At 39.2% G+C, this 72,089-nt stretch overlaps 1 protein-coding gene, 2 non-coding genes and 1 pseudogene across 3 annotated transcripts; 1 reads left to right on the top strand and 3 right to left on the bottom strand.

Annotated features, from left to right (window-relative positions):
• Nucleotides 1–14,599: 14,599 nt before the first annotated feature.
• On the bottom strand, nucleotides 14,600–14,706 carry LOC120267971. The gene has a single exon (XR_005538646.1). It is a non-coding gene; the product is annotated as a small nucleolar RNA R71 (small nucleolar RNA).
• A 4,847-nt stretch (nucleotides 14,707–19,553) lies between these two features.
• On the top strand, nucleotides 19,554–20,225 carry LOC120253904. The gene has a single exon (XM_039262127.1). The coding sequence runs from the start codon at nucleotides 19,554–19,556 to the stop codon at nucleotides 20,223–20,225; it is 672 nt and encodes a 223-aa protein (XP_039118061.1).
• A 7,291-nt stretch (nucleotides 20,226–27,516) lies between these two features.
• On the bottom strand, nucleotides 27,517–54,233 carry LOC120254016 (annotated as a pseudogene).
• Nucleotides 51,212–51,318, bottom strand: LOC120268483. The gene has a single exon (XR_005538952.1). It is a non-coding gene; the product is annotated as a small nucleolar RNA R71 (small nucleolar RNA).
• Nucleotides 54,234–72,089: the final 17,856 nt, after the last annotated feature.

Genomic DNA, 72,089 nt, shown 5'->3' on the forward strand with positions numbered 1-72,089 from the left:
GAAAGCCATTCACATATAAGTATATAACTGATTGAGATCTGTAAGTGCACACGTCGTCAAGTAATACTTCTCACGTAAGTACGAGAGGGTTGTATTCCCTGGGGTCCCGAGAGCTGTAATTACTTCCCCTTAAACGGTGATGTCTAGTCTACCAAATATGAGTTTTAAAAGAAACTAAGACAACTAACAAAAGGCAAAACTATAAACAATTGGACTAAGGCATATCACATAAACACATTAAGGACGCAATTAACAATGAAAGAGTGAGGTCCCCGGGCGAGAATCCCCTCGGGACTACTAAAGCTAGAAGGATGCTAGAATTACACAAGCAATGGTGGTTTTGGGCCAAAAGACATCCTAAAGTAGGTTACCCCGATGGTCACGGCGATAACCCCTAATCACATACAAGTATTTGGCCGGAATCGCTTCTGCCCAAATCCTCCTATGATTACATTACACTTAGGGAAATCTCTAATTAGGGCCGATACTCAATACCTACGTTCAGCCCTAATGGTTGGAGGGGTATGAAATGCCCGATGGTTACGGTGTATTCATACATGAATCCCTTCCCAGCTCAGGCGAGTCTAGCACAAGGGCGATGACCATGAACCAAGTACAACCTAGAAGTTGAATCGCAGAATTCTCATGCAAAACAACACATCAAAGAACACCAAGCTTGAACCACAAACTAAATCAAATGCACTCGAGGTAAATCACAACATCCATACAAGCAAGTTCATCCCAAGGTTCACCGGATGCCCGGTGACCTTGGGAGTCTTAGTTCAACATGAAATAAAAGAGAGATCTCAAGATACAAAGCAAGTATGAGCAAAATCATAAACAAACTCCCTTAGATTCGTCGACTAGAAGGTGGTGATGAGAACTTGTCGAACCACGCTGGTAAGCTCCTTGATGATCTCCTTGATAGCAACCTTTTTGCCCTTTGATCTTGTTCCTTAGATCTGCCTTCTCCAACCCCTTGAAGCTCTAGAAGATAATGGTGGAGAAAGGATGGCCAAAGACCCTTTCAATGAAGCCCTAACCCCTCTTTTAAAGTGTTCTTGGATTGGCTTCACGGCCTTCTCCATAGGCGTGAAGAAGGTCGTCAGAGTCTCGAGAATACGTCCGAAAATTTGTGAAGTGCTAGAGTAAGTTACTACAGTAACTGAGCATTACTCATCCAGTTCATAGGCATCTTCACGGCCGTCAGCAAACCCATCAACGAAACCCAAGACTTTGTCGTTTCTCAAGTTCTTCATGCTACAATAATTGCTACAATGATGTTACAGTGCCCGTGGCTCTAAAACGCCATTTTCGGTGTCATTTTCCTTCTCTTTTTTGTTGTTGAGTTCACTTTGGCATTCTCAAGACATGTAACACAGAATAAGACCAATTAAACCACACAAACGACAACAAATCATTGATTTATACATAAATATTACAACACAAATACGTATAGAATATGCACATTTAGGTGTTTATTAATAATCATTTTTGTATAAGTACTCCATACATATATCTAGAGGAAAATCATAAAATCCATTCACATATAAGTATATAACCATCTATATATAAAAATAATCCACACATATATCTAGAGGAAATCATACAAGTATATAACCATCTATATATAAGTACTCCATACATGCATGTAGAGTAAATCATATAAGTATATAACCATGCATGTATAAATAATCAATACATGTTTATCTATGTATAAGTAATCAATAATAAGAGAGAGGTGCATGAGCATCATGGCTCTGCCTGCGTCTGAACCTGCAACTCAACCTCCTGTAGGGCAGGCACCCTTGTTCATCGGAAGGACGGGAGCTAGCTGTGGCAGCAAAAGGCTATCATTACCCTACCCACGAATCTGATAACCCCTATAGCTATAACCACATCAATCCAACCTCCCTTATGAAGATGAGAAAGGAGGTTGTGATTGTATGGTTGAGGATGGAGGAGGAGCTGGGGTTGTTATGGTTTACGGAGGTGTGGTATGGGACGGAGGAGAAATTGACTGAGGAGAAGCCGAGGTTGTTGGGGCCTATGGCCGGGGACGAAGGAGAACCTAACGGAGGTGTGGTCAGGGATGGAGGAGAAGCCTGGGATGTTGGGGCTGTAGTCGAGGATGAAGGAGAAGCCGGGGCTGCTGGGGCTATAGTCAGGGACTGAGGAGAAGCCGGGGTTGTTCAGCCTGTGGTCGGGGACGAAGGAGAAGTCGAGGCTGTTGGGGCTATGGTTAGGGACTGAGGAGAAGCCGGGGCTATTGGGACTGTGGTCGGGGACGGAGGAGAAGTTGGGGTTGTGATGATCGATGTGGTCGGGGACGACCATGGTGGGGACTGTTGAGAATCGGATTCCTACCGATGATCGAGAGAGGAAACAAAGTAGAAAATAATAACAAACAAGACAAGACAAGTTTATGTGGTTCGACAAGATTGCTTACGTCCACAGCCGCACTAGGGTTTTATTTCAACATCAAAAGTATAATTACATCTTACATGGAAACTACCTATATATACAAGAAATCTGACGTATATTTGGATTCGTACTTAAAGTCATATCTAGATTAGAAGTCTTAGGCATATCTGTAAGAGGGTAAATCATATTTGGATCCTAAACTTATCCAGGTCCTAAACCTATCGGGATATAAATCCTATCCAGATACAATTTAGATCATCAAACTATAATCTTAACCAAATTCAAATTACTCTTGTATCCTACCACAAAGACATTATCTCCGCACCACCAACCTAAAACCGATGCTCCCACACATCCACCACCAACTCAGCGTTGAGTTGAATCCGAGCCTTAAAGGTGCCACACAATAAGGGCTCCATATACTCAACAATCTCTCACTTGGAGACTGATCTTCTAATATAAGCAGCTCTCTCATAACTCTTATCTCTATAACTTAGATGATGCTCCAGTGTAGCGCCTCATCTTCATCAAGTAACTTCGAAGCCAACTGAGGCTATGCATAGCCTCAGTTTCTGGATGGTTACACTCTTTGTCAACATGTTTATTAGATTCTTTACTCTAAGTATTTTCTTCAATGCTAGTGTCTCATCCTCAATCAACCATTAAAAGCCCTTCACTACTAGTCTAGCCTTGTACCTTTTCTTGTCATCATGCTCTTCCTTGACATGGTACACCCATTTGTTCTGTGGGGCTTTCTTTCCTTCAGGTAGCTTAGTTAACACCCAAGTCTGATTCTTCTCTAGGAAGTTCATCTCCTCTTTTGTGGCTAACTCCCACTTAACAGAATCTTCCATTTGCATAGATCTGTATAGTACTTTGGTTCACCACCATTGTCTGTTCTCAAATTTTTTCTAGTGGAATCATCAATAAAGATAATATAGTATAGTGAGCCTCCAAGAGATCTTACTGGAGTTGGCCCCTACTGTGCACTAACTGTAGCTTTTCTACCTTTGATACTCTTGCATACTTTGATAAACTGACTTTTTTATGCTTCCCATAAATACAGTCTTCACAAAGACCTACATCAACCAATTTCAAATCTGGTAGTTTTCCTTTTCATGCTAACAACTTCCCTTTCTCACTTATGTGCCCAAGTCCTTTATGCCATAACTTTGAATCAACTGAAGAATCTGCAACTGATATTGTATCTATGCTTTCTAAAGTCATGTATAATGTTTCCACCTTCCTGCCTCGCGCCACGGTTATTTCACCCTTGGTTACTTTTCATGATCCTCTTCCAAACACAATAGTGTATTTAGCATTGTCAATCTGACTTATGAAAATTAAGTTCCTTTTTAGACCTGGGACATGCCCGACTTCTTGCAGCTTCCACTGTGTTCCATTGGCAGTCTTTATGTGAACTTCACCCTTTTCCTACAATTCCTAAAGGTTCATTATCAGGAAGATAAACCTTTCTATATTTTCCTGTAACATAATTATGTAATAATTCTCTACAAGGTGTTAAGCGAAACACCACACTTGAGTCTAGCATCGACGACTTAATAGGGCTGTCAACATAACAAGCAAGGGCATCATCAACATCTTTGTTGACTAAATTTGTAGAATCGTCATCTTTTGATTGATTCTTCTTATTATTCTTTGGTGCCTTTGGTGCCTTACACTGACTACTGAAGTGACCTTTCTTATCACAATTTCAGTAGATAATATCTTTGCTATCCATTTTTCTGACCCTTCTGTTGACTTTTTCCTCTCCTTTGTATGCTCAAAACTAATCCCGACGATTCCCCTAATTCTTTTCTCCAAATATCCTCACTTAGAATCAAATCTCGGATGTCATCCATCTTCAATTTCACACTTTCTGACAAACTCCTCACCGCAGTTACTATCGTAAACCAACTCTACAACAGAGATGATAGCAAAATCAGCGCCTTTACCTCATCCTCAAATGTGAGCTCCACAAAACTCAATTAAGCCGTAATCACATTGAATTCATTGATGTGATCTGTAACAAACACACCTTCTACCATCTGCAAGTTAAATAGATGATGCATCAAATACACCTTGTTCGAGGTAGATGGTTTCTTGTACATATGTGATGGTACCTTCATCGGGTCCACGATGGTCTTCTTTTTGATGATGTTGAAAGCCACGTTCCTCGCCAAATATCAGATGAACCACTCCAAGTGCCTGAAAATCAAGCAAATCCCAGATCTCCTACTCCATCTTCTCTGGATCCTTCCATGATAGCAGTTCATACATCTTCTTCTAGTAAAGATAGTCCCCTATCTGCATCTTCCACCATTGCTCCCACTCTTTTTCTCAAACCTGGCTTTGATACCAGTTGTTGGTAATCGGATTGCCACCGATGATTTAGAGAAAATAAATTAGAAAACAATCACAAGAAAGACATGATAAGATTTACATGGTTCAACAAGATTACCTACGTCCACGGCCTCACTAAGGTTTTATTTCAATATCAAAAACACAATTACATCTTACACAGCACTGCCTATATATAGAACAAATCTGAGTTATATCTAGATTAGTACTCTGAGACATATTTGGATTAGAACTCTGAGGTATATTTGGAAGAGGACAAATCATATCTAGATCTCTGTAGTGATAGTGGCGAGGGAGAGGACAAAGATCATGATGCCTTGGTGGCCATCATGTTGATTGGAGAGAGAGAGAGAGAGATAGAGAGAGAGATGGTTAGTAGAGCAGGAGGGAGTGTGATAGGAACATAAAGTATCAATCTATATGAGTTTGCCGATGGCACTACTTCATTGAACTTTTTCTTGGCAAATTTTTTTTTGTGCTCACATGATAAGTGTTAGCACTTGAATCATGGCATGCCATATGAAAACTTTCTTCCCTAAAGTACTATTCATCATATTGGTACTATTTGTTATAAATTATGATAGTTTGAGCGAAAAACTTTGGTTGCTACTGATCTTAGCCAAGTTGGATTATATTTTCCATCTTTTGAATTAAATTAGATGTGTATAAATTTTGTGTAGAGTATTAATTTAGACATAGACTTTATGCTTAGAAAATGGAAGTTTTAAAAGCGAATCTTATCGCAATGTTCGAAGTCATCAGCTACTAACCATTTGAACAGTATTTTTAACATCTAGTAAAGATAGTACTCTATCTGCATCTTCCACAATCTGAAGTCCTTCCCATCGAATATCTCAATTCGAATCTTGCCTTCTTCTGCCATTACTCCCACTTTTCTTCTATAACCTGGCTCTAATACCAATTGTTAGTAATCGGATTCCAATCGATGATCGAGAGAAAACAAAGTAGAAAACAATCATAAAAAACATGACAAGATTTACGTGGTTCGGCAAAATTACCTACGTCTACGCCCGCACTAGCATTTTATTTCAATCCAAGATATACGGTATCATTACCCTACCCATGAATCTGATAACCCCTATAGATATAACCACATCAATCCAATCTCCATTATAAAGATAAGATAGTAGCCTGTGATTGGTATGGTTGGGGATGGAGGAGGAGCTGGGGTTGTTGGGGTTTACGGAGGTGTGGTATGTGACGGAGGAAAAGTCAGGGTTGTTGGAGCTGTGGTCGGGGACGGAGAAGGACTTGACGGAGGTGTGGTCTGGGATGGAGGAGAAGCCGAGGTTGTTGGGGTTGTAGTTGAGGACGGAGGAGAAGCCTCGGCTGTTGGGGCTATGGTCGGGGACTGTGGAGAAGCCGGGGCTGTTGGGCCTGTGGTCGGGGATGGAGGAGAAGCTGGGGCTGTTGGGGCTATTTGTTGAAATGGCACTATTTGTTGTAAATTATGATAGTTTGAGCCCAAAACCTTTACTGGCGCTGATCCTGGCCAGGTTGGATTATATTTTCCATGTTCTTAATTAAATTAGATGCATATAAATTTATGTGTAAAGTAATAATTGAGACATACACTTTATGCTTAGAAATCGGAAGTTTGGAAAGCAAATCTTATCACAATGTTCGAGGTCATCAGCTACTAACAATTTGAACAATATTTTTAACATCTCGTAAAGATAGTACTCTATCTGCATCTTCCATAATCTGAAGTCCTTCCCATCAAATTCCTCAGTTCGTATCTTCTCTTCTTCCGTCATTACTCCCATTTTTCTTTTCAAACCTGGCTCTGATACCAGTTGTTGGTAATCAGATTTCCACCGGATATTGAGCGAAAACAAAGTAGAAAATGATCATAAAAAAGACATGAAAAGATTTACATGGTTCGACAAGATTACCTACGTCCATGGCCACACTAGAGTTTTATTTTAATATCAGAAGCACAATTACATCTTTACAGGGACTGCCTATATTTATATCAAATTTGAGTTATATCTAGATTAGTGTTCTAAGGCAAATCTGGATTATAACTTTGAGGTATATTTGGAAGAGTATAAATCATATCTAGATCTTTGTAGTGATAGATGCAGGAGAGGACGAAGAACAAGATGACTTGGTTGCCTATTGTCTTGATTAGAGAGAGAGAGAGAGAGAGAGAGAGAAAGAGAGAGAGCGAGAGGGAGATATATATATGCTTAGGGGAGCAGGAGGGAGTGTGATAGTAACATAAAGTACCAATCTATCTGAGTTCACCGATGACACTGCTTTACTGAGCCTTTTCTTAGCAAATTTATTTATTTTTTGCTCGCATGATAAGTGTGAGCACTTGAATCATGGCATGCCATATGAAAATTATCTTCCCCAAAGTACTATTCATCATAATGTCACTATTTGTTTTAAATTATGATAGTTTGAGCCCAAAACCTTTACTGTTGCTGATCCTGGCTAGGTTGGATTATATTTTCCATCTTCTTAATTAAATTAGATGTCTATAAATTTTTGTGTAGAATAATAATTGAGACATAGACTTTATGCTTTGAAAATTGATGTTTGGAAAGCGAATCTTATTACAATGTTCAAAGTCATCAGCTACTAACCATTTAAACAGTATTTTTAACATGTAGTAAAGATAGTACTCTATCTGCATCTTCCACAATCTGAAGTCCTTCCCATCGAAATTCTCAATTTGAATCTTGTCTTCTTCCGCCATTGCTCTCATTTTTTTCTCAAAAGTGACTCTGATACCAATTGTTCGTAATCGGATTCTCATCGATGATTTAGAGAAACTAAAGTATAAAATAATCACAAGAAAAACATGACAAAATTTACATGGTTCGGCAAGATTACATACGTCCACAACCGTACTAAAGTTTTATTTCAATATCAGAAGCACAATGATATCTTACAAGGGACTGCTAATGTACAGAACAAATCTCAGTTACATCTTGATTAGTACTCTAGGGCATATCTGAATTATAACTTTGAGGTATATTTTGAAGAGGATAAATCATATATAGATCTCTGTAGTGATAGTGGCGAGGGAGAGGACGAAGATCATAATAGCTTGGCGGCCCATCGTGTTGATTGGAGAGAGAGAGAGAGAGAGAGAGAGAGAGAGAGAGAGAGATGCTTAGTAGAGTAGGAGAAAGTGTGATAGGAACATAAAGAACCAATCTATCTGAGTTCGCGGATGACACTGCTTCAATGAGCTCTTTCTTGGCAAATTTATTTTTTTTGCACACATGATAAGTGTGAGCACTTGAGTCATGGCATGCCATATGAAAATTTTCTTCCCCAAAGTATTGTTCATCATAATGGAACTATTTATTGTAAATTATGATAGTTTGAGCTGAAAAACATTTATTGCTGCTGATCCTTGCAGGTTGGATTATATTTTCCATCTTCTTAATTAAATTAGATGTGTATAAATTTTGTGTACAATAATAACTGAGACATAGACTTTATGCTTATAAAATGGAAGTTTGGAAAGCGAATCTTATCACAATGTTCGAAGTCATTAGCTACTAACCGTTTGAACAGTATATTTAACATAAAGTAAAGATAGTACTCTATTTGCATTTTCCATAATCTGAAGTCTTTCCCATCGAATTTCTCAATTTGAATCTTGCCTTCTTCCGCCATTACTCCCATTTTTCTTCTCAAACCTGGCTCTGATACCAATTGTTAGTAATCGGATTCCCACCAATGATTGAGAGAAAACAAAGTAGAAAATAATCACAAGAAAGATATGACAAGATTTACGTGGGTCAGCAAAATTACCAACGTCCACGGCCGCACTAGGATTTTATTTCAATATCAGAAACACAACTACATCTTACAAGGGACTGCCTATATATAGAACAAATCTAAGTTATATCTAAATTAGTTCTCTAAGATATATTTGGAAGAGTGTAAATCATATCTAGATCTCTTTAGTGATAGTGGCAGGGAAAGGACGATGATCATGATGACTTGGCTGCCCATTGTGTTAACTAGAGAGAGAGAGAGAGAAACTTAGTACAGCACGAGGGAGTGCGATAGGAACATAAAGTACCAATCTATCTTAGTTTGCCGATATCACTGCTTCATTAAGCCTTTTCCTGGCAAATTTATTTTTTCTACACATATGATAAGTGTGAGCACTTGAATTATTGCATGCCATATGAAAACTTTTTCCCAAAAGTACTATTCATCATACTGGCACTATTTGTTGTAAATTATGATAGTTTGAGACCAAAATCTTTACAGCTGCTTATCCTGTCCATATTGGATTATATTTTTCATCTTCATAATTAAATTAGATGTGTGTAAATTTTTATGTACAGTAATAATTGAGACATAGACTTTATGCTTAGAAAATAGATGTTTGGAAAGTGAATCTTCACACAATGTTCGAAGTCATTAGCTACTAACCATTTGAACAGTATTTTTAACGTCTAGTAAAGATAGTACTCTATCTGCATCTTCCACAATCTGAAGTTCTTCCTATCGAATTTTTCAATTAGAATCTTGACTTATTCCGCCATTGCTCCTACTCTTCTTCTCAAACCCGGCTCTAATACCAATTATTAGTAATCGGATTGCCATCGATGATTGAGGGAAAACAAAGTAGAAAATAATCACAAGAGAGACATGGCAAGATTTACTTGGTTCGGCAAGATTATCTACGTTCACGATCGCACTAGGGTTTTATTTCAATATCAGAAGCACAATTACATCTTACAAGGGATTGCCGATATATAGAACAAATCTGAGTTATATCTTACAGTGGCGAGGGAGACGATGAAGATCACGATAACTTGGCGGTCCATCGTGTTGATTGGATATATATATATATATATATATATATGCTTAATGGAGCAAGAGGTAGTGTGATTTGACCATAAAGTACCAATCTATCTGAGTTTGCCGATGACACTACTTCATGAACATTTTCTTGGCAAATTTATTTTTTGTGCTCACATGATAAGTGTTTGCACTTGAATCATGGCATGCCATATGAAAAGTTTCTTCCAAAAAGTATTGTTCATCATATAGGCACTATTTGTTGTAAATTATGATAGTTTGAGCCCAAAACCTTTACTATTGCTGATCCTAGCCAGGTTGGATTATATTTTCCATCTTCTTAATTAAATTAGATGTGTATAAATTTTTTGTGTACGGTAATAATTGGGACATAGACTTTATGCTTATAAAATGGAAGTTTGGAAAGCGAATCTTATCATAATATTCGAAGTCATCAGCTACTAACCATTTGAGCAGTATTTTTAACATTTAATATAATCTTTGCACCTGATTATTGCATCTTTTTCAGGTTTGTGGCTGTTGTATATAATAGCAGCTGCAAATAATTAGTTCTAGCCATCTGTGAAATATTATCTTCGATGTCTATGAAACTTAGAAGCCATACATTTATACTGCATTATATGTGTAATGTTGTATTGATGAAATTATCTGGACGAGAGAAGATTAATTTGCATGGTGATATATGATTTTTTATTAAAATAGAAAGTGCATATAAACTAATATATAGGTAATGCATTATTATTACAAATTAATATTATTCAACAAGATTTTAGATCTTAACTAAGTGTGATTTGATTGTAGGTAATGCATTAATACATCAAATCAAAGAGTGATTCCTGTAACTTAAAGTGGGCTTAAAAAGAACAATGTCTAGCTAACTATTTTTTTATATATTTATATTATAAAAAGTAATATTTAAACTAGTTTGTTATGAATGATGTTCATAGCTAACAAAATGATTTATAGCTCCTCCCAGTAGCCCAATGCCAATTGTGTATAATTAATATTAGAAGAATCAGAATTACTTAAAACTTTTTATTCTTAAAATTTGATAAAAATCTAAATGTACTTATTTTTATATGTATGTGTAAGCATGATAACTATATTTTATTGATGAGACTATGCCCTTTTTATGGTTTAATTGGTTAATTTCATGTTTCAGGCATAAAGAAAGCCTAGGTGAGCTCAACAATGCGATTTGAGAAGAAATCGATACCAAAAATGTCGTTTTAGGGTCCCGGGGCAATGTAGCAGCACTATAGTAGCCTAAACCACGAAGATTTTGGAGAAATTCTAAATCTGGAAATTCTTACGGGCAACCTCACACCTGTGAAGTCCACTGCAAGCAATTCAGAGAGCAATTTTACTTTAGCAGTACACCTGTAAGGCCGTGAAATTTTTAGCCCATTTTCTAAGCATCCTCATGGCCAGTATATTGACCGTGAGGCCACCCGTAAGCCATCACGAAGCCACTCTTTATAAGCATCATTAGGGCATTTCTTTGAGGGGGAGAGGCACCCATTCTTGGAGCTCATCATCTCCAATGTTGATCTGAGGCTGAAGAAGGGTTTTGAGGGCATTTCTATGGCGGATTTGGTGAGGAGAGCTTGATTTGGAGCAAGATCTACTCCTAGTGCTTGATTTGAGGAGGTTGAAGTCGACAGAAAGCCACCCCTTGAGTGGCATCTTTGGTAGCTTCTCCAGCCTGCATCCTTTGAGGAAGTGTTTCTTATGTTTTGTTTCGTTGTTTGCATGACTCTTTTGATGTACCTTTTGACCATGAGCAACTAAATACCCAAGGTCACCGGATGTAGGTGAACCTTGGGGGTGAACTTTTGTTGTTTGGATGACTTGTTCTTTATATTGCATTTTGGCTTGTTTGTGATTCATTTTTGGTGTATATGAATGCCTTGGTGTGCATGAGAACTATGTGTATCAATTCTTAGGTAATGCTAAGTTGCATGAGCATTGCCCTAGTGTTAGACTCACCAAGCTTGGAAGGGATAGACGTATAAATACACCATGACCATCAGGTATTTCTACACCTCCGTTTCTAAGGTTGAGTACTGATAAGTGCTTGTGTGTTAAGAATATGAAGTGTTCTTTCCTTACAATGAGCATTACTTTTATCAGGTTTTAGCGCTAATACATGTGTATTTGTGTTCTTTTGCGCATGTAAGGTTGTGAAGCTATGTTTTGAGAAAAGAAGCCAAAAGTAGATCGTGAATGCACTATTTGGTGAAATCATGGAAGGAACAAACGATGAGTTGGAGCGGCACGAAGGCAGTCACATTTGCGTATCCCAACTTGAGCAATGATAGCAAGATCTTCACCAATGAACCCGTTTATTGAAGAAGCGACGCGATCTATGGCATAAACGTGTGCCCATTTATGTTGCCTCGATGAAAAGTGGATTTGGGAGTGTTTTTGGTGTTGGTATTGTAGTAGGTACTGTAGCAAAACACTATAAATTAACTGTAGCAGTTACTGTTCACAACAGGCCAAAAATCAGAATTCCAGAAAATCCACACAGGCGTGTGGAACATCCACAGGCCTGTGTGGATGCCCGATTCCAGCCTATTTAAAGCCGTTTTTCAGCCCAATTTCAGTATTCTTTTTCCCATCTCTTCTCCATCTTTTGAGAGGCTAGCAGCTAGGGTTTAGAAAGGTTTTGGCAAGGCTTTTGGAGTGGTTCTCCGGCTTCGACACCGCGATTCTCTTGGAAGATAGTTATTGGGGGAGTTTTTATCGGCACCGATTCGACGAGGTATGCCCTAGGCTTGACAAGTTAACCTTTAGAGAGGACGAGGCCACTCCACAAGACCATTGAAGCAAATACCGAGGGGGTTTTCCTATGGATTACATGATTTTACTTTTGATTTCATTATTGATTGTATCTTGCTCCATGGAGAGCTAAACCCCCTAGTGGGTACTTGGATTTTGTAAACCCTAGGATGTTATTGTTTATTTGACCTTTTATTATGCTTTCCTTAATTGATGTCTTTAATTGAGTTCAAATCTTGAATGCTTGTTAAATGATTTCTCGCTAAGAGTGACACTAAGGTTGAGAGTCTACATTGGTAGTTTTTGTGCGTGAGTGACACACCATGTGGGTTAGACATTACAAGATTGGAGAGGATTGAGAAGGTGAGCCAAGAGGTAGCCGAGCGTCCCCTCTCCCGTCCGGCGTGATTTATCCTATCTCTATTTTCTCGAGTTCTTTGCTGTCATAGTAGAGTGAATGGGCTAAATAATGACCTTTCGCTAGGGCTTAGTTGCAGAGCCAACGGAGTGAAGCGTTGAAGTGATTTTAGCACCTAGGGCTTAATTGTGACTAGGGACTTTCCACCTAGACCAAAGGGTTAGGTCTATTTCTAGGAAGAGAGTTTATCACTTGGAATTCCTAGAACTCCATGCAATTCTATACAAGTGCGAGGTGTTGAGATTGTTCGATTTCTTCACCAGGACATCGTATAGAGTTAGTCATGGTTGACCTTAGATTTGGGACCGTGTATTGAAGGATTTCCACAACTAATTAACGCATTAATTAGAAAGCATAATAGTTGGTTCTGGACTTGAAATGATTGTCCTAAGTGGAACAATATTGATTGCCTTTCCTCTAAATTTTATTGTGCCTCTCGTTCATATTCCTTTTATCTCTTTTTATATCAATCTCATTCATCATGCTATTGATTTATTCTCATCATAGTTAGATAGCAATAGTTGTGTTTCTATTCACTATTCCCTGTGGATACAATACCCACTCACCTGGGATTTATTACTTCGACACCCGTGCACTTGCAGTTTACATGCATATTTGGTCGTGTCAAGTACTAGCTCGTGTTGCAACTCTAGCTTGAGAAAGCCACCATTTCCATTGAAATTATAGGAGGATTTGGGCGGAAGAGATTCCGTATCCAATACTCATACCGGATTAGGGGTTAATTGCCGTGACCATCGGGTTGGCCTAAACTAGGGTTTTTCAGTCCAATTAGCCACTTGTATATTAGTCCTAGCGTCCTACACACTTTAGTAGCCTCTGAGGGGATCCTCATTTGTGACCACTTCTTTGCCCTGATTATTCCCCGTATTTTGCCTTCATTATTCGTATTCTATTTACATTTACTTTGTTTCTTTGTATTCTCTCTATCACATTCGGATTTGTAGGTTAAACAACATTGCAAAGAGAAAGTAAGAGTAGATTCTCGGCCCTTAGGAATATGACCCTCTTGTACTCGCACGAGAGGTATTACTGGACCACCCGTGTGCTTGAGGATCACGTATCAAGGTTTTGGTTCCGTTGCCGGGGACCCATGAGGAATACTCGGAAAACTTAGAGAGTGTTGATTTAACCATCATTTTGTTATGTTTTCCATTCTTGTTTATATTTCATCATTTCTTCATTCGCACTTTCTTTTCTTGTTTTCTTCAATATCTAAGACTTAACTCTAATTATCTTGCGAGGTACCCATCTTATAACATGAGTGAGTTAAGTGAATTTAGTTAATCTCGACGATGAGATTGAATGAACTTTGCACCAACAGTTAAGAGAAGTGGCTGAAAGTTCAAGACAACAAGAGATTCGGGTTGAATCTAGTGAATCCTCAATCATGGCCGAGTCTTGGATGACTCTATCAGATTATGAGAGCCCACAGTTCACTGGGGAGGAATTCAGTGTGCAAGCTCCTACTGTGCCAACAAACAGTTTTGAAATCAAGGTAAGCATGATAGGAATGGTCCAGAATTCAGTTCAATTTGATCGGTTAGCCGATGAAGACCCACATGCTCACCTATCTCGCTTCCTCCAAATCTGTTCCACTTTCAAGATTAACTCAATATTTGATGATGCTATAAGATTGAGATTATTTCCATTCAGTTTGAGAGGAGTAGCATACAGATGGCTCACTTCTTGGCTCCTGGGTCCATCACCACGTGGAAAGAGATGGTGGAGAAATTTCTTGCTAGATATTTTCCGCCAAGCAAGGCAGCGAGACTGAGACAAGAGATTTTATTCTTCAAGCGAGGGGACTCTGAAACACTTTTTGAGGCACATGAACGGTTTAAGGATCTTCTATGCAAGTGTCCTCATCATGGGTTCCCTGGATGGATGAGAGTACAAATGTCATGCAATGGGCTGAATTATGCTACAAGGCAGCTCATCGACGTAGCAGCAGGTGATTCTTTGAATAACAAACTCTTTGAAGAGGCTAAAACATTCATTGAGAACATGGCAAGTAATGAGTGTCATTAGAGCACTAAACAAAAGCCGCCAAGAGTAGCAGGGCTTTATGAGGTGAATGACACACCCCTTACGAGTGTGTACCGCAAGTGCACGGGTTGTCGAAGTAATAAAGTACCCTAGTGAGTGGGTAGTCATATCCACAGGGATTAGTGCTTAGAAACACAAGAACTGCTATTTAACTATAGTGAAGGTGATTCAAGAGTGGTGTGAATAGTATCAGTGCAAATAAGAATAAAGAAAATAAGGAAGAGACTTAATAGAAATAAGGAGAGGCAATCAATAGAAAATGGGGCACCCAAACATTGCTTACCCTAGGACTATTGTTTCAAGTGCAAGACTCCTCATTATGCCTCCTAAGTGATGTTCAATGAGTAGTGGAAATCATAAGACACACGATCCAAAACCTAAGGTCAACCGTGACTAACCCTCACACTATGCCCCGGTGGAAATGGATACTCTCCAAGCCTCTCACTGTGTGGGGTTGCATGAAGATCTGGGCACTCCAAGAGATAAACCTTATTCCCTAATATAGATCTAACCCTTCGGTCCAGGCGAAAGACCCCTAGTCACAATTAAGCCCCAGCACTAAGGATTACTTCAACCCTTCACTCTGTCGATTGTGCAACTAAGCCTAGTGGAGTTTATCTCTAAGCACTTCACTCTATCATGACCGCAAAGAACTCTTGGAATGTGAAGGAAGGATAAAGCACATCGGAAGGGAAAGGGGACGTTCTGCTACCTATCGACTCACCCTCTCGACAGTCTCCAACCTTGCTTTGTCTAACCCTCATGGTGTGTCACTCATCCACAAAGATTACCAAGATAGATTCTCAAACCTAGTGTCACTCTAAGGGAAAATCAATGCAATAAACATTCAAGATAGGAACTCAATTAAAACATCAATTAAGGAAACATAATAAAAGGTCAATGAAACAAAATCATCATAGGGTTTACAAGTCTAAGCAACCACTAGGGGTTTAGCTCTCCACGGAGCAAGATACAATCAACAATGAAATAAAAATTAAAAGCATGCTATCCATAGATAAAACTCCCTTGTAGTCAGTATCGATGGTCTTGTGGAGTTCCTTCGTCATCTACAAGAGTTCCCTTGACAAGGTCTCCTTGCGTATATCCCGCAAGTGCACCGGTTTGTCAAAGTAATAATCCCGGATGAGCGGGTATCGAATCCACAGGGAGTAGGGAATAAAAACACTTAATCCGCTTCTTAGCTATGTGAAAGATCAATAGTGATAAGTGTGACAATGATTCAATTCTCAAAAGTAAAAACAACGAGTAAGAAAGCACGAGTAAAGGAGGAGGTAACGCAATCGATAAAGATGGGGTACTTGGATAATGCTCAGCCTAGGACAATCGTTTCAAGTGCAAGAACCCTCTATTATGCTTCCTAATTGATGCAATGGTGAGTCGTGGAAATCCTTCATTACATAGTCCCAAATCTAAGGTCAACCATGCCTAACTCTATACATGTCCCAGAGGAGAGATTAGATAATCTCTCAACCTCGCACTCGCATAGATTTGTAATGAGCTCTAGAGATACCAAGTGATAAATCTCTTCCTAATTATAGACCCAACCCTTTGGTCCAGGTGTAAGGTCCCTAATCACGATTAAGCCCTAGATAATAAGATCACCTCAACGCTTCACTCCGCTACACGCGCAACTAAGCCCCAGCGGAAGGTCATCCCTTAGACCATTTACTCTATTATGGCCGCAAAGAACTCGAGGAACGGAGGTAGAATCTATCACGTCGGAGGAGAAAGGGGACGCTTCTGTACCTCTCGACTCACCCTCTCAACCCTCTCCAACCTCGCTTTGTCTAACGCTCGTGGTATGTCACTCACTCACAAGGTTACCAACAAGAACTATCAACCCTAGTGTCACTTTAGGGGAAATGTTCATACAATCAAGAACTCAAGGTTGGAACTTACAACAAACATCAATTAATTAAAAGCATAATAAAGAGCTTCAATGAAACAAATACATCCTAGGGTTCACAAATACCCAAGTACCCAATAGGGGTTTAGCTTTCCATGGAGCTTAGTACAATCAAAGAAATAGAATGTAAAAGTAATGAATCCATAGAGAAACTCCCTCGATAGTCGTGTCAATGGTCTTGTGGAAAGTCCTCTACTCGTCGTCCAAGGATTCCCTCGTCCGGGTATAGGGATACGCCTCAGCGAAGCTCACCTACCAACCTTCTTCCTAAGGGAATGACGATGTCGGAGCCATAGAACCTCTCCAAAAACCTTAGCCAATACCCTCAAAACCCTAGGCGAAGCCCTCTCTCAAGTTGGGGAAAAAGATGGAGAAAAGAATCTGAAATCGGGGCTGAATCGGCTTTAAATAGGGTGGAATCGGGCGACCACACGGGCACCGTGGATCTTTCACACGCCCATGTGGAATTTCCACAGGCGTGGATAATTTCCACACGCCTCGTGTGGGTTCTCTAATTCTCGCTTTTTCTCGGCCGGTAAATGCATGGTCTTTCATGATTGCTCGCTATAGTATCGGGTCTGAATAGCTTCCCGAATCCATGCTTTCATCGGGGAGTAGCATAAGCAGGGCACACGTTCACGTCGTGGATCACTTGCTTCTTCAATGATAGACAAGTTGGTGGAGCTCTTGTTCTATGTGCATAAGTCAGAATGCTCGAGTGTGACTGCCCTTGTGCCCCTCCAAATGGATGTGCCAATTCGAATACGAGGAGGTTGGCACACACTCTAGCATCTCACACTCGACCTATGTCTTCACGTTTGAACTTTAGCAAGATTTCCTCCAAAATCGGTGCATTATGATCCACATTGGCTTCTTTCCTTCATAATCGGCCTCACAACCCTACCTGCACGAAAGTAACATAAAAACACACATATTAGTGTAAAAATCCGAGAAGAGTAATGCTCAACATAAGGAAAGAATGCTTCGCATTAATATCACACAAGCACTTATCATCCCTCGTCAAGCCTAAGGCACATCTCTGCGAATCGATGCTGATGAAATCTCCCCCAATAACTATCTTTCGAAGGAACGCGATGACGGAGGCCGTATAACCACTCCAAAGATCTATCCAAAAGCCTCTCCAAACCCTAGCCGCAAGCGCCTCCAAAGATGGGAAAAAGATAGGAAGAGAATAGGAAAAGAATCCCATAAAATGTCTAAAATTGCGGCTTTTATTGGTGGTGGAATTGGGCATCCACACGGGCGTGTGTAATTCCCACACACTCGTGTGAATTTCCAGAAGTTGAATTCATGCGATCTGTGAACAGTAATTGCTACCGTGATTTGTTATAGTAGACTGCTACGGTACTTTGCCAAAATACTGCTGAATCCACACTTTTCATCGAGAACACATGAATGGGCACACATCCATGTGGTAGATTGCGTCGCGTTTTCAATGAAATCACATTGACGAAGATCTTCCTAGTATTAGACAAGTCAGAACACATGTGTGTGACTACCTTTGTGCCCTTCCAATTTGTGTATTCTCTTGAGTACAATAGAGGTTGGCACACACCCAAATGTCTTTGAGCACAACTTGTGTCTTCACGTTTGTTTACTCCAAGATTACATCAAAAAATTGCATCCACGATCTTCTTTTGGTTCCTTTCTTCCACACTTGTCTCCACAACCCTAAATGCACAAAAAAACATGTATACACATAAATAAGCAGTAAAATCTAAGAAAAGTAATGCTCGATATAAGAAAAGAATACTTTAAATTACTTATACACAAGCACTTATCAGTAAATGACACTACTGCTTTGGCCGCGAAAGTGGATGCTTTGACAAAGAGTGTCATGGACAATAGTGCATTGGCTACCAAGGTTAAGCATTAACACAGAGATTCAACCAGTTTATATTGGGATCCAGTTCAAATCCTAAGGTAGTGATGTCTTGTGAAACTTGTGGTGCCAGGCATGCAACATCGCAGTGGCCCATATTTAATACTCCCTCAATACCAGTGGAGATTGTAGACTATATTGGTGGAGGACCAAGAGGACCGGGGAATCAGTATGTCAATACCTATAATCCAGGGTGGATGAGCCATCCAAACCTCTCTTAAAACCAAGGTCAGTCACAATAAAGGCCTTTGCCACCATAGGGAAGTCAGCATCAAGCTCCTCCACAACAAGAGAGGAAGTATACCACTCAGGATGTCTTAGCTAAATTCATGATTAACACAGAGGCAAGGTTTGTGAATATAGACAAAAGGCTTGATGAATTTGCCATAGTAGTGAGAAATGTCCAAGCTTCTATTCAGCCTCTCAAGAATCAGGTTGGACAGATTGCTAGGGTACAATCTGAATGTCCCTCGGGTAGTTTACCAAGTAACACCGAAAGCAACCCAAGGGAGCACTTGAAGACTGTTACACTAAGAAGTGGGAAACAGTCAAAGGCAAGGGCCAAGGAGAGCCCAATTGCCTCCAATGAAGGGGTAGTCGTTCGGGAAGACCCTAACTCAAGCGAAGATGCAAGTAAAAAGAATAAGAAGAAACCTGATGAAGATGTTCCTAAATCTCCAATTTCAAAGGGGCCTAAGTATAAACCTGTAGTGCCATATCCCTCCAGGCTCAAGCAAGACAAGGAAGATGCTCAATTCAAAAAGTTCCTCAACATCTTCAAGCAACTTCACATTAATATCCCCCTGGTTGAAGCTCTCTCATAGATGCCCAAGTATGTTTAATTCATGAAGGATCTCCTCACCAACAAGAGGAATCTAGAAGACTTAGAGACTGTAACTCTATCAGGGAATTGTTCTACTATAATTCAAAAAAAACTGCCCAAGAAACTCACTGATCCTAGCAGCTTCATCATTCCCTGTGTGATCGGGGAGGGAATGCAAGAAAATGCTCTAGCTGATTCTGTGGCTAGCATAAATGTGATGCTATATAACTTGTTCTTAAAGCTAGGGTTAAAAGATCTGAGGCCCACACGAATGACCCTACAACTTGTAGATCAGTTAGTGCGAAGACCTAGAAGAGTGGTTGAGGATGTTCTTATTAGAGTTGACAAACTTATTATTCCAGTGGACTTTGTGATCCTAGATGTGGACGATGATGTTAAAGTCCTTTTGATTCTCGAACGTCCATTCCTTAACACCTTAGGAGCCTTAATTGATATCAAGGGAGGCAAGATGACATTGAGAGTTGGAGATGAACAAGTGGTCTTCACCCTCCCCGAAGCAATGAAACACACACTTGATCATGATGATACTTTATATTTCACAAATACAACTGACTTGATCATTTCCGATTGTGTGCAGGAAGTCCTCGCTATGAATCCCTTAGATGAATACTTGGAAGAGTTTAGGGACAAACAAATTGAAGAAGAGACCCCCCTCCACCAATACAAAAAGTAGCCCAAGTAGAGGGCAACTCACCACCCCATTGCAAGAAAAATAAAGCTTTGACGAGAATGTGGAGAAAAGTGAATGAAAGATTAAAAAGAAGTATGAATGTCTCCACAATGCCACCCAAGGAGGTAGACAGTTTATTCTTTGAGAGCCGAGGTAAATTTCAAATTTTTTCATGTCTCTCAATGAATCTTATGGGTAACAACACTTTACCGAAGAGTGGAGTTAACTCGCCCCTGTTTGTCCCACCATGATCATGAGATAAAACACGTCAAGCTAACGATGTTAAACAAGCACTTCTTGGGAGGCAACCCAAGCTTTTAAATTCAATGCATTTCCATTTTCATATTCTTTGAGTCCTTAGTGTTCTCATTTTCGTATTCTTTGAGTGTTTAGGGTTTTTGTTATTTAGTTTATGTTCATGTTTAGTCATTTTTTTCATCATTTTTACTCAACTTTTCATGCATGTTGTTATGATGCCTTGGGTTGTTTGATGTTTAGATGCCATGAGAATTAATTCTTTAGTGTTTATGTGCTTAATTCAGCTTTGTTTTCATTGTTTTTAGGGTTTTGAGGAGGTTATATTGTTGCAAAACTGAAAATAATCTGCTTTTGGACCGTGAGAGTGCCTTTAAGTGATCCAGAGAGCTCTTGCAAGTGCCCTTGCGCCCACAAGGGCACCACCCGTAAGCAAAACAGAGGAACTTCACAGATGCCCTTGCGCCCTCAAGGGCACTCGTGTGCCAAACCGATAGCACTCACGGGTGCCCTTGCTACCGCAAGGGCACCTGAGTGAGGGCCTTAAAGTGGCCCTCACTCATCTCCTTCCCCTCACTTTCACTCTATCTTCTTTCTCTCATTTCTCCTACAATTCTCTACCAAATCCCTCCATTCTTCTTGCTTTAGATCACTCTCCTCCTACTCATCTAAACTTGTTTTGTAATGAAATTTTGAAGATTAAACACTCTTTTGGCCTGTTTAAGCTCTTAAATCACTCCACATACTCTAGGGCAAAGGTAAGCTTCTTCACCACTCTATCCTTTGTTTCTAATGCCTTTATAGGGTTTTTTCTTTGGAATTTTGGGTCTCTTTGGATGTTAGATCATTGTGAGAATGAATCTAAGTGGTTGTAAATTTTGTTGGCTACATTTACAACCAAAACTCTTGCAAAATTTTTCGGGTTTACTGCAGCACTGGGCATTTTTCACTAGTTTTCACTCCATTGAGCTCTATTTTGCTTGTAACTTGGTTAATTGGTGTTTTCTTGGTCTTGTAGGCATGAGGGTCAATAAAGTGGCTTACAAAAGGACATGGAGGTATTATTCTCCCCCTCCCATTGAGCCAAGGTTTTCAAAAGAAGATCATAAGACACGGTTTGCACTCTTGTCACGAAAGGGATTCGGTACCGTCCGGAGAATAGATTGGGACGTATTGAAGACTTTGGATTTGGATGGTATTATCTTGGAGCTGATTTTGCATGATGGGTGGGATTGGTTGTTCTCCATCAAAGAGCCCACCTACAAAGAACTAACCTTGGAGGTGTTGAGCATCGTTGTGTTGCAAAGCATTGTCTGTTCACTCACCAATCAAGTTCGATCTCTTTACTTGCATTTGGGAAGAAGCACTGGGTTACTCAAGATCATTTGGGTGTGCTTTTGGAACTCTACACGGAAGCATACACATGCACACCCGATTTTAAAGACCTACCACAAGACTTCCTGTACCTGGTGACAAGTGAGAAGTATTGGGCCTCCATTGCAACTAGCTAGTGGATAAGAAAAGCATCGCAGTTGTTGAACCCCTCACATCACTATATCATGCACGGTTGACTAGAGGTATCGGGGGTCGACTGGACTCGATAGGGGTGGTGTCACGCACAGACTTATTGATGCTCTATAGTATTATTGAGCGTTACCCCCTCCACATGGAACATCTTGTTGCGGAGGTGCTATCACATTAGGGGCAGTTTGTTCACCTTGGAGCTATCTTCGCCGAACCATATATCACACAGATGATGAAAGGCATGGGTCTTATTGAGCGTACCCAAGGCATGACAGTCATTGGTTCCATTGCCCCACTTGGGATACAAACTCTTGTGTGTATTGGTATATTCGAGCGACGGGGTGGTACTTACAGACTTGCCCAGCGTCAAGGAACAAATGTGTAAGACCCCGGTCTTTCACATGAGGCAGAGTCAGCTTCTGAGTCTGAGTCCGAGTCTGAGCCTGAGCAAGAGTCCAGGGAACGTAGATCTTCACTTGAAGCAAGATTCGAAGAATTCCGTATTGAGGCCTATTAACAGTTATAAGTGCTTGAGAAGGGACATAGAGACCTAGCTACATCACTGCACCACATTGAGAGCAACACCACTGAGATCCTAGCATTCGTGCACAGCTCATCATCATCAGTCGGCGCAACATCTGCAACTGCTACTTGCAAAGCATTATCACTTCCACCTAATCCTTAGGTTCACAGCATATGAACATTAATCTGTTTTTGTTATTTATTTTTGTGTACTTTGATCGCACTTTGTGTTGTTTGTTGTAATGTGTACTTTTGAGTTAGTTAGGGTTCCGACCCTGCTAAACTTTATTTGTTTGTTGTGGATCCTTGCTTATTTGCTCATCTCTATTATTTTTTCTTATGGAGTTGTGATCAGTTCTTTTTCTTGCTTTCAGGGATGTATTAAGGTTACTTCACACTCCAGGCCCTCATCACACTGTTTTCCCTAAGTCCAGTTCTAACTGTCATATTTTTCATCAACTAACTGGGGGAGTTTCTTAACTCCATCTCTGAGTATTTATCGCATATTTTTCCCACCCTGTTCCACTATATATGTACATTGGGGATAATGTACAGCTTTATGTGTGGGGATGGAGTATTTTACTTTGTTGCATGCTTGAACTACCTATAATAACTATGATTTCATTGTTAAGGACTTCCTAGCTTGGGGGAATGATAGTTGTGAGTTATATATTACATGTGCTTGAATGTAGTTCTATTTCATCTTTAGTGCACCACTAACACACCCCTTGCGTGTGACCCGCAAGTGCATGGGTTTTCTGAACTAATAAATCCCAGGTGAGTGGATATAGTATCCACAAGGAATAAGGAATAGAAACACCAAGATTGCTACTTAACTAAGTGGAGATGAAACAATGATGGTGTGGATAAAGATCGATGCACACAAACTAAAGAAAAAGAGAAAGAGAGGCACAATAAAATGAGAGGAAATGCAATCGATAAAAGTGGGGTACTCGGATATTGTTCCTCCTAAGATTATTGCTTCAAGTGCAAAACCAACTATTATGCTTCCTAAATAATGCTTAACGAGTCATTGACATCCTTAAATACACAGTACCAAACCTAAGGTCAACCGTGTCTAACTCTACATTATGCCCCGGCGGAGAAATCAACTAGTCTCAACACCTCACACTATGTAAAGTTGCAAGAAGCTCTGGGGATTCTATGTGATAAACCCTATTCCTATATGTAGATCTAACCCTTTGGTCCGGGTGAAAGACCCCTAGTTATAATTAAACCCTAGGTGTTAAAGTCACTTCAATGCTTCACTCTGTTGCTCGCGCAACTAAGCTCCAGCGGAGTTCATCCCTTACCTTAACCCTTCACTCTATTGTGACCGCAAAGAACTCTTGGAATGTGGAGGTAGGATAAATCACATCTGAGGGGAAAGGGGATGCTCCGCTACCTCTCGATTCACCCTCTTGACCCTCTCCAATCTTGCTTTGTATAACCCTCATGGTGTGTCACTCATTCACAAGGATTACCAATGTAGACTCTCAACCCTAGTGTCACTCTAAGGGAGAAATCATTCAACAAGCATTCAAGATTGGAACTCAATTAAAGACATTAATTAAGGAAAGCATAATAAAAGGTTAATGAAACAAATCCATCCTAGGGTTCACAAATCCAAGTACCCACTAGGATTTTAGCTCTCCATGGAGCAAGATACAATCAATGATAGAATTGAAAGTAAAAACATGCAATCCATAGTAAAACCCCCTCGGTATTCTTGTCGATGGTCTTGTGGAGTAGCCTCGTCCTCTTCAAAGGTCCCCTTGTCAAGCCTAGGGCACACCTCGCTAGATCGGTACCGACAAAAGCTCCCCAATAACTATCTTCCAAGAGAATCACGGTGTTAAAGCCATAGAACCACTCCAAAAGCCTTGCCAAAGGCTCTCTAAACCCTAGCCGACGGCCTTCCAAAAGTTGGAGAAAAGATAGAAGAAAGGATGAAAGATGGATCCCCAAATCGGTACAAGTTGTGGCTTTATAAAGGGCTGGAATCGGGCATCCACAAGGGCGTGTGAAATTTTCACACACCCGTATGGATTTCTGGAAATCTGATTTTCAGCAGGCTGTGAACAGTAACTGCTGTAGTACTCCACCAAAATACTCCCGAATCCACACTTTTCATCGAGGCAACATAAACGGGCACACGTCCATACCGTAGATCACATCGCTTTTTCAATAAAATGCCATATTGGTGAAGATCATGCAAACATTCCACAAGTCAGAATACACAAATGTGACTGCCTTTGTGCCCTCCAAACCATGTAATTGCTTGAGCGCATGGAAGTTGGCACACATTCACATATTTTTTATCACAACTTGTGTCTTCACATTTGTTCACTCCAAGACTACATCAACAAAGTACAATCACAATCTACTTTGGCTTCTTTCTTTCATATTTGGCTTCACAACCCTTCATGCACGAAAGTCCACAAATACACATATATTAGTGCTAAAATCTAATAAAAGTAATGGTCATCATCAGAAAAGAATACTTCTTATTACTAACACACAAGCACTTATCAACCGCCACACCTATTCACGATCACTTCCACCTTGTACACTCCAACCAACCCATCATGATGATTTTGGTATTAAAATGTTAAATTCTTTCTTCAATATTCTTTTAAGAGCTTTTGGTTCCTTCATTGTTTTCTCTAGCCTTAAGTGAAGTATTATAGCGTGGCTTATTCCAGAAGACACGAGATACAATATGTACATATGAAAAAAAAAGAGTGAGTCTACGATAATATTCCTCTTCTAGTATTGCACGAATACATCATGTAGACTGTATTCGAGTATGTTGGGTGGCTCTTGTGCATAACCAGCATGTTCATCCTTTAGAAAGATTGAAAAATTTTGGGCAGTCTAGGTAAGTCGGACTCAAAAAAAAAAAAGTGTCTGTATGTATTAAAGTGAGAGTAATAAAGTATCTTGATCACCTGGAACTTGCTGCGTGGTCACTTAAGAGCTAGAGTTTTATCTAGGAACCGAAGGACTTTTAATTGAGTATTGATGGTATCTTTAACATTACTTTTAATACCGTTTTCATTATGCGTGAAGTGAATGGACATCCTAAGGGTAACCTAGGGTGTGGAGGTCAAGTTGGAAGTTAGCACATACTCACAGGAGCACTCTAGATGAAATAGAGCTAGTATTACTTGACTATTCATTCAACAGCTCACTTCTTGAATTTGTCCATTTGTGCTTGTGGAGTCATTTACTATTGAGCTTGAGGTCATGCATTTAGCCGTTTATCTTCTTGCCCCTGTTCTTCATGTTTGTTTGCTAGTTGATATGCAAACACTTTGGTGTAGGGATGTTTGATAGACATCTAAATGTACGTATTTTATACATATATGCAAGCATGATTACTATATTTTATTAATGAGCCGATGCCCTTTTTATGGTTTAATTGGTTAATTCCTTGTTTTAGGCACAAAGAAAGCCTAAGTGAGCTCAACGACATGATTTGAGAAGAAATCGACACCGAAAACCGCATTTTAGGCCCCGGGGGGCACTGTAGTAGCACTATAGCAGCCTGAAGCACAAAGATTTTGGAGAAATTCTAAGTCTGGAAATCCTTACGGACAACTTCACGGCCGTAAAGTCAACAGCAAGCAATTCAGAGAACAGGTTTACTGTAGTAGTACTGTAGCAACTTAATGAAAGTTTTAGCTCATTTTCTGAGCATCCTCACAGCAAGTATATTGACCGTGAGGCTACCCATAAGCCATTCTGAAGCCACTCTTTATAAGTATCATTAGGGCATTTCTTTGAGGCGGGAGGCACCCATTCTTGGAGTTCATCATCTCTATTGTTAATCTGAGGCTGAAGAAGGGTTTTGAGGGCATTTCCACGGTGGATTTGGTGAGGAGAGCATGATTTGGAGAAAGATCTACTCCTAGGGCTTGATTTGTTGAGGTTGAAGATGAGAGGAAGCCACCCCTTTGAGTGGCGTCTTTGGAAGCTTCTCCAGCCTCCATCCTTTGAGGGAGTGTTTCTTATTTTTTGCTTGTTTGTTTGCATGATTCTCTTGATGTATCTTTTGACCATGAGCAACTAAACCCCCAAGGTCACCAGATGTAGGTGAACCTTGTGGGTGAACTAGTGTTGTTTGGATGACTTGTTCTTTATATTGCATTTTGGCTTGTTTGTGATTCATGTTTGGTGTATTTGAATGCCTTGGTATGCATAAGAACTCTGTGTATCAATTCTTAGGTAATACTAGGTTGCATGTCATTGCCCTATTGTTAGACTCACCAAGCTTGGAAAAGATAGACATATAAATACGCCTTGACCATCAGGTATTTGTATCCCTCCATTTCTAAGGTTGAGTACTAGCTCATGTTTCAACCCAAACTGAAGAAAACCACCATTACCATTGGTATTGTAAGAGGATTTGGGCATAAGAGATTCCATATCCAATACTTATACCGGATTAGGGGTCAATTGCCGTGACCATCGGGTTGGCCTAAACTAGGGTTTTCTCGGTCCAACTAGCCACTTGCATATTAGTCCTAGCATCCTACACACTTTATTTCCCTCTAAGGGGATCCTCATCCATGACCAGTTCTTTGCCTTGATTATTCCCCGTATTTTGCCTTCATTGTTCACATTCTATTTACATTTACTTTGTTTCTTTGTATTCTCTCTATCACATTTGGATTTGTAGGTTAAATAACATTGCAAAGAGGAAGTAAGAGTAGATTCTTGGGCCATTGGGAATACGACCTTCTCGTGCTCGCAGAAAGGTATTACTTGATGACCCGTGCGCTTGCGGATCACGTATCAAAACTGATGAATAAATAATATAGATCTGATCCTGTTAACACAACTGACCTTCTGTAAGAGTGTCCTTCGCAAATTCATTCAACAAACACAAAGAACATGGTGTTGCATACCTGTAAAGTCTGGCATCAATGTTTAGGTGATAAAAAATAATAGCACTGAAAGTAGGAGCAGTTTGATTTTTATTGAAGCATCATCCTACTTGATAAAGATCGATCATAAATGTTGATTATTCTGCAATCGTAAACTTGCTTCCCATTGCACAAAATATCCTAGAATAATATTTAATAATTAATTGGTAAAATATCAAGAAAACATGTTCACAAATGTTTTGTAAATTTGCATAGCTTACCTATCGGTCATCCCCAAAATAGCAACATCTGCCAATACAAAACTTCCAACATGAGAAAGAAAACAATCAAAGCCACCTAAAACCATTTATTTGGAAACACGATATAAACATTTAAAATTTATTGACAAAGAGCATAAAAGCAGCAATGAAGTGAGAACAAGGTTTGACATGGTTTAGATTTAGAAGTAGTTTAAGAACTAAAATTATATTTTCTGAAGTTAAAAAAAGGGGTAATTAGAATCAAACAGTTTTCTTAGTTTAATGTAGTTAAATATCAGAAGTAGTCTAGATGAATCATATTGTTTTCATAGCTCATAGCCATCTTCTAGTTGTGCTTGCTTAGATTTTATAGAAGTGATTAGATTGGCTATCTTGCGCCAAGATGTGATGCAGGAGCATCAGTTGCATCCGTTACAATTTCTCTTTGCCTTCATATTACTTTAAGTTTCATAAGTTATTAGCCTAATAAATGATACTTGTCTTTTAAGTTTCTTTTAGGTTACTTGGTGATTAAGTCTACTATTAATGCAGAAGGTTAATGGCTACTATAAATAGCCTTCTTGTTAGAAAATAAGCATTGTATCTTTCTATTCCAAAATATTAAAGAAGTTTTCTTAAAAAAACATACCCTATTATCTATCTTGTTTCCAACCACAATCCTCTTCTCTTTAGCCTAAGTCTTGTAGACTGACTGACCTTAAACTATTCTGCTACATCAAGTTTTGTATTAGACAGCTAAAGATCCTACATTTCTAGAGGACTTTTCCTTAGAAACCATGATTGGCCAGGGTAGAGGGCGAGATAGAGGCAACCAGCCCCAACAAATAGAAATGGCTAAGATGCGAAGAATGATTGCGGACTTGAACTGGGCTGTACAAGCCTTGCAGCGTTAGGAAACCATGGGATCCCAAATGGAGAATCTGGAGGGTGACCACACCCACTCTGCGATAACTGATCTTGAAGCTAAAGATGTAGTTGAGGATGAAAATCCTTTCAATGATGCTAGAGCCTCTAGTGGAACGACATGAGGTGGATTAAAATAATGGTTACTCTATGCCCTTGATCTGAATGGTGGAGCAATCAAAGTTGATGTAGTTAACTTTCATGGATAGCTGCATGCAGAAGACTTCTTTGAATTGAAGAGCAACTTGGAGAATTATTTTTAATGGAAAACCATGGTGGAAAATCGAAAAGTATTATTTGTAAAGCTTAAATTGAAGAGTAATTCACTTCAATGGTGGAAGAGAGTTGAAGAACAGCGTACTCGATAATGCAAGCCAAAGGTTATCACTTGGGAACAGGCAAAAATCAAGGTGCAGAAATAATTTTTGCAAGTTTATTATACAATGGATTTATATGAGAAATTTCATTGTTTGAAGCAAAATAAATTTGTTGAGGAATACATTGCTGAATTCAACAACTTGTCGATTCGTGCCAGATTATCTGAGAGCAACAAAAAAATTACTTCTCATTATCTTACTAGTTTGAATCAATCAATCAGAGATGAAATGGGAGTTATTTGTTTGTAAAATATCGAAGATACCTGGCAAGATGCTCTGGCGGCTGAAAAATAAGTCTCTGGTTATGGTGCTTCAAAACCTTTATTCAACACTAATTGGTAAAGAAAACCTAGAAGTAGACATGGTTATCCTCTAACCTAACGAAACTATCGGGGGGCTGCTACAAATAGCAAAACTGGTGAAGGCACAAGCAATGTTGATAAGAGTGATAAAGGAAAGAGCAAAATGCCTTACTATGGCATACTAAACAATTATAAAAGACGTAACAATTCTCAATTTCAATGTTTCACTTGTGACAAAATCGAACACACTTCTTTTACATGTCCACAACGAAGGGTGAACTTTACAGAAGCTGAGGAAGAGTTAGAACCAGTTTATGATGAATATGATGAAAAACTAGAAGAAGGTGATGTTCATCAAGCTCAAGTTGAGTCATTGGTAGTGCATAGAGTGATGACAACTATCGTCAAGGATGAAGAGGAAGACTAGAGGCGACGTAGCATTTTTCGAACTTGTGTTGTGTGTAGAGGTAAATTATGTGATCTTGTTATAGATGGAGATAGAATGGAGAATATCATTTCCAAGGAGGCTATTGAGAAATTAAAGCTTCCAATGAATAAACATCCTCATCCATACAAGATAGGATGGCTACAGAGGGGACATGAGGTTCTAGTGACTTCTCAATGCTTGGTGAAAGTAACCAAGGGTAGTAATTTGGAAGATGAAGCCTTATGTGATGTTGTACCTATGGATGTTGGGCATATTCTTATTGGTCGGCCTTGGTTATTTGACAATGATATGGTTCAGAAAACTAAGTCTAATACTTATTCCTTCTACAAAAGCAACAACATGTACACTTTGTATCCTCTTAAGGAAGAAGAGCAGAAGTTCACTAGTGGGAGTCATAATGACAAAGTGAAGAAAATTAGTGGGTATTTATTTACCGAAAGATTTGAAGCTGAAAGTAATAAGATAGGAATTGTGTATGTTTTGGTGAAAAATTATCTGAAAATGGCAAGGCAAATTCTCAATATTCAGTGGAGGTTCGGCAATTATTGGAAGAATTCAGAGATTTGGTTACTAAGGACGCACCCAAAAGTTTACCGCTTTCAAGAAAAATTCAACATGCCATTGATTTGGTACCTGGAGCACCTTTACCAAATTTACCAGCATATAGAATGCCACCAATGTAGCGAACTAAGATACAAAGACAAATTGGCGAGCTGTTGGCGAGGGATTTGGTACATGAAAGTAGAAGTCCTTGTGCTTGCCCAGCTTTATTGGCTCCAAAGAAAGATGGTTCATAGAGAATCTGTGTGGACAACCTTGCAATAAATAAAATCACAATCAAGTATCGTTTCCCTATTCCTCGTTTAAAGGAGATGCTTGATCAACTAGCAGGGTCTATCGTATTTTCTAAACTTGATTTGAAGAGTGGGTATAACCAAATTAGAATGAGGAGTGGAGATGAATGAAAGACTTTTTTAAACTCCAGATGGATTATTTGAATTGTTGGTAATGCCATTTAGCCTTTCCAATGCGCCAAGTACATTCATGCGAGTGATGATAGAGGTACTCAAGCCTTTCTTGAATTCTTTTACTGTAGTTTATTTTGATGACATTTTGATCTATAGTCACACGAAAGAAAAAAACATTTGAAACATTTACATGAAATTCTATATGTGCTTCAAAGGGAGCGACTCTATGTAAATCTAAAGAAATGCAGCTTTATGCAATCAGAAGTGGCATTTCTTGGTTTCATTATATCAGAAGTAGGTTTGAAACTAGATTCAGGAAAGATTCGTGCAATCGTGTCATGGCTAGCACAACAATCAATCAAAGAATTAAGAAGTTTTCATTGGTTGGTGTCTTTTTATATGAGATTCATTAGGACTTTTAGCTCCATAATGAATCCTCTAACTATGATATTGAAAAAGGGTGAATTTAAGTGGACATAATCTGCACAATGAGCCTTTGAATGAGTGAAGGCTTTGATGACAAAAGTACTAGTTCTTACATTACCAAATTTTGCGAAGTTGTTTGTTGTTGAATACAATGCTTCACATGAGGGAATTGAAGCAGTTCTTAGCTAGGATGTGAGGCCCATGGAGTTTATCAGTGAAATGTTCTTTGATTCCAGACAATGATATTCCACTTATGATTTGGAATTCTATGATTTGGTAAGAGCTATTTGTCATTGGCAACACTATTTGGCTTATCGTGAGTTTGTTGTTTACTCTGATCATCAAGCTTTAAGGTATTTACATTTTAAAAAAAAAATTAATGGTTGACATGCCAAATGGAGTTCTTTTCTTGATGAACTTAATTTTTCATTGAAATACAAGTTGGGACAATCTAATGTTGTAGCTGATACCTTGAGTAGACGATCATTACTTTTAACAGTTATGAGCACTCAGGTTACAGGCTTTGAGGAATTAAAGAATTAGTATAGCATTGATCACCATTTCAGCAAAATAGCAACTGCGTTGCAAGATTTATCACAAGCTAGTCATCTGCCATACAAATTGCATGATGGTTACTTGTTTAAAGGTAATTGCTTATGCATTCTAGAAGGTTCTTTACATGAACAAATTATCAGAGAACTTCATGGAAATGGCTTAGGAGGACATTTTCGCAGAGACAAGACATTAGCTTTGATGACTAATCGTGATTATTGGCCTAAAATGCATCGAGATGCTGAGAGATTAGTGAAGAGATGTGTAGCTTTTCTGTTTAGTAAAGGAAATGCCCAAAATATAGGTATGTATACTCCGTTACCTGAACCAGATTTACCTTGGATTCATTTGAGTATGGATTTTGTTTTGGGTCTTCCTAAGACGGCCAAAGGTTTTGATTCTATTTTTGTGGTTGTGGATCGATCTTCCAAAATGGCATACTTTATTCAATGTTTTAGAACTTCTGATGCAACACATATTGTTGAATTATTCTATTGGGAGATTGTAAGATTGCATGGTGTTCCATCATCTATTGTTTCTGATAGAGATGTGAAATTTAGGGGCACTTTTGGAGAATCTTGTGGAGGAAATTTGGGACAGAATTGAAGTATTCTAGTACTTGTCATCCGCAAACAGATGGTCAAATAGAAGTTATGAATCGGAGTTTGGGTAAATTGTTGAGATGTCTTGTTGGCAACAATGCGAAGACTTGGGATATAGTCATACCGCAGGGTGAATTTGCATACAACAATTCTGTCAACCGAAATATTAAGAAGAAACCTTTTGAGACTACTTATGGATTGAAATCTCAACATGTACTTGGTTTGGTGCCATTATTGTAAGAAGCCAGAGTGAGTGATGAAGAGGAAACATTTGCTAATCACATTCGGAGGATTCATGAAGAGGTAAAAATTGCTTTGAAAGCTAGCAATGCAACATACTCTTTTCCAGCAATTCAACATCGTTGTGTGCAAGAATTTAAGGAGGAAGATCAAGTACTAGTGCACTTAAACCGAGAAAGGTTTCCAAAGGGTATTTACCATAAGCTCAAGTCTAAGAAGTTTGGGCCACGTAAAGTGTTGAAGAAAATTAGTTCTAATGCTTAATTAATTAAATTACCACCAGAGTTGCAAATTAGTCCCATATTCAATGTTTCTGACTTATATTTATTTGATGGATGTGATGGCATTACATCCCCCATTAATGCTCAAGTTCAACAGCTACCAATTGCAATGGCAGATGTCATCAAAGATGTGTTAGATATGAAAGAGGCCATATCTAGGCGAGGTAATTCTTACAGAAAACTTTTAGTGAAGTGGCTTGGTAAACCAGCAGCTGAGAGTACTTGGGTAGCTGAAGAAGATTTCAAATGATGATGAGTGCATTTCATATCATATTTTACATACCTCCAATGTACTCTTTTGCTCATCTTTTAACACTTTTTGTTTATGAATGATGCTTTTCTGGGTATGTTTCTTTGGTGAAGGATTTTAGGGCTCATAATACATAAGGAGTGAAATCAGGGACAAAATCAACTAAAGAAGACAAGTTCTATAAGTGCCCAAGGCAAGAATGGGCAGAGCACGGGCATGCCATCTCCCCATGATTATCTCTAAATGGGAACTCCTCTGCTCTTCAGCTAAAGCACGGGTGTGCTTTCTCCCCGTGATTATCTCTGGATGGGAGTTGCTTGTGCTATCAGGGAAAGCATGGTCTGCATGCTTCTTTCATGGGGATGCTCAAGCTAAGCACGGGGGGAGCATGACCGTGCTTTCCTCGTGGTTATTTCTAGATGACACTTAGCCCTTTTCACTCAGAAGTTCCAAGATTAGCATGGTCTCAGCATGACCATGCTCAAACTTTTTAAGCCCGAAAAGTCCTTTTCAATTCCCAGAATTAGGGTTTTGAGAGATCTTTTGTTTATGGACATTTTCTCTAGAGGTGGAGCCCTCAAGAGGACAATGACTATCCATCACCACATGAGTTAAGGGGATCAAGGTTGAGTTAGAAATGCCAGGAAGTGGAGTTTGCCATTCCATAGAGTTCTTGATGTACAAATGAAGGGATCTTTGTAAAAGGAGGAAGTCATGTTTTCTCTCTTGTTTACATTTATCTTCTACTCTCAATTGTATGAATTCATTAGGGGCTAATTATTCCACGATGCCCCGGAATTGTGAACTATGTTGCTTCTTATACTTTGACTGCTTATTTCTAATATCTATGGAGTTCTAAAGTATTCTTGTGTTATTTAATGTATTTCTTAACTTGGTATGCTTGATTTGCATAGTTGCTTGTGTAAAACTCAATGTGTGTGGATTTCTGTAGTTGTGATTACCTAGTGTAGTTGAAAAACTTGGCATGTATGAAGCATGTAGCTACACTAGCAAAACTTGGCGTATTTGAGAGCCATAGATGAAATAGAGATTTTGAGCACCCACAAGGATCTTAGAATATACCTTGGTAGGCATTAGACTCAAGTCAATATCATGAGCACATAGGAATCATCCCGAGGCATTTCTATCTTGTTATCAAAACTCAACCCTAATCTACCTGGTTCCTTCACCCTTTTAGTTCTTTTTTCTCTGTTTAGTAATTAACCTCTTTATCACCCATTTTGATATCCTAGACATTAGAGGATCAATTAATACTAGAAGTACAATCCCTGTGGTTCGATAACCCTACACCTCATGGGGTACTACTGTATTACTTGTAATGATCCATGCACTTGCGGAGACTACATCAAACGCATTGATCCTAACATCTCTGAGGAGTATGTCAAAGCTTACTGGCCGGAGACAGCTCTTTTCCAACCTAGAGAGAATGATGTAGGAGCATGAGTTACATCCGTTACAATTTCTCTTAGCCTTCATTTTATTTTAAGTTTTATAAGTTATTAGCCTAATAAATGATACTTGTATTTTAAGTTTCTTTTAGGTTACTTTGTGATTAAGTCTAGTATTAATGCAAAAGGTTAATGGCCACTGTAAATAACCTTCTTGTTAGAAAATAAGCATTGTATCTTTCTACTCCAAAATATTAAAGAAGCTTTCTTAAAAAAAAAAAAAAATGTTATCTATCTTGTTTCCAACCACAATCTCTTCTCTTTAGCCTAAGTCTTGTAGATTGATTGCCCCTAAACTCTTCTATTGTGTCAAGATGTCTTTGAAAACTGTAATCTTAGAGATTTCACAGATTTGCCCTATCTAATTGAAGTGCATACATTAACATACTATATATGAAAACTACCTTAAACTAGAGTTCGCGTGCAAACGATAAACAAATGAAATTCAACTTTAAATATCTACAAACTTCATGCATCAACATGCATCAACATGTTAGAGTGGGAGAATCTAGAGAAATGAAACATGTCAAGTAATTGTTCACAAGTGGAAGGGAAAATTTAAATCATCTTTTGATGATGCAAAAGCAAATTTTGAGCCTCCAGGTGAAAAAAAAGAATAAATGTGTTCTAAAATGATGAAACAAATCAAACATATTTAACATAGATGCTTTTCCCAAAAAGATTAGGGCCAGTTATGATGTTTATTCTACCTGGGAAATGCAACACCAAATTTGTATAAATATGACTAAATAAAGTATATTAAAAACACCACTTACCATCATTGAGAAATTTTATGTCATTTGGAACAAAAGTCTCCACAGTCATTTCCTGTAAAACATGTCTGATTTACAAGCTGAATACACAGCCATATAAGTAAACTTAGTAATTAAGCTAATTAACAAAATGTAAAATATAATTTGCAGGGATCACAAAATCAAGTATTTCAGATGGTTTGTTGCTTAAAAAATGTGTATCAACTATAAAAAGATACCAACTTGCCGTTTAATATATCAATCAATGAATCTTCAGTCAAAATGGGTCTCACATAATTGTTTTGAAGGGCAACCAGTGATAATGAAAAAAGGCTATCAAAAGAATGGCAAATAAGATGACATTCAGTAAAATTGACAAGCAGAATAAGAAATTGGGTAATAAAATAATGGCACAAATAAGAACATAAAAATATATGAAAAAATTGAATCACAGTGCACTAACCAGTCAAGTTCTGCTGCAAAATCTACAGCCTTAATTAGTTGAGCAAATTGAAGCACACTAGACACCAAATCCCGAACAATTGCCTTCTCTATATCTACAAAGAGAAATCTAAAGATGATAAGTATAAAATCAATACTGATTCTCTCCTTAAGGCAAGATTTGTTTTTTAAGCCAGCAAGAGGAATCTTGACATGGAAAGAAGACAATCAGTTAAAAGGACACCGAGTGGACAAACAACTTTATTGCCAAGAATCACAATTAATTCCACTGAGATAATTACACTTCCCTATCATGCTAGCAACCATATAGAGTTGAAAAGAATTCAAATGAGAACTGAATAGGAAAGTAGAAGGATAATTAAAGTGTAATGCTATATAGAGCGAAGCAACCACATGAACCAGCCACACGACTGATGTGGCTGGTGAAGCGGCAAATAATTTAATTTTTTAATTAAAAAAAATAAAAAGAGAAAGTGAAAGAGAGCCGGCTATCTCTTTTGCTTTATCACTCTTTCTCTCTCTCGTGTGACTCTCTATCGGTCCTAGCCGCCACTTTCCTCCCCAGCTCCCAGCCGCACCTTTCCTCCCCTACTCCCGGTCCCCGTTCCGGCCGCCGCTTTCCTCCCCTGCTCATGGCCCCCACCTCTCTCTTGTTTGGCTTGGAAGAGAAGCTAGGGCATAGTTCGGTGGTGCACAAGAGAGAGGAGAGGCAGCCGGATCGGTGGTGCACGAGAAGCTAGGGCACAAAGAGAGAGAGAGAGAGAGAGAGAGAGAGAGAGATAGAGAGAGATAAAGTGAGAGACAAAAGGCTGGTCGTCGCTCCACCCGTCCTCTCTCATGCGATAGCTTCCGCTTCCCCTCTCTCTCTCTCTCTCTCTCTCTCTCTCTCTCTCGTGTGGCTGGTTCTCTGAAATTCATGGGACAAAAGCCAAGCGGCCGCTCCCCTCTACTCTCTCGTGCGGTAGATCCCTGCCCTTCTCTCACTCTGGCTCCTCTCTCCTAGCTCGTGATCGCCGCTGCCCTATTCTCTCTCATGCGTCTGCTCCCGACCGCCGCCCTCCTCTCTGGTGCCCTTGTCCGAGAGTCACAGCTCAGCTTGAAATCAGGTACAGAGGCAATGATGATACCCTAAAAATTTCTCTCGTGCCCTCGTCTCTATACAATGATGGCGTAGTAGCTTGGATGGCCTAGTAGGCAACCGCTACTCCTATTGTTGTATAGAGAGGGGGGAAGGGTGGGTGAAAATCATTACTGATGAATCTAAGCCTCTTTTTTTATTCTGTTGCTTGATATTTGACATATATTCAGCATGAATCATTTTGTTGCATCATGTATTACTTTCTGTCGACGTGGCTAGTTCATGTATTTGATTCACTCTATATAGCATTACTCTTTGGTAATGATGTTCTTGTGGCCATGATGATTTGCCCTATAAAAGAATTTAGAGAATGGGTGGCGTGGCAACTTTAGCTGCTGCCCTTGATTCAAGTTTATCCATGCGAAAGAATAGAGGGGCAAAATCTGAGCCTTTGATGAAACATGAATTCCGGATTGTAGATGCATATATATATATATATATATGTATGTCAAATTGGGCTATATTAGTCTAGTTTTAAATATCCTGCTTGAGCTCAATTTATTAATTAATAATCATATCGAACCTAGATTAATTCAGTTTGAAATTGTGCTGGTACCTGATCACATTCACAGCTAACATGTTTAACAATTTAATTTGTTATTTTAAAATATTATCTTGTTGAAAATAAATATTCTGGTGTGCCAATATTGTTACCAATTGCTTGATTTGGCTTCTTCAGTATGGAATCTTCAAACTTTTCCCATTTGATGTGATTATTGAACTTTTTATCTATCATTGTGATGATGCTATGGAAGCAGTGATTTTGAAAGTATGGCTGCATTAATGAGTTGAAGTTTCATTTGTGATCTTATATTGTGATGATGCTTTTTTTTTTTTAATTATTTTCATTAGAATGAGTTGAATTGTGTTCTTTAAAATCATTGTCTCTCACATGAACTTTAGTTAACTAACTGTTAAAGCTAGTAATGTTGTTGCACATTCTATTAGCCAAATAGATGTTTGCATTGTTATGTGGTTTGTAGTAATTTGGACATTGTTATGTGACAATTAGCCTTTTTTGTCACCTGTTGCATTAGGGCTTGAGATTGTTAGTCCCAGAAGGTTGTATTCTCTATTAGTAGGCTTGGCCATACTAAGTGAAGGATATAACACTTGATTCAGTGGAGATTAGTCTTTGCATTGGGATTTTGTTAGCAATTTCTTATGGTTGAGACATGAATTATGCCCTTTGCCACACAAAATTGTTTTTAGTCTCTCCTGTACCGTGAAGCAGAATTTGCAAGGAAGCATAATTTTGATGCTCATAGTAACAGAGGAAAGCACATAGTTGCTTTGTACTAAGATAGCATAACACCAGTTTGATTAAAGACAATGGGAATGTGACCTTTGTAATTTAATTACTTTAGGGTCACTAGTGTCTTTCAATTCTACTCCTCATTCCTTTATTTTATATTGTTTGCATATGATTGTAGGACATTATATATGTAACATGAAGGTTATGCATGACTTAGGCAAGCTTAGGCCTTGCATCATCATCTTATGATGATATATACATTATCATTTTGGGATCTACATTTAGTGATTGCTGAATTATATAACATATCACTTTGTTTACACCTTTTCAATCCTCATGAACAATATCAATAGTATATCCATACATCCATCTTCAATTTCGATTGCTATTTATTATGATTCTTTTTTACCTATAGCAAGTTCATTGGAGAATGGTCTGCTATTGGTTGACACAAAGTATGAATTTGGAAAGGTACTAGATGGGAAAATTCTTTTGATTGATGAGGTTATTTTCTTTTCTACTTTGTTACTATTAGCCACATTAGACATATCAATTATTCATATCCTGCCGGAGTACCTTGAAATGTCTACTTATGGCATCTATTGATGATTCTGAAGTCAGGCAATCCTTATTTTTATATGTACTATTTGGTAACTCATTTTCTATGTCATGGGTTATGAAGTCAGTCTATCAAGTTGATCTTCTCTTTGATGGATCATACATCTTATGTATTTTTTGCAGTAAGTAGTGGCCAGACATGTACAACATGTACAAGGATTGCTTATTCTCAAGGGTTCTTATGGGGTTTCACTTCAGCCATGGACAACATGTACAAGGATTGTTCCTCTGAAAACCTTCAGCCATCAAGATCAATCCGTTTCCTTGTTTAAATAAGATCTCATATAACAAATGTAATTTCTCTTATTTAATTTGCAAAGATGGATTTTCAAATATTTTGCACTCTGATAGCTTTTGTACTCAAACAAATCTTTGTTTCCTGTGCAGCTATTTTGCTGCTCAAGTGTTTGCCATTGTTCTTCATGCATAGATAGCTTTTTTGTAGCTTATGCAGATGTTCTTTTGGTCTTTGAGACTTATGTAATACATTTATAATATCAAGCATGCACAGAGAGCAGAAATTGAAATATTAAAAAGATAGCTACACAAAAGATAAAATCACTTCATTATTTTGTCTTAGATCAAACAAAAACTTGATAGGCCTATTTTGGAAAACAAGTCCTATTCCATACAATTGTGATTGGAAAGGTTACACACTTGCCTGGATCATGTACCACACTCAAATAATTTTGGAAAACAAGTCAACAAAATAGAATAACTGTTCTCATCATAAGACTCATAATGCAGAAACAAATAATTTCCTGCTTGTCTCTGTCCAAGTTCTGCAGAATTTAAATATCACAAAAATAACACAAAACCTAAACATAAACATTAACAACAAGATAAATGTTACATCAATAACACAAACATAAACAAGAAAATCTTTACTTATAACACAAACATGAACACAAAATTCCTGTTTTTCCTCCACGAACATAAACACAACTACGAACATCAAAATTAAACCTTGCGCAACATAAGCAACTTGCATCACAATACCATTCCCTAAAAAATTAAAATGGATAATACATCACAACTTCATATCACCAACAATCTGAATCACTAAGTATTGAATACAAAAATAAATACATATGTCTTGCAACTTACCTTAATAAGAGATCATTGCATTGGCTTGCATAACTGACAAGATCCCCTTGCATATATCCCGCAAGTGCACGGGTTTGTCGAAGTAATAATCCCGGGTGAGCTGGTATCGAATCCACAGGGAGTAGGGAATAAAAATACTTAATTCGATTCTTAGCTATGTAAAAGATCAATGATAATGAGTGTGACAATGATTCAGTTCTCAACAGTAAAAGCAACTAGTAAGAGAGCAAAAGTAAAGAAGGGGATAAGGCAATCAATAAAGATGGGATACCCGGATAATGCTCCACCTAGGATAATTGTTTCAAGTGCAAGAACCCTCTATTATGCTTCCTAATCAATGCAATGGTGAGTCGTGGAAATCCTTAATTACATAATACCAAATCTAAGGTCAACTATACCTAACCCTATACATGTCCCGGAAGAGAAATCGAACAATCTCAACACCTCGCACTCGTATAAAGTTGCAATGAGCTCTAGGGATTCCAAGTGATAAATCTTTTCCTAATTATAGACCTAACCCTTTGGTCCAGGTAGAAGGTCCCTAACCACAATTGAGCCCTAGATACTAAGATCACCTCAACGCTTCACTCCGTTGCACGCGCAACTAAGCCCCAGCGGAAGTTTATCCCTTAGACCATTCACTCTATTATGACCGCAAAGAACTTGAGGAACGGAGGTAGAATCTATCACATCGGAGGGGAAAGGGGACGCTCATGTACCTCTCGACTCACCCTCTCAACCCTCTCCAACCTAGCTTTGTCTAGCAGCTGCGTGGTGTGTCACTCACTCACAAGGTTACCAACAAGAACTCTCAACCCTAGTGTCACTCTGGGGAAATGTTCATACAATCAAGCATTCAAGGTTGGAACTCACAATAAACATCAATTTATTGAAAGCATAATAAAGAGATTCAAAGAAAGCGAATACATCCTAGGGTTCACAAATACCCAGAGTACCCACTAAGGGTTTAGCTCTCCATGGAGCTAAGTACAATCAAAGAAATAGAATGTAAAAAGCAATGAATCCATAAATAAACCCCTCGATAGTCATGTCGATGGTCTTGTGGAAAGTCCTCTACTAAAGTGGTCCAAGGATTCCCTCGTCCGGTATAGGATACGCCTCGTGGAGCTCCCTACCAACCTTCTTCCCTAAGGAATGGCGATGTCGGAGCCGTAGAACCTCTCCAAAACCTTGGCCAATACCGCTCGAAACTCTAGTCGAAGCCCTCTCTCAAGTTGGGGAAAAGATGGAGAAAAGAATACTAAAATCGGGGCTGATTCGGCTTTAAATAGGGCTGGAATTGGGCGACTACACGATCGTGGATGCTTCACACACCCGTGCGGAATTTCCACACGGGCGTGGGTAATTTCCACACACCCGTGTGAATTCTCTGAAACTGTTATTTTTGCCGGTACGTGAAAAGCGATGCGCTCTCACGATGCTATGCTGAAAAATACTCCCAGAATCCACTTTTCATCGAGGTAACATAAAGCGGGCACACGTTTATGCCGTGGATCGCTTTGCTTCTTCAATGATGGATAAGTTGATGGAGATCTTCTTCTATGTGCATAAGTCGGAATGCTTGAGTGTGACTGCCCTTGTGCCCCTCCAAATGGTAGTGCAAACTCAAATACGGGGAAGTTGGCACACACTCTAGCATATCGCACCCGACTTATATCTTCACGTTTGAACCTTAGCAAGATTTCTTCCAAAATCGGTGCATTGTGATCCAAATTGACTTCTTTTCTTCATAATTGGTTTCACAACCCTACCTGCATAAAAGTAACATAAAAACACACATATTAATGTAAAAACCCGAGAAAAGTAATGCTCAACATAAGAAAAGAATGCTTCGCATTCATATCACACAAGCACTAATCAATAACCTAAAGAATAACTATGATGCATGCCCAAATTTATCGATATAGAATTTGAATTCACCTAAGAAAAGAGATTATAGTCCAACAAATCATTATTTGAAATTAAATGATTCAAATATGTAATTTGGACATTAATGACAATTATAAGAGAATTACCACGCTCTCTTGTGTGCAATGATAATCTTGTATAAATATTTGAGCTTATGCACCTCCTTTTGTTTGTGGCTTCTGCCAATAATAACATGAATGTTATACACTAAAAAAAAATTCATCAAAAAAATACTAAAGAAGTAATGAATATGATATATTTTTCTTGTTTTTGATTATTATTTCTTCAACTTTTGACTTCTTCCTTTTTTATGGTGGACGACTCTTACTCCGCACATTTAAAAGTGTGAGAAATTTTTGGTGTGGCACATTAGTCGCCTTCGACAACATAGGTGTAACCTTTTCCTTGCAAGTTGTGTTGTCCATCAACTTCTTAATGGCCTCATCCACATATTTCATTAAGAAGATATATTTGTCATTTGACTCTGCTCCAAGTTCTGTGGCTTTAGTAAAATGAGAGCATAATTAATTGTACCACAGTTTCTCCTCATTGGTCTGTGGGTCATCATAACAGTTTTGTACATATATTTGCAAGCGTTTGATGTCTTTCCTCCATCGTGGTAAAATATACCTAGAAGGAATGTCTTCACATTCTTCTTAATAAGCACCTTGCAAATGTGCCTACAAATAATCCCCTTGAACTCAAACAACCGACAAGAGCATTTATTGTCAAATTTTTCCTCGTTAGTGTAAACATTATATATCACTTGCTTTCTAAATGCACCTTCTTTCCCTTTGACAATGTCAAACACCTGAAATGAGCAGACTTCCCCAAGTGAACCAGTGAAAGTAAGATTGCAATATATCATTCCTCGCAACTCATCTTGAAACAATTTAAACTTTTCATTTGTGTATGCTTCTTGTAGCTGCTTCTCAAAATAGCAATCAGTAATCAATGGAAAACATGAGTTAAATGAAGCAAAATCAGCTTTGTTCTCATTCTCAATCTTGTTTTTCAATGCATTATCATATTGCGCAACATAACCATCAAAAAATGCATTTACGCTTTCACTTCTTTGATTGGTAGACATTTCAGTCCAAAATATGCCTTTAACATATACAAGAGCCCAACGATCATGAATTTTGAATAGAGAATTCAGTCATTCATTATTCTCAATGTTATAGTCCGCCATCATCTTCAAGTATGTGTCTTCAAACTCTTGAGTATACACTGCTTCATACGTGATTCGTTTCAAAATCTTTTTGATTACTTTGTATGCATTTAAACCTCCAAGCTTCTCGAGAGCCTTCTTCATGATATACCAAAGGCAAAAGCGGTTATGGGAATTTGGAAAAACCAATCTAACTACACCCTGAATAGCCATACACTAGTCTGTAATAATTGCTTTAGGAGCCTTGCCTGACATACACTCCAGCCAAGTTTTGAAGAGTTAAACATATGTTTTTGTATCTTCCTTTGACAATAAGCCACACCCAAACAATACCGTATGGCCATGATGATTTACACCGACAAACGGAGCAAATGGGATGTCATAGTTATTTATCAATTTTGATGTATCAAAGGAAATTAGATCACAAAAACTTCATAAGCCACTATAGACCTCGCATCTGCCCAAAACATATTTCTCAAATGACGTTCCTCATCCTTGTCAATCAAATGGAAACATTTTGTGTTTCTTTGTTGCATGCGAGAGAAATATTTTCCAAGTGCCACGACATCTCCAACGCCAAGCCTAAATTGCCTTGCTTTCGCAATATAATTCCTACAATCTGTCTCAAAGTATGTTAAATTTTCATAACCCCCACTTTCAACCGCTAAGGAATGAAAATTTTTGATTAGGCTTATCCCTGCTTGATCGTTTAATTCAAGCCTTCTTTGACATATGCATCAATTTTTTATTGCACTTTTGGAAACGAGCTTTTTGTGGGCTAAGTGCATGATTATGCTCTAAATTAACACTTGAAATGGTAAATTGGCCATCATTGCCAACAATGACATTAATCTTTGCCAGATAATTTACTTTGGTGGATAGCCTTGGGTTGAAGGAGTTGTTGAAATAGATATTCGTTTGCCACCTCTTGCACATGCTAGTGTGTAATATTTCAATTTTCCATCATCACCTAATCTCGTGCTTTTTTTGGTGATGCCAAACCCTTCATGCCGCACATATTGGACATACAATTTATGAACTTCTTCTTGAGAATCAAGCATCATACCGGCCTCCGGCACAATATTTTCAACTAAATCAAAATCTACAAATTTTTCTTTTGCATGTATTTCATAACTTGAACATCCAACTTCTACATCATCCTTTCCTTGCTCAGAACACCAAAGTACCACTTCTTCCATGTTCTTGCTTTAGGTATACGTCTAAACACAAATTAGACAAACAATAAATTCATAAATAATTTGCATTATTTACTGATTTGTGGATTTTATTTTAGACAAATAATAATAAATTCACAAATTAGACAAACAATAAACACTCACATTTTTTTAGCTTTTGATCAAAATAAAGAAGCAGCATGAGCAAAGTACAAACTTAATAACCCACCATGATCTCTTTATAAACCAAAACAATTGTAACTAATTATGTGTCCCATCTACACAATACTAATCAGAAATTTTTGATAATACAATCTTAATCATTACAAAATATTACATGAAATAAATTATACCTTTGATGTAGCGGCGGCCGGGAGCGGGGGAGCGAAGCGGCGGCCAGAATGGGGACCCGGAATGGGGGAGGGAAGTGGCGGCTGGAACGGGGACATGGAGCGGAGAAGGGGTCGGTGGCCGGAGCGAGGACCGGGAGCAGGGAAGGGAGGCGGGGGCCGAGAGCGGGATCGGGGGAGGGAAACGATGACCGGAACGGGGCCTGGAAGCAGGGGAGGGAAGTGACGGCCAGGACCGAGAGAGAGCCACACGAGAGAGAGAGAGAGAGAGAGAGAGAGTAAGTGATAAAGTAAAAGAGACAAGCGGCTCTCTTTTACTTTCTATTTTTAATTTTTTTTATTAAAAAAAATTAAATTATTTGACACGTCACTAGCCACATCAGTCGTGCTGCTGGTTCGCTCTATATAGCATTACTCATAATTAAAAGCCCATAAAGGGAAAACAAATCTTCCATCCAATTTAATTTTTGAAAAATTAAGAAAATTAACATGGGTGATGTAGGAATAAAGACTAGAAAATACCAAGAATTTTATGATAAATATCTCCAAAAAAAGGTTGACCAACTCCTTGGTCTTTGCAGTATGATAGAAGAATTTCTTCTCATCACCATCTTCTGAAAACTGTTCAGACAAGTTAATGTTTGATGTGATGAATAAATCCAGTACCATATTGCTACTTACCGCAAATTCAAAACCTTGAAGTTTTTCCAGAGTACAATCACCAATTTGTTGCTAAAAAATGCACATCAAGAATCCTAGAAACAAGAAAACAAGATCACAAGAAGTTTATGGAAACGGTGTATCCATCATTTAAGCTTCATGTGACATTTTATATTAAGAGCATGGTAATGGCATGATGCAAATCAACTTCAGATCACATATAAATTATCATAAAATTATTAATTGGTATTTGACTAACAGACATGAGTATATTATTGAATGTAAACAAAAGTGGTCTTGAGCAAATGTTTTGCACAGGCACATGACATGCCAATAATAAAAAGCCATTCATATAATTTAGTAGATATACCGACCCATGAAACACGGACACTGCAAAACCGCTGGCGTATCGGTGTATCATACCGGTGTTCGACACGGATAAGCCGTGGACATAGTTGGATACCGTATCCGACAAGCTCGTCATGCCTGGACATGTCTCGACCCGCCTAGACACAATACAGAGATTCGGGTCGAGATCGTTGCCAGTATGAGGCTTGTAGGAGGATGAAACGGAGGTGATGAGAGGTGGAGTGGTGGATAGAAGAAGAGAGGCGCTACACATGATGAAGGAGGTGGCAGCTATTAGGGTTTCAGAAGAAAGGAGCCTAGCTACAGAGGAGATGAGGGTTGGAGAGGTGGAGGTACGTGTGGCGGCTGCGAGGGTCCGAGGAAACGTTTAAGATCAAGGATTTCATTTAGAAATCAATCATGCCCGTTGATATAGGTTCTCATTTAGAAATCAATCCTGGCCGTTAATTTTTTTTAAAGCTGTTTAAGATAGGATTTCATTTAGAAATCAATCCTTGCCGTTAATTTTTTTTTAAAAGAAAACTTATTTAGACTCTTGAACTTTGCTCTTTATAAATATTTATGGGAAGATATACTAAATTAAAAATATCATATTTAAGTAATAAATTTTATATTATTATAATTATATTTTCTATTATATTATACCATTATTTATTACAATAATTTATATTTTATAATTTATTGTCAATATATATCAATCCATTGTCAAATTAACTATAGTAGTACATTTAACCCCTGATGTTTAGCCCTTGACAAATTAATACCCAAATTAATTATAACAATCTTGATTTGGACCCATTGTTAATACAGTCCATCATTTTTGTTAAAATATTTATTTTAATTTTCTATGATAATATTTTATTACAATTTTTTAAAATTTAATAGAACATTAAAAAACTGTGAAAAAAAACAACATTTTATATTTTTACTATAAAAATTACTTATATTTAAACATGAAATATAATTATTTATATTTATAAAGAGTATTTTACATATATATATATATATATATATATATAATATTTTTTATGGTGTGTCCTGTCATCCCGTGACTTTAATTTTCGGAAATTGTCGTATCACTGTTTCCTTGTCGTATTCCTGTATCCATGCTTCATAGATACCAACTAATATTGCAGCATACATTTATTTCACATTTCATATATATATATATATATATATATATATATATAATTTTTTATACCGTGTTGTCATACCCATGCCCTTAATTTTTGGAAATTGTCCTATCACCGTTGCCGTGTCGTGTCCCCTATCCATGCTTCATAGATTCCGGCTAATATTGCAGCATACATTTATTTCACTTTTCACATGGTCTTTCATATGATGTATAATTTTATTTACAACTTCACACATCACTTTTATATGTCGTATTCATATCAGTATAATGTATCACTGGTGGCACTGGATCAAATTCTACCTGGCACATTACTGGCTATGTTCAATAAAAAAAACGACACTATTAGGTTCTGTTTTCACTCTGACTACAAGGCTCATTTATAACATGAAAGCGTTTGGTCAGTAGATCAACATCCTGAGTCGAATTAGTACATTGGTCTAATTTGACTTTTGATCTGCATTTGATCAAATCAAATTTACATGACAGAATGGCCTACAAACTGTAGATCCATGACTAGAGAAATAAAATAAATAAATACGAAATACCACATACTAATGAATATGAAGTGCATATAAAAACTAAATAATGACAGGGTTCAGGGGAGGGAGGAAATAGAGAATAGATGCATCTATCTAGTGTACATAAACAATACAAGGGGCTTTTCTACTTCCATTTAACAAAGGAATGGATGCATTTTGAACAGATAACACCTAACAAGAACAGACATTCACATCTATCATGAAACTCATATCAGGAAACTCATATCAGAGAACTCAATTTTATACAATTCCATTTATGACATATGGGCAACTTGTTCTAGAAAATCTTGAAATTTTGCATATATTATTCTCAGCTCATCCAACTGGTATATAAACAACAGCCTCAATATTATATCAGTTTGTAAAATATTGATCCAGAGGCATATAGATTGAACCTAAACTTGCCAAAAATTTCTTTGCCAAAAACAAGAAAGAGGGCTCTAGAATCATATTTACCATGTCATAACCTTATCCTTACTAGTTTACTGCTAGATAGACTTAGGCATATTAACCATGTTGACACCTGAATAAGTAATATTATCTGCTAAATGTACTTCAAAATAAACTTTGAAACTTCAAGCCTAGAATAAAGACTGGCAAGGAACTTATATATTTTAGCAATTTGACAGAGTGCACATGGATAATTTAAGCTTTCTGTATGATACCAAAACTGATCCAAAGATGATATATAATTAGTTAATTTAATTTTGTTCAAAGTTCATCTAGTAGCACTTGATCATTTCTGATGTCTATTATATATCTATTTTATCCCCTTTTCTGAAAAAAAAAGATGAAGAACTGTTGGACTAATTATGAGTTTCAATATTGATAACACAACCTATTAAAAACATAACCTCATCGCATAAGCCATCTTTAACCAATGTCTCATATCCTTTATCCTTATTCTGCTGAATGTCAATCACATAGTGACCTACATAAACATAAAGTTTATTATGATAGCGCAACATATTTTGTATAGAGCCCTCTGATGAGTGATGACACAAAGAAGATAACTTTCAAAAAAATGAAAGATATATTTGCTCACCAGGTGAAAGACAAAACTAGATCCATTGAAATACTCATATTAGCCTGCAATAAAATCAAGATTAAAAGCAATAGATCCTTATAGGAATTTAACACTCCATGCAAATAATTAAATTTGATACCTTCTCAACAATACCTAAGTTCAAATAGTCCAATAGTTCTTGTAGGTGCGTAGAAATTTCTACTTTGAAGATCTTGTTAATGTGCAATAGAGAACATATGCTCTAAAAAATGAACAAAAAAGAAAGGTCATGTAAATTAATGTAGCAAAGGCATACAAATTCCTATGAATGTAAAACAAAAAACAATAGCAATAGGTTTGGGATGAGTGAAAAGTTGCATGAATTAAATACAATCACATTCCACCTCACAAGAACCATGAAAACAATGACATCACAGCAGCAGAGTAATCATGTCATGCAATTGCAAGGGAAAAAGAAAAACTGAACAAAGAAGAAAAAATAAATAAAATGTTACTAGTAGGCACAAAATCAAATATTCACATGAGACAAAAAGGTAGGGCAAAACATATGGTCAAAGACAATGGTAAGTGCTTGTGTGATAAGAATACAAAGTGTTCTTTCCTTATGATGAGCATTACTTTTCTCGGGTTTTAACGTTAATATGTGTGCATTTATGTTACTTTCATGAATATAGGGTTGTGAAGCAAAAGGTTAGAGAAGGAAGCCAATGTAGATCGTGAATGCACCATTTGGAGGAAGTCTTGAGAAGGTTCAAACTTGAAAACAGAAGTCGGGTTTAAGATGCGAGAATGTGTGCCAACGTCCTTGTATTCAAGTTAGCACAATGATTTGGAGGGGCACAAGGGCAGTCACATTCAAGCAAAGCGATCTACGGCGTAAACGTGTGCATGTTTACGTTACCTCGATGAAAACATGGATCCAGGAGTGTTTCGGCCTGGTACTGTAGCAATATATTGTAGCAGGTACTGTTCATAGCCGCCAGAAGAAGGAGTAAACAGAGAATCCACATGGACGTGTGGAAATTCCACATGCCCGTGCGAAAAAATCCACAAGGGCGCCCACATGGTCGTGTGGATTCCCGATTCTAGCCCTATTTAAGGCTGATTTCAGCCGTAATTTCAGAATTCCATTCTCCAACTTTTTCCCAACTTGAGAGAGGGCTACAGCTAGGGTTTTGAGAGGTATTGGCTAGGGATTTGGAAAGGTTTTATGGCTCTGACATTGTGCACCATTTGGAAGAAGGTTAGTGGGAGAGCTTTCGCTGGCCCCGATCTGGCGAGTTGTATCCTAGGCAGAACAAAGGGACCCTTGGACGAGTAGAGGACTCTCCACAATACCATTGCCACGACTATTGAGGGGTTTTCTATTGATTCTTTGCTTTTACATTTGATATCATTGATTGTAATTAGCTCCATGGAGAGCTAAACCCCATAGTGGGTACTTGGATATTTGTAAACCCTAGGATGTATTTGTTTCATTGAACCTTTTTCTTATGCTTTTAATTAATTGATATTTTATTTGAGTTCCAATCTTGTATGCTTGATTGTGTGAATACTCCCTTAGAGTGACACTAGGGTTGAGAGTTCTTGTTGGTAACTCTTGTGAGTGAGTGACATACAACGAGAGTTAGACAAAGCTAGATTGGAGAGGGTTTAGAGGGTGAGTCGAGAGGTAGCGCAGCGTCCCCTTTCCCCTCTGATGTGATTTATTCTACCTCCATTTCCTCGAGGTCTTTTGGGTTATAGTAGAGTGAATGGGCTAAGGGATGACCTTCCGCTGGGGCTTAGTTGCAGGGTCACCGGAGTGAAGCGTTGAAGTGATTTTAGCACCTAGGGCTTAATTGTGGCTAGGGACCTTCCACCTGGACCAAAGGGTTAGGTCTACATCTAGGAAGAGGATTTATCACTTGGAATGCCTAGAACTCATTGCGATTCTATACGAGTGTGAGGTTGAGAGGTTATTGAATTTCTCCTCTGGGACATGTATAGAGTTAGGCATGGTTGACCTTAGATTTGGGACCATGTATTTAAGGATCTCCACGACTCATTAATGCATTAGTTAGAAAGCATAATAGAGGGTTTTTGCACTTGAAACGATTGTCCTAGGCGGAACAATATCCGGGTACCCCACTTATATCAATTGCCTTACCTCCCCTTTACTTGCACTCTTTCTCTTGTTTCTTTTACTTTTGTTACATCACATTTTTTCACACAAATCACTATTCACTCTTCATTTAGTTAAAAAACAAGTCAAGTGTTTTTTTTCCCTACTCTCTGTGGATACGATACCCACTCATCTGGGATTTATTACTTCGACAAACCCATGCACTTGCGGGACATACACAATGGAAGTTGTCAAGTTTTTGGCGCCGTTGCTGGGGAGTAGGCGTTTAGAGATACTTTGCATTTTGTTTTCTTAGCTATTCATTCATTCATTCAGTCTATTTCACATCTTCTTTTCTGTTATCGTTTTGATTTTGGTTTCTTTCTTTTAGTGCATCTCCAGGTTATGACCCGAGGAAACCCTTTGATATTGATTGAAGGAGATATTGAACTTGAACATACACTCAGAAAAAGGGGAAAGGAACCTGTACAAGAACTGTCTAATCAAGCTGAGATAGAAGTGGAATGGTCAGATAATATGGCTGAACAAAATGAGCAACAGAGGACACTTTCTGATTATGCTAGACCCTCAGTTTTGGGTACACAATCAAGTATTGTGCGACCCCCGATTACAGCTCTGAACTTCGAGCTAAAGCCGGCATTCATCCAAATGATTCAGCAAACAACGCAGTTCAATGGTTTGGTTGATGAGGATCCAAACAACGATATAGAGAACTTCTTGGAAGTTTGTGATATGTTGAAGATTAATGGTGTATCGAATGATGCTATCAGATTGAGTGCTTTCCCATTCTCTCTCAAGGAAAGAGCCAAGCAGTGGCTACATTCTTTACTCAAGGTCTCCATCATGACATGGAATGAGATGATCAAAGCTTTTCTTGCTAGATACTTTCCTCTGGGGAAGTCGGTCAAGCTTCGTAATGAGATTTCGTCATTTGTATAGATGGAGTTGGAGTCATTGTTTTAGACATGGGAGCACTTCAAGGATCTTCTGCGGAGATGCCCACAACACGGATTTCCTGAGTGGATGATTATTCAGACTTTCTATAATGGGTTAAATCCAAGTACAAGGCAATTGTTAGATGCTGCCGTAAGAGTTACAATGGGGAGTAAAACCTTGGATGAAGCCCAATAGTTAATGGAAGACATGGCTATGAACATTTATCAGTGGAATGCACGGGAAAGGAAAAAGGAGCTCGGGCTCCATGAAATAGATGCAGTAACTTCATTGGCGGCTCAAGTGGAATCATTGAGTAAAAAGTTAGATATTCTAACTTCGAATAGAGTGGCGGCCATAACTACTTGCACTGGATGTGGTGGAGGACATGCTCCCTCCGATTGCCCGATTTCCATTGGTGATGCATTTTCGGTTGAGAAGGTTGATTTCGTAGGTAATGCAATGAGGAACCAATGGAATCCATATAGCAACACCTACAATACGGGTTGGAAGAGTCATCCCAATTTTTCATGGAGCAACCAAGGTCCACAAAAGGCTATGGAATCACTGGGTTTCCAATAACAACAAGCCCCAAACATGGAGAACCGAGTTTTAGGTTTGGAGACCTGAATGAACGATTTGGAGAAGGCCTTGACAAGGTTTGTGCAATCGTGGGATACAAGGTTTTAATCAGTTGAGGCTACACTTCGCAACCACATCGCTTCTTTGCACAATCTTTAAAATCAAGTGGGACAAATTGCGAAGTCTCTATCGGAGAGACCACAAGGGAGCTTGCGGAGTAATACCGAGACCAATCCTGGAGAGCATGTGAAAGCGATCACTTTGAGAAGTGGTCATGAGGTTGAAGGTAGGCTTTCGAGTGAGAAGCCCATTGAACACGCACCTGAGGTCATAGAGGTCGAGGAGGGAACAACCAAAAAGAAGGAGGTGGCATCCCCACCTTTCAAGCCAAGAATCCCTTATCCCTCTAGATTGAAGAATGACCAAGGGGATGAACAATACAAGAAGTTCCTGAGTTTGTTCAAGCAACTCCACATCAATATTCCTTTTGTTGAGGCATTGGCTCAAATGCCTAAGTATGAGAAATTCTTGAAGGACTTGTTGACTAACAAGAGAAAGTTGGAGGAGAGTGCTTTATTGATCTTAGATGCTTCTTGCTCGGCGGTGTTGCAAAAGAATATGTCGAACAAGAAGAAAGACTCGGGAAGCTTCATCATTCCATGTAACATTGGCAATTTGGATGAAGAAATGGCATTGGCAGACTCAAGGGTCAGTATCAACGTCATGCTATACACCTTTTTTCAGAAGCTAGGTTTGGGAGAGCTTAGGCCCACTCGGATGACTTTGCAATTGGCTGACCGAATGGTGAGACATCCCAAGAGCATCATTGAAGACGTGTTTGTCAAGGTGGACAAGTACATTTTTCTGGTTGACATTGTAGTGTTGGATATCGATGAGGATGCGGATGTACCTTTGATACATGGGAGGCTGTTCTTGCACACTTTGAAGACATTAATTGACATGGATGGTGGGGAGCTGACACTGAGGGTTAGAGATGACAAGCTCACATATCGCCTTGCCGAAGCCATGCTGCATTCTCTCGATTTTGATAAAACATTGTATGTTTTAGACACTACTAATGATATTGTTGATGAATACATGCAGGAAATGTTCAACCCAGATCCATATGAGGGTTTGTTCGACCAAGAGGTGGACAATGAAGAAGTAATGATGCTTAGTCTAACAGAAGAAGTACCATCTACTCCGGGAATCATGAAGAAGGTGCTCCGGAAGGTAAAGAGGGCTAGGAGATGCCACCGGAAATGCTCCAAGGCTGTTGGAGATGGGCGTGAACCAAACAAATTGGATGAACCTTTTCTAGGTGGTCCCAAGCCAGATAATTCACCCTCTATCTTCAAGAAACTTTGCTCATCATGCTTTCAAGTCATGGGTAAGAGGGCAACCTTCATCTATGAACTCTCATGAGGTAAGACAATGTACGTCAAGCTTAGTGATGTTAAACAAGCGCTTCTTGGGAGGTAACCCAAGTGTTTACTGTTTTTTTAGTTGAGTAGTTTAGTGTTTGCATGAATAAAGTGTTGAGTGTTGGTGTCTTGATTTTTAGATGCGTTTGCTGTATTTTATTGTGGGTTTTTAATGTCATCATGTGTTTTCATGTGGATTTAGTGAAGATTTGGTCGTTTGAGCGAGTGTTTCATGTTTTTCTGTGGTGTATTTTACATGCTAGATGTAGGCTCTAAGTGTATCTATGTGGTCAGGAATTTTCTGCAGAGCCTGCAGAGGTTTCTAAGGCATCTAGAGAAAACGCACGGGCGTGTGGAATTTCCACACGACTTGGGTCTCTATTGAGAGCTCATCTAGAGAAGGCACAGGGGCGAGTCCACACCCTTGTGAATGACCTTGTGAGTTTCGCATGCCCGTGGGTAATTTTTGCACAGGCGTGCGTCTTCTTTCAGAGACTTAGAAATTTTTCCCAAAAGCACATAGGGGCGTGGACTCATCCCTATAGGCAAACCTATGACAAACTCATGGGCGTGGGTTAAATGGTGTATTGTTTGATTTTTGAAGCACGGCCGTGCGTTTTTTACGCCCCGTGGATCCACACGCGCGTGCAAAAATTCCACACAATCATGTGGATTTCTGTAGCACTACTTATTAAGCTTGTTTGATCAATTTTCTTTCAAATTTTGCAGATCATGGCACCTCGGTTAAAGAAGCAAGTGGATAAACAGCCTTGTGAGTCATCTCCTGAGTCCGAGAGCATGAGATTCATTATCCCCGAGCATCAGGCTCATTTTGTGAATTTGTCTAGACTTAGATTCGGACAGACTCGATTCCTGTACACAAGCATATTGCGAGATATACAGCAAGGAGGAGAGTTAGTAGATGAGGTAGAGAAGTTGGCATCGGTTGGAGGTTGGGGACAATTATTGACAATCAGAGAGCCCGCCATCCGTACACTTACACTCGAGGTGTTATCCTCATTTGTTTTCGACCGTGCATATGATAGTTTTGACAATAACACCACTATATAGTTCAGAGCATTGGGGGATCACTATAGCATGAGTATGACACAGTTTTCAATCAGACTAAAGTTGTATGAGAAGGCGTCACGGGCACTGAGGAGTACGTATAGTTACCGACAGACTATCTGGGCGCTTTGACTGCGTAGAGGGCGTATGGAATGCTATTTGGACAAGGCCAGTATGAGCCAAGGGTGTCCAAGGCCACGTGCCTTTCCCGACCTGCGCATCGATATTTGCATACTGTTATGAGTAGGTCGGTAAACGGCCATGGTGACAGCACCGGCGTCCTGTGCTGGCAGGAGCTCTTGTATCTATATATGACATTAGGGGCAGTATGCTAGATTGGGAGTGATCTTCTCGGGTCCGTACATCACGAGATTGGTTATGGGTATGGGTCTTCTGACCGCGATTCGGGGGATCGAGAAGACGAGTATCGAGTATACCTGCTCCTTTGGGCATAGAGACGCTGCGCCTGATGGGGATGGTTCGCAGGGTCTGATCTGGAGTTTATGCCTTGATTATGCTGGCTCCAGAGATAACTGAGGGGGATGATGATGACGCGGGTGCTTCTCAGCCTGCCCCTTAGCCTCACCCGGCACCGATGGAGACCGAGACATCTCCTGTGGCAGAAGATCCACCCCCAGTACGTATGTTTTCACCATCTCAAGCCCATGATCGCTTTGAGAGGCACGAGAGTGCTGTGGGGATACTTCGGACAGAGATCGCTGAGGTCCATACAGAATTTGCTAAGATCCGGGCTACACAGGCCTCACAGTATACAGAGTTCATGGCACATTTCGATACGCTACAACAGACTTTTGAGTGACACGTTGCCTCATCTTTTATTGTGAGACCTCGGATTCCTCCGGCATCTTCATCACCTAGTCCAGGACCGGTTGACCCAACGTGTACCTCATTACCACTAGCATCAGTAGCTGAGCCAGAGTGCTACATCGACACTTGACTTTATTTTTGTCATTCTTATTACTTTTTTGCATTTCATTTTGGACTTGTATACTCAGAAAGGACTTTCCTTCTGAGTTCATTTTCGTTTTGTTGCCTCGAGTTGTATTCATTGCTTTATCTTTTATATACTTGACTTATTTTTTTTTATTGAGCTTCACTGAATGCCCTCGTGTATGCATGTAGATGGTCTTGTCAACATGAGAATTAAAAACTTGTCATGGACAGGGCCAAGGTGCTTCGGCACTTGGCCGTGTGAGTTTCACACCCGTTGGAACAATACTCCCAAGGATTTATCTCCATCAAATGCAACACTAAGAGTTAGGAGAGTATTGTTTTGTTTGCTTCTCCCACATTTGTTCTTAATTGATATACATTATGTGTGAGCTTGCATGTGTACATTGGGGACAATATACAACTTAAGCGTGGGGGGATTTCATAGTGCACATATCTTTTATACTAGTTTTGATTGATATACATGCTCACATAGCCAATGGCGGTTCACCTTAGGTGCAATGATTGTATTCTTGAGTTTAGGAGAAATGAATGTTCTCATGCTCTAGTTTTTGCTTGAATTTCTAGGAATTTTTGCCCGATTGACACTTGTTGCACTATTCGCTCTTTAAACTCTTTTGGAAACTCAAGTTTGATGTAAAAGGGACTAGTTATAGTTATTTCTTTTGTTAATTCTAAAAAAAAAGGAAAAATGAAAAGAAAGAACAAAATAGTTTTATTGTTTAGTTGTGCTTGTTGGGTGGAAAGAGCTACCACCTATGAAGTATGAAGCTACTCTCATAAGTTGGATACTCGTTATGCCCTAATGAGGGAAAGAGCTATCTCATAGGATGAGTGAAAGCTACCACTCCGGTAGAAAGAGCTACCACCTCCAAAGTGTGAAAGCCACCTTAGCAACCGTTTTGGAAAGGGCTACCTTAGAGGATGTGTGAAGCTACTACTATCTTTGAAATTGTTGTAACTTTTTGTAGATAAATAAGTCCCTTATACTTAGAACTTTGAGGAGTATACCTTGGGTTAACTTGAGTGAGTTCACACATTTACATGATTTTGGGTTTGTTATCCTTTTTGATTCAAGTTATTAGCTAGAGCATTGATTTTTTTTTTCGCATTTAGTATTGAAATTTCCCTTACTTGTAGAATGCTCTCTTTGTATGCTTTGGTGAACCTAAGGCCAAGCACTTCCAATGTTTCCTTCGTCTATGCTTTAATGTTTAAATTTTTGCTTGAGGACAAGCAAAAGCTTAAGTGTGGGGGAGTTTGATAAGTGCTTGTGTGATAAGAATACGAAGTGTTCTTTCCTTATGATGAGCATTACTTTTCTCGGGTTTTAACACTAATATGTGTGCATTTATGTTACTTTCATGCATATAGGGTTGTGAAGCCGATGGTTAGAGAAAGAAGCCAATGTAGATCGTGAATGCACCATTTGGAGGAAGTCTTGAGAAGGTTCGAATGCGAAGACATAAGTCGGGTTTAAGATGCGAGAATGTGTACCAACCTCCTTGTATTCAAGTTAGAACAACAATTTGGAGGGGCGCAAGGGCAGTCACATTCAAGCATTCCGGCTTGTGCATGTATAGCAAGATCTCCACCAACGTGTCCATTTATTGAAGAAGCAAAGCGATCTACGGCGTAAACGTGTGCCCGTTTACGTTGCCTCGATGAAAACATGGATTCGGGAGTGTTTCGGGATGGTACTGTAGTAGTGTACTGCAGCAAGTACTATTTACAGTCGGCCAAAGAAGGAGTAAAATAGAGAACCCACACAGGCGTGTGGAAATTCCACACGCCCATGCGAAAAATCCACAGGGGCGCCCACATGGGCGTGTGGATTCCCGATTCCAGCCCTATTTAAGGCCGATGTCAGCCCTGATTTCATAATTCCTTTCTCCAACTTTTCCCCAACTTGAGAGAAGGCTGTGGCTAGGGTTTTAAGAGGTATTAGCTAGGGATTTGGAGAGGTTCTACGGCTCTGACATAGCGCTCCATTTGGAAGAAGGTCAGTGGGAGAGCTTTCGTAAGCACCGATCCACAGAGGTGTATCCTAGGCCGGACAAAGGGACCCTTGGACGAGTAAAGGACTCTCCACAATACCATCGCCATGACTATTGTGGGGGGTTTTATATGGATTCTTTGCTTTAACATTTGGTATCATTGATTGTAATTAGCTCCATGGTGAGCTAAACCCCATAGTGGGTACTTGGATATTTGTGAACCCTATGATGTATTTGTTTCATTGAACCTTTTTATTATGCTTTTAATTAGTTGATGTTTTATTTGAGTTCCAATCTTGTATGCTTGATTGTGTGAATACTCCCTTAGAGTGACACTACGGTTTTGAGTTCTTGTTGGTAACTCTTGTGAGTAAGTGACACACCAGGAGAGTAAGACAAAGCTAGATTGGAGAGGGTTGAGAGGGTGAGTCGAGAGGTAGCGGAGCATCCAATTTCCCCTCTGGGGTGATTTATTCTACCTCCATTTCCTTGAGCTCTTTACGGTCATAGTAGAGTGAATAGGTTAAGGGACCATCTTCCGCTGGGGCTTAGTTGCAGGAGCAACGGAGTGAAGCGTTGAAGTGATTTTAGCACCTAGGGCTTAATTGTGGCTAGGGACCTTCCACCTGGACCAAAGGGTTAGGTCTACATCTTGGAAAAGGATTTATTAGTTGGAATCCCTAGAACTCATTGCGATTCTATACGAGTGCGAGGTTGAGAAGTTATTGAATTTCTCCTCCGGGGCATGTATAGAGTTAGGCATGGTTGACCTTAGATTTTGGACCATGTATTTAAGGATCTCCACGACTCATTAATGCATTAGTTAGAAAGCATAATAGAGGTTTTTTGCACTTGAAACGATTGTCCTAGGTGGAACAATATCCGGGTACCCCACTTATATCGATTGCCTTACCTCCCCTTTATTTGCACTCTTTCTCTTGTTTCTTTTACTTTTGTTACATCACATTTTGTCACACAAATCAATATTCACATTTCGTTTAGTTAAGAAACAATTCAAGTGTTTTTATTCCCTACTCTCTGTGGATACGATACCCACTCATCTGGGATTTATTATTTTGACAAACCCATGCACTTGCGGGACATACGCAAGGGGCGTTGTAAGACAACAATAGGAAAGTAAAACATCAGCTGAAATATGATGTAAACAATGGAGATTCAAACTATTCAGTTTACATAATCTCATTCAAACAATGCTAATAAAAGGGACAAAAGTATAATGTTTACATGATTGAAAATTGCTTCTTGACAAGGTCCCCTTGCGTATATCCCGCAAGTGCACGGGTTTGTCGAAGTAATAATCAAGGATGAGCGGGTATCGAATCCACAGGGAGTAGGGAATAAAAAACACTTAATCCGCTTCTTAGCTATGTGAAAGATCAATAGTGATAAGTGTGACAATGATTCAATTCTCAAAAGTAAAAGCAACAAGTAAGAGAGCACGAGTAAAGGAGGAGGTAAGGCAATCGATAAAGATGGGGTACTCGGATAATACTCCGCCTAGGATAATTGTTTCAAGTGCAAGAACCTTCTATTATGCTTCCTAATCGATGCAATGGTGAGTCGTGGAAATCTTTAATTACATAGTCCAGAATCTAAGGTCAACTATGCCTAACTCTATACATGTCCCGGAGGAGAGATTAGATAACCTCTCAACCTCGACTTTTTCGAATAGAGTTGCAAAGAGCTCTAGGGATTCCAAGTGATAAATATCTTCCTAATTATAGACCTAACCCTTTGGTCTAGGTGGAAGGTCCCTAACCACGATTAAGCCCTAGATACTAAGATCACCTCAACGCTTCACTCAGTTACGCGCAACTAAGCCCCAGTGAGGGTCATCCCTTAGACCATTCACTCTATTATGGCAGCAAAGAACTCGAGGACGGAGGTAGAATCTATCACGTTTGAGGGAAAGGGGCGCTCTGTGCCTCTCGGCCCCACCCTCTCAACCCTCTCCAACCTAGCTTGGTCTAATGCTCGTGGTGTGTCACTCACTCACAAGGTTACCAACAAGAACTCTCAACCCTAGTGTCACTCTAGGGGAAATGTTCATATAATCAAGCATTCAAGGTTGGAACTCACAATAAACATCAATTAATTGAAAGCATAATAAAGAGATTCAAAGAAACGAATACATCCTAGGGTTCACAAATACCCAAGTACCCACTAGGGGTTTAGCTCTCCATGGAGCTAAGTACAATGAAAGAAATAGAATGTAAAATCAATGAATCCATAAAGAAAACCCCTCGATAGTCATGTCGATGGTCTTGTAGAAAGTCCTCTACTCGTCATCCAAGGATTCCCTCGTCCGGTATAGGATACGCCTCGACGGAAGCTCTCCTACCAACCTTCTTCCTAAGGAATGATGATGTTGGAGCCATAGAACCTCTCCAAAACCTTAGCCAATACCCCTCAAAACCCTAGCCGAACCCCCCTCTCAAGTTGGGGAAAAGATGGAGAAAAGAATGCTGAAATCGGGGCTGAATCGGCTTTAAATAGGGCTGGAATCGGGGGACCACACGGGCCTGTGGATCTTTCACACGCCCATGTGGAATTTCCACACGGGCGTGGATAATTTCCACACGGCCGTGTGGGTTCTCTGAATTCTTGTTTTCTCGGCCGGCTGTGAACAGTGCTGCTACAGTTCGCGTTCACGTCGTGGATCACTTGCTTCTTAAATGATAGACAAGTTGGTGGAGCTCTTGTTCTATGTGCATAAGTCAGAATGCTCGAGTGTGACTACCCTTGTGCCCCTCCAAATGGATGTGCCAACTCGAATATGAGGAGATTGGCACACACTCTAGCATCTCACACCTGACCTATGTCTTCGCGTTTGAACTTTAGCAAGATTTCCCCCAAAATCGGTGCATTATGATCCACATTGGCTTCTTTCCTTCATAATCGGCCTCACAACCCTACCTGCATGAAAGTAATATAAAAACACACATATTAGTGTAAAAACCCAAGAAGAGTAATGCTCAACAAAAGGAAAGAATGCTTCGCATTAATATCACACAAGCACTTATCACTTCTCAACCACAATTATATAACATTTAAATCCATAATTTTCAAAAGAACAATTACAAATAAAATTGAATACAGAGACAACTATATGTTTAAAAAATAAGCATCCATGAAAATAATTCTTGTATTTTTTGTTCTATTCATTTTATTGGGGCATCTAACTACTTAAACTAAAAAAAAAGGATCATGAAGATGAAGCAACATAAAACAAATACTGAAGTATGAGAATGTGTCATTCTCATTAAAACATCTCATTAAAGCAAATATACAAACAAGGCACCCAAGTCCCCATCTATGAAAATGATAGCTAAGGGACATAGAAGCATATTATCAACTGAATCACCATTGAAACAAGAGAAAATCAGACTTTAATTATATACAAAATATAATACCATCAATAACAAATAAACTAAACAAAAAAAGTCAAAAAGATCCAGAAGACATTTCCCCTATCATAAGCTTTTCCCCAAGCTCCTCGCTCAAACGAGCCACTTGCAAGGATGAAGCAGGGACATCAGCAGGAGGCCGGGGTCACTACAATGCGACAAATAGAGCATTGATAAGTGCTAAACTGATCATATTTTCTATATTATTTATTATATTTGTTTAGCATCTTATTAGTACAAATTTTCATTCTTTTATTCACATTAATGTTTATTTCTACTTAGGAAGAAAGAAGCGAATTTGAGGATATTTTTAAGCAAAATGAAGCAAGTTATTGAATAAAGGTTGCACCACGACTAACAACAGGAATTATGGAACCTTACAATGCCCATTGCCTACATTTACGACTGTTGTGATCATGCCGTGGCAGCATGAGCTCACTAGTAGCAACATAGAAGCCATAACGGCCTCACAATAGCCATTATGAAGTCCATAACAGTCGTTGTCAAGATACATAATGCAAAAAGACCGTGCTAGGATGCAACTTGGAAGCCAAGGAACAACTTACTCACAACGGGTGTCACAACGGCCGTGGTGAGGCTCTGGCGGAGTCGATTACTATAAATACTCTAGTATTCTCTAATTTAAGGTAGACTTTTTTGTCGAACAACCTGGGGAGACCGGATTTCTGTAGATATGAACGGTGAGAGATGGTGCTTCTTCCATATTCCAACAGATTTTAGTGTATTTCTCAAGAGTACATCAATGAGCATCATCAGAGAAGATCGCGTGTGACAGATGTCTTCAAAGATCATCATCAGAGGGGCATGAGTGACACACGTCATCTTGGCAATCTTAGGATCCTCTAATCCCCAACCTTCGGAGAACTATCAGAGGGAGTTAGTCTAGGAATACATTAAAAGCTTATGTATTCTTTATTTTGTCTTGTGGTTCTCTTTTGCTTTGATGCTTTTCTTGTTATGATCCATAAAAACCTAATTTGAAGGGAATTGTTTGTCTAGGTCCCTCGGTTTTTGATTACTACAAATTGTTCTAGTTTTTGTAATCATTGCATGTTCTTAATTGATTGTTATATATTGATGTGGATGAGGAGGATATGCCCCCATGTTGATGACACCCATGCAATGATAGATCTATGCATGTTCTATGAGGTTAGACATAGCTAGGTTTCCGGATTAGGGATTGATTGTTCCTTAGGTTTAGGGTCTGACTGGTCTCTTCTAGTGGGATTCCCACACCTACGGCAAACCTAAGAGGCTGGAGTGGAAGATATTCCATCTTAAGTTCCTAGTGGTTTAGACCTAGTCGCAATTGCTTATTGTGGCTAGTAGGCCTTTGAATTCCCCTTGTTTGAACCTAGAATGCAAGCGACTCTTAACGTCTATCATAATTAACAATCAAGATAACTATACTACATACTACCAATTCCTTCTAAGTATGCTTTACGATTTCTCCAATTGTATTGTTTAATATTGTTGTACAAGTAAACTAAAGAAAAAGCATAAACAATTAGGTTATTAAGTGAAAAAGAAGTAATAGGAGCCTCTCGCCGTTCTTTGGGAATACAACCCTCGTGTTCACGTACAAGGTATTACTTGACAACCCATACACTTGCGGTATAACGGATCAATTGTAGTATTAAGTGCATACTTACATGATCATATATTTGATTAATTTATACACCCATAAGCCATTCGTCAAGTTTTTGGCACCGTTGTAGAGGAACACAGTCGAGAGATTCTAGGAAAAATTGTAGCTTAGTGCTTTAGCAATTTAATCATCTTGTATTTACTTTAGTTAATTCAGTTTATCACGTGTGTCTACCATTACTACATAATAATGTGAACAACTTTCTTTTCATGGCAGGTATGAAGGGTCAGATGAAGAGGGTACTAGCCCTACTTTATCAGTGGATTGAACACCAGGCAATGCAAAAGTCTTACGTGTAGTACATCAATGCAGTTGAGCTAGGCCCTACATCCAACATTTGCTTTGGGTAGCATGAAGAGACAGCTTGGCAGAGAACTTTTGATCAGTTCATAAAAACAAGGAGATCAGAAGAGAGAACAATGAGTAGCGCTACAGAAGGCTCTCTAGGAATTGACAGTTTGCAAACGAAAAACATCAACAAAGAGGAAACCGAGGTATATGAGTTAGATGATAATGTTAATGATGATTAGGCTCCTAAGGAAGAAGAGAACATCACTAGAGCTATATTGAACATTGATAATCAACTCAAACCATCTATCGAGGAGCCAACGGACCTATAATTAAAAATATTACCATATCACTTGGAGTATGCCTTTTTGGAAGAAGAATTATGACTCCCACTGATCATTGCGGCAGGTTTAACTACTGAACAAAAGAAACCACTATTGGAGGTTGTACGAAAGAATAAAAAAGCCATTGCTCAGAAAATATCATATATTAAGGGGATTAGGCCATCCTTTTGTACCCACAAGATCTTGATGGAAGATGATCATAGACCCTCCGCCCTACCTCAGTGAGGACTAAATCCAAATATGACGAAAGTAGTGAAGGAAGAGGTAATGAAACTTCTAAATACAGGTATTATTTATTCAATTTTAGACAAGGCATGGTTGAGCCCAAAACAAGTGGTACCAAAGAAAGGGGGGATGATAGTAATTACTAATGAGAAGAATGATCGCATACCCACTAGAACAAATATAAGATGGGGGGGTATACATAGATTATAAGAAATTGAATGATACCACCAGAAAGGACCACTTTCCACAGCCATTCATAGACCAGATACTAGAAAGGTTAGCAGGGGACACTATTCCTTTCTAGATAGATTTTCAGGATATTTTCAAATTCCCATCATGCCGGAAGACCAAGAGAAGACCAAATTTACCTGCCCATATGAGAATTTTGCATACCACTGGATGCCTTTCGGATTGTGCAATGCCCCTGCGACCTTTTAGAGATGCATGATGGCAATATTTGAGGATATGGTAGAGAACACAATGGAGCTATTTATGGATGATTTCTCTGTATTTGGAAACTCTTTTGATATGTATCTCAGGAATCCAAAACAAGTATTAGTAAGATGTGAGGAGACTAACCTTATCCTCAGTTGGGAGAAATCCCACTACATGGTCCTGGAGGGTATCGTGCTGGGACACAGAATTTCAAGAAAAAGGGATGGAGGTGGACAAGTCTAAAGTTGCTACAATTGAGAAGCTCCCACCACCCACATCAGTCAAAAGGCAATTCGTAGTTTCCTGGGACATACAAGCTTTTACAGAAGGTTTATTAAAGCCTTCTCACAGATTGCTAGACCATTGACCAAACTATTAAAGAAAGATGCACTATTTGACTTCGACTAGGCGTGCACAATAGTATTCCAAATGTTAAAAGATAAACTAGTACAAGCTCCAATCATGATCACCCCAGATTTAAATTTGCCATTAAAGTTGATATGCGATGCTAGTGACTTTGTAATTGGAGTAGTATTGGGTCAGTGGAAGCATAAGTTTTTTTATCCCATCTACTTTATAAGAAAACGCTTGAATGATGTGCAAGAAAATTACATGACCACTGAAAAACAGCTGCTAGTAGTAGTCTTCACCTTCAACAAATTCTAGCCATATCTAATACTTTCAAAAGTCGTGGTGTACATTGATCACTCCGCACTCAGGTATCTTATGAAAAAGACTGATGCTAAACCATGCCTCATTAGGTGGATCTTACTTTTTCAAAAATTTGATGTGGAGATCAAGGATAAATGAGGATCGGAGAACTTAGTTGCGGATCACCTATCCAGTTGAAGGATCATGAAAAGAAATCATTAAAAGATGGAGACATTGATGGTGCCTTCCCTGAAGAATGCTTGTACAACTTCAATACGGTAAGAGATGAGGACCCACCTTGGTTTTTTGACTTCACAAATTATCTTGTTCCATGCACTCTCCCTAAATGGTTCGTATACCAACAAAAAGAAGAAGTTCTTCGTGAACCTTAAGCACTATGTGTGGGAAGAGCCATTCTTGTTTAAAAACTGTGCAGACCAGATCATTATAAGATGCATACCACGATTCGAAGGGTGGGATATTCTAGGAAATTTTCACTCAGGACCAGGTGGAGGGCATTTTAGCCCAAATCAAATAGGCAGCAAGGTCCTGCAATCAGGTTTTTATCGGCCCACAATCTTCCAGGACGCAAACAAGTATGTACAGAATTGTGATAACTACTAACACATAGGTAATTATTTTCACAGAGATGAAATGCCCCAAAATTTTATTGTTATATTTGAAATCTTCGATGTGTGGGATATTGATTTTATGGGACCTTATCCTGTATCATTTGGTAACAAGTTTATTTTGGTCATAGTCGATTATGTTTCCAAATGGGTAGAGGCACAAGCTCTCCCAACAAATGATGCTTGGATCATGATTAAGTTCTTAAAAAAATTGTTCTCTAGATTTGGAACAGAGAGGATGATATTAAGTGATAGGGGCACACATTTTCTCAATGAAAAACTTATGAAAACCTTGAGGAGGTACGGAGTTACACATAGACTAGTGACACGTCCGAATATGCGTGTGAACCGCAAGTGCACGAGTGTCAAAGTAATAAAATACCCAGTGAGTCGGGTAGTCGAATCCACAAGGAACAGGGCTACTAGTACAAACTTCTTCTCTACTTTCTAGTCTAATGATAAATGGAAAGGTGTGGTGATCTAATGTGTGAAGAAATGAATACCGAAGACGAATATACAAGGGTGAAATGGATGGAGATCTCAATCAGTAAAAGTGGGGTATTCGGGCAATGCTCCCCCTAGGATTCAGGTATTAGATACCGGATAAGCAAAGTGTTTCTATGATGAGTAAGTTAAGTCATGGAAATCCAAATATAATCAGATCCGGCTTCCAAATTGCCGATACTTGTCCCTACGAGGTCCCGGTGGAGAAATCGCTCAATCTCAACACCTTACACCACATATGACAACAAAACACTCTAGGGATTCCAAGAGGTGTATCTGATTCCTAAAGATTGATCCAACCCTAATTCCCGGTGAAGGATCCTAACCCCTTACAACGTCCCAGCGGAGAAATCTCTCAATCTCACGCTTCACACCAAATATCGTTGCATAGAGCTTAGGGAACGGAGATAGAATACACTAATCGAAGGGGAAAGGGGATGCTCCCTATCTCATGACTCACCCTTTCAACCCTCTTCAATCTTGAGATTCTAACCCTAATGGATACCTCTCTCTCACCAAGGTAACAAATCATGCAAACCAAATAACCAAGAGATCAATAAGGCAAGCAAGCATTAGACAATCAAGATTAAAACTTAATCAAACTCGGATTAAATAGAAACACTAAGCAAATCGATAAAAGATGAGAATCCTAGTGTTCACAAGCCCAAATACCCTCTAGGGTTTTAGCTCTCCATAGAGCAACATACAAAACACACCATCAATGAATGAAAGTACATTAAAATCATAGAAATAAACCCCCTTATATATGAACTGATAGCCTTGATGGAGAGCTTCGATGTCTTGAAGGACCCACTCCGAAGCTAGGTTCACCGGTGGCTTCCTTGATGCTATGACGGAGGATGAATCGATCAAAGTTGGTGATGAAGCGCCTCCAAAGCCGCAAAGACCTCCTCTCCAAACCCTAGCCGTCTCACCCCTCAAGAGCCACACAAAGGATGAGAAAGAATAGGGCTGTAGGAATTTCCACGCGGGCGCGTGAACAGTAATTTTACTACAACAAAATTGTTACAGTGTTTTGCTACCATACTTTTCGTGAAACGCGATCCAAACACTCTTCTCTTAAGGCTACATGTCCGGGCACACGTCCATGTGGTAGGCTATAAAACTTTTCTTCATCGACGTATCTTTGAGAGGTCTTGCAATCTTCACAAAGAGAAGGAACATGAAGATGTGGCTGCCTTTGTGCCCTTCCAACTAGTGAATTGACTTGAATCTTCTTGGAAGTTGGCACACATCTCCATGTTTATGAACTCCTCTTGTGTCTTGGTCCTTGAATTGAGCAAGAACTCCCAACATTGTGTCTTTATAGCCTATCTTTGCTTCTTTTTTACTCTTCAAGGCATTCACAACCTATATGCATAAAAGAACACCAAATACACAATATGAGACATAAACTATGGTAAAAATGATGCTCAATGCACGTAAAACATATATAAAAATATGTCTACTCAAGCACTTATCAACTAGCTACCGCTTATCATCTATAAACAAGTGGAAAAGTAGAGGTATCTAATCGATAATTGAAGCAAATTTTGGAAAAGACCATCACTCATCATCGGAGGGACTGGTTGGATAAATTAGATGATGCCTTGTGGGCGTACAAAACTTCATTTAAAATACACATAGGAACTTCACCATAAAAATTAGTATATGGGAAAAACTTGTCACCTCCCTGTAGAACTGGAACATAGGGCATATTGGGCAATAAAAATCTTAAACCTTGACATTCATCCGGCAGGAAGAAAGAGAAAATTGCAACTTTAAGAGCTTGAAGAATGGAGGACAACTCCCAATGAAAATGTATAGATTTACAAAGAGCGCATAAAGAGATATCATGATCAATACCTTAAACTTAATAAGGTGGTTTGAGAAGGGGACCAAGTCCTCCTTTTTAACTCAAGAGTAAGGTTATTTCCAGGTAAGTTAAAATCAAGATGGTCAAGATAATTCATAGTAACACAAGTATTTCTTTGGTGTCATAGAGATAACTCACCCCGAAATAGGCACTCATAAGGTAAATGGTCATCCTCTGATGTATTATTTTACGGGGAGTAATTGGACTAACAAGAGAGAGGAATTTGACCTATCAGAGTCATCTTGAGGTAAGAACAAGTACGTCATACAACGGGCTTACAACACTGTTGTGATGGTCATGGTAACTTATCATGGCCGTTCCACAGAGCGTGCCGTGACTTGGGTTTTCCAGAGGTTTGGCATGGCTTCACCACGCCCATTGTCTGTCCATGGTGAAAATAATGAGCCCTAGAACAGTCGTTGCCAACACTTAGAAAATTTTAAACCCCAACTGAGTTGGCAAAGGCCCCATGACACGTCCATATATGCGTGTAAACCACAAGTGCACGGGTGTCGAAGTAATAATCCCAGATGAGTGGGTATCGTATCCACAGAGAGTAGGGAATAAAGACACTTGAGTTGTTTCTTAACTAATATGGAAGATGAATAGTGATAAGTGTGACAAAATATGAAATAACGAAAATAAAAACAACAAAATAGAAGGCACAAGTAAAGGAGAAGATAAGGCAATCGATAAAGATGGGGTACCCTGATATTGATCCGCCTAAGACAATTGTTTCAAGTGCAAGAACCCTCTATTATACTTCCTAATTAATGCAACAATGAGTCGTGGAAATCCTTAATTACATGATCCCAAATCTAAGGTCAACCATGCCAAACTCTATACATGTCCCGGAGGAAAGATTGAATAACCTCTCAACCTCGCACTCGTATAGAATTGCAATGAGCTCTAGGGATTCCAAGTGATAAACCCTATTCCTATGTATAGACCTAACCCTTTGGTCCAGGTGAAAGATCCCTAGCCACAATTAATCCCTAGATGCTAAAATCACTTCAACGCTTCACTCCGTTGCACTCGCAACTAAGCCACAGTGGAAGGTCATCCCTTAGCCCATTCATTCTACTATGCCCGCAAAAAACTCTTGGAACGTGGAGGTAGGATAGATCACACCGGAGGACAAAGGAAATGCTCCGCTACCTCTCGACTCACCCTCTCAATCCTCTCCAATCTAGCTTTGTCTAACTCTCATGGTTTATCACTCACTCACAAGAGTTGCCAAGAAAAACTCTCAACCCTAGTGTCACTCTAGGGGAGCATTCATACAATCAAGTCTCCAAGATTAGAACTCACAATAAACATCAATTAATTAAAAGCATAATAAGGAGGTTCAATAAAACGAATACATCCTAGGGTTCACAAATACCCAAGTACCCACTAGGGGTTTAGCTCTCCATGGAGCTAGATGCAATTAATGAAATCGAATGTAAAAACAAAGCATCCATAGAAAATCCCCTCGTTAGTCATGGTGATGGTCTTGTGGAGAGTCCTCTACTCATCGCAAGGGTCTTTTTGTCCGGCCTAGGATACACCTCACCGGATCGATGCCGACGAAAGCTCTCCCACTAACCTTCTTACAAACGGTGTGCGATGTTGAAGCCATAGAACCTCTCCAAAGCCCTAGCCAATACCTCTAAAAACCCTAGCCACCGCCCTCTCTCAAGTTGGGGAAAAGATGAAGAAAAGAATGCTGAAATCGGTGCTGAAATCGGCTTTTAAATGGCTGGAATCGGGATTCCACACGCCTGTGTGAGCGCCCCTGTGGATTTTTCACATGGGCATGTTGAATTTCCACACGCCCGTGTGGATTCTCTGTTTTTCTATTTTCTCTGCCGGCTGTGAACAGTGCTGGTACAGTATTCTTGCTATAGTACCCTACTACAGTACCGCCCGAAATACTCCCGAATCCATGCTTTCATCGAGGTAACGCAAACAGGCACACGTTTACATCGTGGATCACTTTGCTTCTTCAATAACGGACGTGTTGGTGGAGATCTTGTTCTATATGCACAAGTCAGAATGCTTGAATGTTACTGCCATTGTGCCCCTCCAAATAGTTGTGCTAACTCGAATATGAGGAGGTTGGCACACATTCCCGCATCTCGAACCCGACCTATGTCTTCGTGTTTGAACCTTAGCAAGATTTCCTCCAAATTGGTGCATTACAACTTACATTGGCTTCTTTCTCTCATATTCAGCCTCACAACCGTACCTGCATGAAAGTACCATAAATACACCCATATTAGCGTTAAAACCCGAGAAAAGTAATGCTCAAAACAAGGAAAGAACGCTTCGCATTCTTATCGCACAAGAACTTATCACCCCATAACATGCTTATAACAGCGTGGTGCCTCAAATACATTGAATGCATAAACAACGACTATTATTTGGCCGTTATTAACCTTGTTAAGGGGATATATAGGGTTGCCGACAGCCGACTCTTAGCCTTGCTCACTCAAAACTCGCTCCCTTCTCTACCACATCTTTGGAAATCCTTCCCTAATCTTTGTATAGTGATTCCAAGGAGCTTGGGCTTGTTTCCACTTGATTTAGCACCACATCTACTTGATTCTCACAGTAAAAAAAACTCTCTTTTTTCAGCCAATTCTGTAAGAACCGTTCCAAATCTTTTAAATAGTGATTTTATAATGTTCAAATAGCATGAAATTGTTTAATAATGCTTGATGAATGTTTTTATTGTAAATTTCCATCGAAATATGCTAATGTATAGAAAATTTCCACCATGGCCAAGCATCACAATGGTCATTCCTTATTAAACAACAGCCGTTGTGATGACCGTTGTGTTTAAACACTAAACAAGGGAAAGATGAGCCACAACAATCATTGTCTGCCTATTTTGAGGCTGTTATGAGATTTTCCCACTCATCTCACCTCTGTAACACCTAGCAACTGGAGGAAGCCCATTGTCAGTTGGTTGTTGCTCCATTCGAGGACACAATGGATGCACCACGGGCATTGTGTGCCCGTGGTAGCATTTGTACAGTGCACAGTTGAGCTGCTAAGTCATATAACAGACTGTTGTGTACCCGTTATGACAATCCAGAGACATCACGGCCTTGGTAACGGGCGTTGTGAGACCATTTTAGTTATATAATGGTTGTGATGTACCTATTATGCACTCGTTGTCCCTTCCTGCATTGTATTTTCTATATTTTTTGATTGATTTTTCGTATTCTTTTTAAATTGTAGGTTATGGATCAAAAGAGAACTGCCAGAGGTCCACGGCCAAAGGTCAAAAAGAAGAAGAAGACCAGAGAGTCTTCTCGGCCATCCATAACGTGTTTTGGGGATCCCGAGCACAGAGCCCGCTATAGGAGGCTCATCGACCAGAGGTTCGTGGAGGGGCGCTGGATAGATTAGCCAATGCTCGAGGACATAGGTCTAGATGATGAGGTACGGGACCTTATTTCAGTATAGGGCTGGGATTAGTTCTTTGGCATCAATGTGCCGATGTACTTTGAGCTCACGATGGAGGTCATGAGCTTTTTGAGCTCGACCATACCATCATCAACCTGGGGCATCGAGAGACGATCATTTTCTAGATGTTCAAGAAGGATTATATGATGTCCTATACGGATGTTTCAGTTCAAATAGGGTTGGTAGACGTGGAGTGCACCTGCACGACATCGTACTCAGAGCCTAGATCAGGTATGGACTCAGAGACTTTGGGGCTGTGAGACTTACGTCTACGGGACCTCGAAGACATATGCCTTAGGATCTTCAGTGTTCCGCTACCTCCACACCATCCTGTCGCCGATATTGATCAGGTGAGGAGACAATACAGGGGTCATGAACCTCCGAGATCTGTACTTCTTGTGGAGCATGTTAGATATGGAGCCGATTCATATCGGTTACATGCTAGCTTGCCAGTTGAGACATCAGCCTTAAGAGCCCCGCTTGGTGACCATATTCCTTGGTCCGTATATTACCAGGCTTGCACGGGGGCTTGGTCTAATCGATCGCTATGCAAGCATGCACCGTATAGAGAGCATGCAGCCGCTCGGAGTCACCATGCTCCGGGCAATATGCATGATTGAGTGGCAGGACACACCACATGAGGTGCATTACAGAATGGTCTATGGGATCGATTCTAAGTCTTCGGATGATGAGAAGTCTCTTCCAGAGACCACCGCTACTACAATTCCCCTGATCCCTGCTCCAACTGCTGCTATTGCTCCTCTTTCTCCTATGACTGCCACACGGACTCCATCAGATCCACCAACACTTGAGAGCGCTTGACCCATCTCGAGGAGGATCAAGTGAGGATCGAAGGTCTACTATGACAAATCTTGGCGCATCTACAACGTCAGGACCCCTCGACCACTCCGATGCCTACATTGACATCATCAATACTTCATCGATCATATACTGTACCTAACTTCCCCTTCCGGCTTCCACCTTTTTGATTTTAATATATACCACTTTTGTACTTTTATATTTTAGTACATTGTACATTTTATTATAGGAAGGGACACTTGCCCTGGTGCTTTTGTAATTTTTGATATTAGTGGATTTTATTTTATAGCAGTATATTGTTTTTTTTTTTTTGTGCTTTGTATTTAACTTTCCCATTTGTCTCTTATTAGGGTTTGAGGTGATAGAGTGCTATTTTGGGCAACACAATTTGTTGCTTGGACAAGGGTAACTTCATCGCCCTGGTTAGCCAAATTAAAAAATCAAGGGAGTACTTGTGACCATACACTACTTTAATTTCTTCTCT

The sequence above is a fragment of the Dioscorea cayenensis genome, chromosome 1, assembly GCF_009730915.1.
Source record: "Dioscorea cayenensis subsp. rotundata cultivar TDr96_F1 chromosome 1, TDr96_F1_v2_PseudoChromosome.rev07_lg8_w22 25.fasta, whole genome shotgun sequence".
In the NCBI taxonomy this organism is placed as follows: Eukaryota; Viridiplantae; Streptophyta; class Magnoliopsida; order Dioscoreales; family Dioscoreaceae; genus Dioscorea; species Dioscorea cayenensis.

Excerpts from the sequence above, each read along its gene's own strand:
- LOC120253904 (XM_039262127.1), top strand. The coding sequence starts at position 19,554 with ATGAAGGATCTCCTCACCAACAAGAGGAATCTAGAAGACTTAGAGACT.